This window comes from Patiria miniata, unplaced genomic scaffold (genome assembly GCF_015706575.1).
Source record: "Patiria miniata isolate m_02_andy unplaced genomic scaffold, ASM1570657v1 HiC_scaffold_13, whole genome shotgun sequence".
Taxonomy (NCBI): Eukaryota; Metazoa; Echinodermata; class Asteroidea; order Valvatida; family Asterinidae; genus Patiria; species Patiria miniata.
In genome coordinates, this window is record NW_024037051.1 from 3,115,822 (window position 1) to 3,182,791 (window position 66,970).

The 66,970-nt window shown below is 41.2% G+C and overlaps 2 protein-coding genes and 3 pseudogenes across 4 annotated transcripts; 2 read left to right on the forward strand and 3 right to left on the reverse strand.

Annotated features, from left to right (window-relative positions):
• The first annotated feature begins 11,911 nt into the window (after positions 1 to 11,911).
• LOC119721498 lies at positions 11,912 to 14,271 on the forward strand (annotated as a pseudogene).
• A 2,897-nt stretch (positions 14,272 to 17,168) lies between these two features.
• Positions 17,169 to 24,522, forward strand: LOC119719927 (protein lifeguard 4-like). 2 transcript variants are annotated; one of them, XM_038189413.1, is made up of 6 exons: positions 17,169 to 17,315; positions 18,872 to 19,038; positions 20,821 to 20,929; positions 21,882 to 21,987; positions 22,903 to 23,054; positions 24,075 to 24,522. In XM_038189413.1, exons 2-6 carry the CDS (start codon positions 18,942 to 18,944, stop codon positions 24,328 to 24,330), a joined length of 720 nt encoding a protein of 239 aa, XP_038045341.1. In that variant the 5' UTR covers positions 17,169 to 17,315; positions 18,872 to 18,941; the 3' UTR covers positions 24,331 to 24,522. The 2 variants fall into 2 exon arrangements, with proteins under 2 accessions (XP_038045341.1, XP_038045346.1); XM_038189418.1 differs by lacking the exon at positions 24,075 to 24,522 and adding an exon at positions 23,777 to 24,035.
• A 4,511-nt stretch (positions 24,523 to 29,033) lies between these two features.
• LOC119719916 (protein SHQ1 homolog) lies at positions 29,034 to 47,364 on the reverse strand. 2 transcript variants are annotated; one of them, XM_038189389.1, is made up of 11 exons: positions 47,199 to 47,364; positions 43,742 to 43,926; positions 42,620 to 42,684; positions 41,434 to 41,559; positions 40,260 to 40,426; positions 36,631 to 36,743; positions 34,238 to 34,380; positions 33,005 to 33,159; positions 32,741 to 32,918; positions 31,201 to 31,361; positions 29,034 to 30,349 (listed from the first exon to the last, which is right to left on the reverse strand). In XM_038189389.1, exons 2-11 carry the CDS (start codon positions 43,882 to 43,884, stop codon positions 29,450 to 29,452), a joined length of 2,151 nt encoding a protein of 716 aa, XP_038045317.1. In that variant the 5' UTR covers positions 43,885 to 43,926; positions 47,199 to 47,364; the 3' UTR covers positions 29,034 to 29,449. The 2 variants fall into 2 exon arrangements, with proteins under 2 accessions (XP_038045317.1, XP_038045327.1); XM_038189399.1 differs by lacking the exon at positions 47,199 to 47,364 and adding an exon at positions 44,302 to 44,734.
• Positions 47,365 to 50,643: 3,279 nt separating this feature from the next.
• Positions 50,644 to 53,019, reverse strand: LOC119719168 (annotated as a pseudogene).
• Positions 53,020 to 58,702: 5,683 nt separating this feature from the next.
• LOC119719942 lies at positions 58,703 to 62,712 on the reverse strand (annotated as a pseudogene).
• Between the last annotated feature and the right edge of the window lie 4,258 nt (positions 62,713 to 66,970).

Here is a 66,970-nt window from a genome sequence, read left to right on the forward strand (position 1 = left end):
TTTATGGCATGAAGCAAACACGAAGAGCATTCGCATGACACAATTAAGCAGGTACAAGTGATTCCTAACTTTCAATCACTTCCTTCACATCCCCATGAACATCAACATCTCAAGGACAGACTGTTCAGCTGTAATTAGTGTCTTGTTGTTTATTTAGATTATTGTTATTTATTATCCGCGGTCTCGGTCTCGGTCTCGGTCTCGGACCATTTCGGTCTCGGTCTCGGTCCGCCTTGAAGCTTAGGGGCTGGTCTCGGTCTCGGTCTCGCAACTTCAGGTCTCGGTCTTGGTCTCGGTCTCGGACTATCCGGTCTCGACTACAACACTGGATAAAAGGGCATAAGTCTTTGTCAGTGTTCCTTCTCCTTTGTCTTTGCAACTATTAACTGTCTAATTGTGACTAATTGACTCAACAAACACTTATTCAGTTGTGTATTTAGTCGTATATCAAGCGTTATACGTAATGTACGTGTGAATTCATGCCTTTTGAAAGGGTAGAGTTCATCAAGTCTTTGCACTCGTCGGTGCAGTTGGGCATACTTAACTTGGCAGGAGATAATGTAATTTGTGTCGATCTGGTGATTGCATTGTGCGCGCGAGCAACAAAATGCCTATTGAAACGACACATGCAACAAGGTACATTCCTTCTAATAATCTATACACTCAACCTTGGAGTTAAGTTTGATTTTCAGACAAACTTGATTATCTAAAAGAAGTCATTGAACGCCAGGAAACCATCGCATACCCAACGCGTAAACAAAAATTCCCAATGGTAACGGCTCGACGTAATGCCCTTTGACACAAACACAACAGTATTACTCAGAGAGCTGTACGCAGAGACCTTGGAAAGTTCGAAGGAGGGACAATTTTCACTCATCCTCTCGCCAAATTTTAATTTCATATTTCCATGACGAGTCTCAAACAATTTCAATCAGACGTTATAGGCTACTGTTTCAGAAAATAAAAGTGCCCTGTTATTTTTGCAATGATTGTATTTTGACGTTTGGCACATGCGACCACCATTTGACTCACAGTGACTGTTGTTGTCGTCATGCAAAGAATTAAACATCATGAAATGAAAACAAATTCTAGCCTAACTATATCGGTACTTTTATACTTTTACTATTACATTACATAATTTTTCCTCGCAGAACTTGAACTTTTGGGAATTGAGCTTGACCATCGACCGAACGACAATTGCTTCTTCATTATTATTTTTATTATTATTTTGTAGTTTTGTTTTTAATCGGTCCGTGGCGGTTCTACGGGGGGGGGGGGGGGGGGGCTAGGGGGGGCTGCCCCAATTTTGTCTAGCCCCCCCCCAAGAAAAAAATAGTCGTGAGAAGGGTGCATTTCTACACTTTTAGTTAATATATAGTGTGCCTGATTGTAGGATTTTATCAGTGCTCCCAATTAAAAAAATATGGCACGACCCCCCCCCCTCCCCCCATTGATTTTCGGAGGCCTATGTGTCTAGAAAAAATAACAGGTCTACATTTCAGCACGCCCTCCCTGAATTTTTTTTGATCCACCCTGCTAGCCCCCCCCCCCCCCAAAAAAAAGGTTGGCTCTAGAACCGCGTCTGCCGTCCAGTTTGAATATGTTTTGAGGGACCAGTGCATAATATTAAAGGAGAACCAAACCCAAATTGAGTATTGGACCAAGACTATATACCGTCATGCTCAGTTCGATTTTGTACGAAACGATATGTATAATTTGGTTTATTTCATAAAAATCATATTGCACCAAAATGCTGAATTACACGACTTTACTGTGTTGAATAAAAAGACCAAAAAAAAAATATTTATTAAAAAAAACCTCTGGAAATTACATTTACATTGGATAACAATTTGTTTTAAATGAAAATAAAACATTTAGTTAACGAAAATACAGCACAATAAACAAATGATAAACGGTTGACGATGGATGATTCAGTAATTGCATTATTTCTTATTCAGTAACTCAGTCATGTAAGGCAGGGGGCTAGTCCTAAATCTATTGGCGCTGCACCTGTATGGTTTGAATTTAGATTGGGTTCTGATGAGAGACATTGAGGATCTGTACTCGGAGGGAGGGAACTACTCAGAGAACTGCAGGGATGAACATGCTTTTGGGGCAAAGTCTCTGCAGATTTGCTGTCGCCTTATATGAAGAGGCTCAAGTTCCAGTTCCATCAAGGAAGATAGGTGGGACGTGTACTGTGAGCCGAGAATGCATTTACAGACACGCTTTTGGATCAGCTCAGTTTGGTTGCTTTGTCTCAAAATGAGACCCGCATGCCATAATGGAACAGCGTACTCCAGTACCGGTCGGTTATAACTTTTGTACACACACACACACACCCACACATTCTCAAATTTGTATCCTTGTGGAGACATTCCTTTGTTCTCGTGTAGTAAAGTGTTCAATTTTGAAAGTGAAGTTTCAAAATGCTCTTATTTTAACCAGAATTAGTTTCCTTGGCTGAAATTTGGACTTAACATCCCTTTTCTAAAACTCTTTCATTTGCAACTGATCAACCCACCTTGGAAATTCCTAGTTTTTGAGTAAAACCCATATATCTATTTCGTGAAAACCTTGTGGAGACCTATTCATCTATAGAAATTGCCCTGTGGAGACCTTTACAATGTTTTGTTCCCTATTGTGTGTGTGTCTCCACAAGGATACGAATTTGTAGTCACCCACACGAGGATCGGCTTGTGTTTTCCTTTGTTCCCTTATCTAAACCTTTCCCATAGACTAGGCAAGCAAACCGGCATTCGAGGACAATAGGCACCGTCGTCCGAGGATGAAAGGCCCTTTTGTGCTCCTTTTGTTGTCTGTCCTCGAGAGCAAGACCATACATGTACACAGAAGTTCGGAGGTATACATTCTTAAAGGGCTCATGCAGTATAATTTATTTTAATGTAATCCTTGAAAATGCACCTTTGTGTTTTCGGTGTGCCATTTTCAAAGGGTATTTTAGTGCCATTTTTGTTTTTTACACTCGTGCAAATTTCCACATTCATGAGCAGCAGTGTGATGTCATTTCAGGCAGAAACCTTAATGTAACGCCTCTTTCGGCATCCACAGTTGCCGGAATTGTGCACGTTTTGCTGAACACATTTCTCTTCTTTGGTGTTTTGTTGTGTCAGTATATGGCAGTCAACCAATGAGCAAACTTTCTCACAATTTTTTTCAAATTAGCAAAATTTTGGGTTCACAATTTGAACAACTAACCCTTACACTGACCAGTGCCTAATTCCTGAAATGACTTCACAGCAGCGGCGCCCTCGGTTGTCCAGAAAAGTATGGAACGCTTTTCATATCTAAAGAAGTGCACTTTTCAATAAAATTAACTAAAAAGGGAGTCAAATAGTTTGAAACATTTAAGAGTAGCAAGTTAAACAAAATATATTCCTCTGAAAAATTCACTTCATGTGCCCTTTAAGAAAAGTGTAATGAACAGCGTCATTCGCCCTTCAAACTGTTTCCCTGATGCTCTTCCGCAAATAAACAAGATGACAGACCCACGTGACTTCCTTTGTTGTGAGAAGAACGAATTATGCTTACCTAAACATCTTCCTATAATTCCTTCGATGATTTCTTTATTCTCCAATCAACGTGGACAAAAGCTGTTTCAAGGCAGATAACAGGTCCATAGGCCGGTTGAACTCTAAACGTAAAGGTTTGTTTGCTTAAGATGGTATTCGCTCTTTTCACACTTCGGCCATGGGCATGCCGAGCCTCGATCTCTGGCAACTTCACACAATGACTATAGCCGGTTCACCCGTGTCGGGGCTCAGGTCACTGAACCGGCTATTTTTTAACATGTAAAGTTGCCCGATCGAGGCCCCGCAGGCCCAATGGTGGAGTGCGAAAAGAGCGAAATGTTACGTGGAAGATACATTTGTACGCAACAAAAACGATTCGTCATAAAAAAAACTTGATATTATACGTTATTATATATATATTATTATCTCCCGAAAATGAATCAACACTCAAAGTATAAGGTCCGTATGCCTACGGTAAAAATATCAATTCCTGGAATATTTTAAATTTGAAAGGATTATTCTTAAACAATGTTTAGTTATGTATTTATTTCTTATTTATCCTGGGTGATCCATTCAGTGAGAAAAACTCCCTGATCTGCCATCGATCCCAGCTCACACAAAACTACTACTAAAATACAAATAAAATATTAAGAGTACAATGTAAGAATGTTAAAAACATTCATTTAAATAAACTTAAATAAAATAGGAATTACACAGATGATAAACAGACATTTTACAATACAATACAAGAGAGCACTGCAAGATGACTTCCCCCTGTCTTTCTTCATTTCTTTTCCCCCTTTTTTTAAACTGAGCTGTTTGAGTTGTTTGACGAAGTGACTAAGACGTGTTAGATACGGAGATTTCAGATGTTGCGGTAAGTTATTCCAAGCGTGGGCACAAGGCCCCCCCTCCCGTCAAAAAGTGTGGGGGTGTACTCCTCATACCCCCCCCCCCCGGGATTTACGCACTTATTGCCATCAACACGGGCCTCATGTCAGGGTTATAATAACATAATGTAACTAGAAATGTGTTTGTGGACCGTGAACACAAGCTGTTTCGACAGTTTGAAATGACTCTGTGACATGTGATTACGACATGATGTCGTCACTTCAAATTCATCTGTCAACACATCCCGGTTTAGGTACATTCCAAGTAACAATCAAATCGGGCTTATGTGGGGTGAACCCCGCCCCCCCCCCCAAAAAAAAAGCAATCCTAAAACATTGGCCTTAAAAAAAAGGGATAGGCCTACTAGTTTTATGTTTTTGGTATATCAGATTAAAGCTTAGAGCTGTTTCTTTCACACAACTAAAAACAATAATGAACAAAAAACACTTTGGGTTGCTGAGAAAATGTAATCATTTTTCATCCTGAAAGTCTGAAGATAAAGGCATTTGAAAATTCCCCTTTAATGTGACGTCACATGATTTGTGATGACTTCATCACGACGTCTTTTCGATTTTCACGTATAACACATCCCGGTCTATAGGTACATACTAGATGACCAGTTTTCACCTATGGGTCTTGAGATATAGGCCATAGAAAAATGCCCCTTTAATTGCACGTCACGTCATGTGATGACGTCATAATTGCATTTTGCATTTTTATCCGAGGGTTGTTTTTACTTGTCCATCAAATTATGCCCATGATAAACTGTAGTTGCATTTTGGCTTTTTTGCTCTTTGACTGTTTTTTTTTTTTTTTTTTTACATCCCCCAGTATTTTATTGGGTATTTAGTCTTTTGTGTATATTTCTTTCTCCTGGGTTCTGCTTATACTTGCCCTTTTTGCGTGTTTGTTTGTTTGTTTATAATTTGCTTGTTTGTTGATAATTTTTCCGGGTGGGATTTTTAATGGGATTTTTTTTATTGATCATAGTCGTTATTTATACTGTATAACATTTTTTTCTTTTTTTTCTTTTGGTCTGACACATCTTTGATGACAGTTTTTACAAACTTTTGTCTAGACCGGGACAATTTTACGTTTTCTTTTAAATAGATTTTTAATTATTGTCCGAAGATATAAAATAAAATAAATGATAATGACGAAACTTCAATTTTTATCTAGAACAATCCCTTTCCATGTACACACCAAGTTTCCACCCAATTGGACTTTATACTTCCAAAGTTATAGCGATTCCAAAAATGCACCTTTAATATGACGTCACGTGACACACGATGACGTCATCGTGACCAAAATCGTCGGGACCATCTTGGGGGGGGGGGGGTGTCTTACATGGGCGTCGCCAGGATTTTTTCTAGAGGGGGGCAACAAAAAAGAAATTTTGCCAAAAAATGCCTGTATTTCTCAACACATTCTCGATTTATCAGTTTTAGAGGGGGGGGGGGCAGGGACATTTTGCCTCCCCCCCCACCCATTAAATTTACACCACTATGACTTCGCGCCTCTTTTTCTTTTCTTTTTTCATTTTTTTTCCTTCCTTCGTTTTTTTTTTTTTTGTTTTTTGCTTTTCCAGCGGGGGGGGGGGGGGGGGGGCAAGTGCCCCCCCCCCTTGCCCCCCCCCCTCGCGACGCCCATTGTGTCTTATTGTCTGCCAAGGCTCAAGTCAATCAGAAATACAAAGTGCCAAAGTGTACAAATACAGTTGGAAGAAACAAACCCTATGGAGTACAAACCCTATGGAGAAAAATGCACCTTTAATGTGATGTAACTTGAGACTTGATGACGCCATCTTGACGACAATCTTCTGCATACCTCTTCGGGTGGTGGTCTGTGTGCCAAGTCTAAAATCGATCGGATTTACGAAACTGCCAAAAGTGTATGGGTATGGACGAAAAACGTGTACAAAACCTTTGAAGTACTACTATGTATGCAGCTGCGTAATACAGAGGTCAAAGATCTTTGGTAAGATCACGCGGGTATGCGACGTGTGAATAACGAAGCTGACGGGAATTCCCTTTTGCTATTTCAACACATCACAATTCTTGGAGAATTTTTTGGGGAAATATTTTACATTAGTCATACGAGCGAGCTAGAAGCTTTCGACCTTACCAGATTGAAGGGATATTATATTCAGGGGCGATTGTTATAGCGTATATATGCCCATATTAAACAACATCTACCAGGCGCTATGGAGCATGTTCTATCTTCAGCTTTGCATTCAGCAGATCAGACAAGGTATGTTAACCCTAAAGGGGCCGGGGGGGGGGCGGAATCCAACATTTTCCGTGATAGCCTCTAAAAAAAATTTTTTCGCGACCCGAGCTGTTATGACTTTTTAGCCTCGAGCTTTGCGCATCTTTTGATACCAAAAACATACAAATCGAACCACGGGTTGCCGCGTAGCGAAACATTTTCCGGCGCTACGCGCCGTGAAAACTGAATTTTCTCATAAACGTTGTGTACACAGAGCAGATTTGCAATTTATACATATGAATATTTAATTAGCCATAATTCCAAAACCCTTTGACCTTAAGTCATGAAATTTCTTGGGTATGTTTAGGAAGAGTTGCTCTATGCACGTGTCGAGTTTCAAATTTTTTCGTCACTCGATGGCCGAGATCTTAGGGGGGAATCCGCCCCCCCCCCCCGGCTGAGAGATGGTCAAAATAACCCGGCCCCTTTAGGGTTAAGAAACATGTCCCCGGCGCTTAGGCCAAAAATTAAAAATAGCAGGTCTCTGGTCAGACCAAAGTTCCGGAATCGATGTGGCGATGCTGGTTTTTGTTTGTTTTTGTTTTTGTTTTGCTTTTTTTTTTCAAGCGTGGATTGTACACGCAAACATACGGTGGCTCGTATTAACCAATTCGTTGCGCACCTCTCTTTTCCTTACGTCTTGCATCTTGTACTCACTTTTTCTTATATCGCCGTACTACTAATATTGCGTTTTATACAACACCTGAATAAATCCCCGTCATCTGATTGGTCAATTGTAGATCATGTGACATATTATTATTCGGTATAATGCACGGTGCGACCATGCGTTATACCCATGCGTTATACCGTTTCACTTTGCGCTTGTTCCATGACGCGGTATTTGCGTGCAAAATGCATGCTGGTGTGCGCGTTCAGCGTAGCGCGTATTGTTCCAAAGAGCCAGCCTTACAGCGTTGGGTTCAAACATTTTCGTGAAGGGGTAGTTCAACATCTTTAAAATCAAAGCAAATTGTAGTTTATAATTTACCAATCAAATGACGAGAATTTATTCAGGTGTTGTATAAAACAAATAACGAATGTTTTACGTTCGTGCGATGGAAAGAATAATTTCATTCGGTGACAGATTGAATGTTCTATTCCACTCGGCTTCGCCTCGTGGAATAGAACATTCAATCTGTCACCTCATGAAATTATTCTTACCATCGCACTCACAAACATTCGTTATTTGTATAATATCCCCGTACTATTGCGTTGTTTCGCCGTATTTTATTGCGTTAGATCGCCATAATTCTTGCGTTATATCGCCGCATTTTATTGCGTTATATCGCCGTATTTTATTGCGTCATATCGCCGTCCTATTGTGCTATATCGCCGAACTATATAGGCCGATAGTTCTAAAGTTTAAATACAAACAACCCAGTGTTTTAGTCGGGGGGGGGGGGGTTGACCACGGAAGTGTTTGCATTTTCTTGCCATTTGAACTTTGTATATAGATCAGTATTCCGACGAGTGTCACCTTGGCACCCTTCAGCATTTTTGTTTACATTAATTAATATGCGAATTAGCTACCGACATTATGTTAAATGCAAGTTTTATTCAGAATCTCGTCCAATCCTAGCAATCATGGTGTCTTGATCATGTTTGGGGGTCAAAGAATTTATTAAAGCCATTTTACAACGATAATTCGTGTATTCTATGCATAATAATTATGCAAATTAGCATCCTCAATAATAACAAATTAACTTCTATGTATATCTCCGCAGGACAAAGTCCGATCAAATCAAACGAGGTGTCTAGACTCATGTGTTTATGAATTCATTCAAACCATTTCTACAATGATAATGTGAATATCTTATACATAATATGCAAATTAGTATCCGTCATTGTCAGAAATATAACTTAAATTGTATAGATCAACAGGAATTTGCTCAATACTATCGAATGAGGTGTAGAATTAGACCCCTTTTCCAGATTCACTGATTTAATTGAAGCTGCCTACTGGAAATGTTATATATTTTATAGAAAAGTATGCAGATTAGCTGTAGTAACTATTTTAAATGCAGTGTTTCTTAATATCTTGATCTATTATTAGGAGACACACAATTATAAGCCCACACTGCAAAACAGACTTTTCTTCTCACGTACAGACAAGTTAACCTACGTACGAACGTTAAAAAAAATGCAAGAAAAGTGTCCTTCTGTTTTAAAACATATTCAAAGTAACTGTCTGTTCTTATTTTGACATGGTTTTGATTGGGGGGGGGGGGTGCTGGACAGAAGGTAGTTCTATCCGGTCTTTTCTTAAAATTCTGATCTTCAGAAAACATTGTCAATTTAACAGATTTTTTTGTGTGGAAATATGATTTAGGGAATTGTTTTCATAGGGGCTCTAACAGGATTATGGGATTATCTTACCTAAGCCTGGTATAGAATCATGACTCTTTCAAAACACAAAATCAGACACAACAAAACACCATTGTGTCCAATAAATAATAAATTATATGTAAGGATCCCACTTCTAAGCAGTGTTGCCACTGTGTGTGTGTGTGCGTGTGTAAACACCGGCAATCGTGGACGTAGGACAAAAGAATTGGGGCGCAAACAATACGTCCACGATTGACCGAACGTCAACGATCTCAAATCGTGTACAAAACCAATGAGAGCTGTCGCTAAAAAGTTAGAGTACAAACAAAGGAAAGAGGATTAGGGACAATGGGGCGTCCACGATTGCCGGCATTTACACACGTGGGTGTGAGCTTGTCTTACATACGCAGTGTGGACTTCCGAACAAAAGACGTCCACATAATGTAGGTAGCAGCGACGAAGTGTGGACTTGCCCACGTCCACACAGTGTTTCCCCATTTCTGGAAAACAGGTTTAGAGGCATTTTTGGGTTAGGTTTATCTGTAGCAGAATGAAGAGAAACACTAAAGGGAATCATTGAAAAAAAATTGGGTTGTAAGAGTTTTCACAGTTTGAGAAAAATGAGTTTTTCCACTGGTGTTCCTTAACTACACGAAAAGAAAGGAAAGTCCACACTAGGTATGTGAAACAAGTCTGGGTGTGTGTGTGTGTGGGTGTGTGTGTGTGTGTGTGTGAGGTAGGTCCATCCTACACTTAAGTTGGATCATGCACTGAGACAAAACACTAATTAAATGGAAGATAGAAACCAGTACTTAGGATCTCACACTGATTCACTAAGATTAAATTAGATTTCAAAAGATTGAGTTAATGCAATTCCAAAACAAGACAGTGCAATCTCCTTTTTAATAACTCTTAATTTTCTCACTTAACTATTCCAAATCTTAATTACATGAAGTTAAACTTCCAATGTTTCTAAAATTCCTCAAAGCAGATATTCCACAAATTCCTATGATTCCCAAAATTCCCCGAAATTCCCCGAAAAGCCAGTCACGTCCCAGCTACATGTCAAACCCACGGCAAGCGAGCAGTCTGTGCACATAGTCTAAGCACTATAGCAACAAGATTCAAAGCCTTCTGAAAGGGGTCTTAATATTACAAAGCTCAGTTTGAAAACTTACATGAAGTACTTTAAACCTCATTAAACTATACTCGTTTATCCATTTTTAACAGTGATCAAAAAGTAATTACTTAAAAACAAGATCCATTAGATTATAAAACTTAAATTTAATTCTAAGATTATTGGGGCACTATATTTTACCATGGATAAATACACCCTGCACTCTGTGTCGGGGTCACATGCAAATGAGGCATATGTAAATAACATGAGATAGGGACAATCCCGTACCCCTACATATTATGTGACACATTTCCAACTTATTTAGGTTTCCCTGCAAATTACAACCCAAAAATGAAAATGTTTACCAGTTCCTCATCGGATTCAATTTTGTTTTGAAGAGTATTTGTTGATGTACAGCAATAACTGATGCCTTATACCAACAATCGCTCTTCAAAACCCTATTTTGATCTGAATTAGGGGACAAATGCCGAGTGCGTACGTGTTAATGAAACTGACCGAAATTCATCAAGTTTGGCCCAAAACCAATAATCTTCACTATTCATTATTTTAATGAAAAAAATACGTGCTTTCATATAGCATTAGGGGGCATTAGCCATGGGTGAACTTATGGGATAGTTAGGGTGTCGCTTGGGGGAAATCCCAATAAACCCGTGAAACAATTGATATCATTGACGCTAAAAGATGAATGGGTTAATAAGTTAGGACGATATCCTGCATTATGTATTTAGAAAAATGTATACGCTAATGGCGGTAGATAATTTGCATATTTGCTTAAAAATGAGCATTATCGTTTGATAAATGGCTCTACACACCTCGTTTGTTACGAGTGGACAAATTCCTGCGGAGAAAATAAATAGATGTTATCATTATTTCTAAAAGTGGCGCAGGCTAATTTGCATATACATATTATCATTGTAATGGCTTTAATGAATTCGTTGACCCTTTATAGGAACATAGGTTTAGACACCTCGTTTGATACGATTGGACGAAGTCATGCGAAGAAAGAAATATACATTTTTTTTTGATAATTAACCAATTTGCATATTATGCATAAACGAGACACATTATCATTGATAATGGCGGTAGCTAATTTGCTTATTAATTGATTTTAAAAAAATTCTAAAGGATGCCAAAGTGGCACCCTTTCGGAATATTTATCGACAAGGTTAAAATGACGAAAAAAATTAAAAAAAAAATTGTGCGGACCCTTATGCACGCTTCCGTGTCAACCCCCGGACTATAATAACACTGGGTTGTATGTTTGCATTTGAATTTTATAGTATTGTAGTTCGGTGATATAACGCAATACTATGGTGATATAAATCAATGAAATACGGCGATATAACGCAATAGTATTCGGCGACATAACACCGTAAGAAAAAGAGAGGTGCGCAACGAATTGGCGAATACGAGCCACCGTACATTAGTCATACGAGCGAGCTAGAAGCTTTCGACTTTAGCAGATTGAAGGGATATTATATTCAGAGGCGATTGCCATTATGCCCATATAGACAACATCAACCATGCGCTATGGTGCATATTCTATCTTAAGATTGTATTCAGCAGATCAGACAATTAAGGTATGTTAACATGTCCCTGCGCTTACGGTCAAATTTCAATTTGTCAATACACCGTATATGGGATGGAAACGAAATGAAATGAGTACTGAATATTCAGCCTCAGGCTGACGGGTTGCTAAATAAAATAATCAACATGAACAACTGACGATTGTTTATGATTATCATGTAGGAAGAAGATGGCATCATCACCCGAACCAGACTCGCCCATTCCATGTCCAGTGTGTTATGCAAAGGAGATAAAGGTGTCCCATCTTGATCCCTTGGAGGTTCAAGACTTAACTATTACCCTGCCTAGCACGGGAGAAGCAATCTCCTTCAAGACGGCCACGGAAACATTCATGCAACAGCACTACCCAGACTTGCAGAAGACGTCTTACCGCGTGCCAGCTGCATTCTTCTATGACCACAAAGGGGATCTGGATCTGGAGACCAACGAAGACATTCTAACTTCTCGGGACTGTTTAAGAGCACGGGGTTCTGCCGCTCGATCCCCAACCGAAGTGGTCATCGACCGATTTCAGAAGGACGCTGTCGAAAAAGTGGTTCGGCGGTTTCACGCATGGAGCGCGGGTCGTGGGGAAGGCATGATGATACAAGATCAGTGAGTACAAGATGCAAGACTATCTCCGAGTAGCGACGAAAAGCGCCAAGAGCAAGAAACGGAAGAAACTGGTCGGCGATCACGACGTCATGGTCATCCACTACGAGAGTGGAGTCGTGGTGTTCGTTCAGGTGAAGAGTGTGCGAGAAACCAGCGCCTGGAAGACAATCCGTGGTAAGCTGAAGAATGCCTGGGAACAAGCCATCAAAGACGAGGGCGCATTCCGAGAGTTAAACGCCGACATGGGAGACTCCATCTCCAAGGTGCATGTCCTACGGTTAGTTGCTCTTCCGGAGCTTTCCAGCAGTCACCTGACGAGTATGGGTGTTTGTGACTCCCACAGAGGCAGTGTCCTCACCAAAGAAATATTGCAGTCAGCTTCAGTCTTCGATAATCGGATCATTGAACACCTCATCCGCATCAAACAGCAGAAAGACTCGACAGGATTCTCTTTGGGGACGTACACGGAGTTGTGCGGCAGGTACGTTGGGTTAGCCTCCGTCGTTAGAATCCGTACTCTGCCCGATGCTGTAAAGAAGGCAAGTGCTAAGACCGGGAAAATCCTGCTGACTCCGGAGCAGAAAGAGATAATTGCAGTCGGCTCCAAACAACAGATAATAATGGGAGAGTTCGGCACGGGTAGGTCATTGGTCCTAGCAAAAATGGCGGAGAAGATAGTAGGGGTACAAGAAGGAGACTGTGTCGATGAGGAACCAAAGAAGAATACTGTTTTCATCGTGTCATGTACCGGTGTGTCTCACACTCGCACAATGGGAAGGCTGCGTCGGTCTCCTTGCCACTTAGTAGCTCATCTGAAAAATCTGATCTACGACCAGTCGTCGTCTCTGAAGATCATGTCGGTAGGTGGTCTCTTCCTCTACTGCTACCCCGAGCTCGACCCTTACCATCAGCGACTCGATCCCACCAAGATGTCAGAGCTGACCCGAAAGATCATGTCAATGCATCCAGAGATGCAAATTCACATCATGTGGGATGAGGTGCCGTGCGGAGGAGCACCCAGAAACCTTCATCTGGGTTACAATAGCAACGGGCACCTACATCACAATGGATTCCGGGAGTCCAACAGCTTGTGTCTCTCAGAAGATACCCTCCAACTTTGCTGTCTCGCACCTGAAGCGGTGCATGCGGATGACGCGAAATGGGTTCAATTTCTACCGGGCTCTGCAGGAGCACCTTGGGGATAAAGGCTGTAGCTCGACCATCAGTGGGAACGCCGTGCACGGTGGTATTCCTCTGTGGTATTCCATGCCTGACTGTGTCTGCAACACTTCAGAGCCACTGGACTGCACCTGCATCCAGACGCGGCTGACTAACACTCTAGAGCGTGTGTGGGGCCTGCTCAAGGATATCAATCCCTCTCAGGTCTCGATCGTCGTTCGAGACAGCGAGTACCAAATTGACAAGTTCTTGTTCGCCAATGTCAAGCAAGCTTGCCGAAGTCTTGATATTCCGGCGGAGCAGAGTCCGTCCACGGACCACCCTTCAACCCCTGAGACACCAGAAGGAGACACAGGGACACCTAAATGCCAGATCGTTGATATCTTCAGCTACAAAGGTTGTGAGAGCCCCGTGGTGATTTTCATCACCCCTTACGGTTGGCCTCTGGTTTGGGACCACCGTAGCGGGCGACATGGTTGGGATGATATCTCACCACAAATCTCGCGCGCCCTCGGTCAGATTATTCTCGTCACGTGGCCGAAGAAGGAGATGGACCACTTCAGCCGGGTTGCCGCGCTCAACATGATTGCATCCTACTCTTCCTGCCCTCATCCGGTCAGCGAAGAAGAAGCTGAATTCTTGAAGACGATGAAAGAGAAATTCGACGAGGTTTTGAACTTGTATTCCAGGGACGACAAACCGAACTACCTCGACATTCTCGTGGACAGAGATGTCTTGATGAAATGTTCAGTGTAGAATACCTAACACTAAACATTACAACAAACTCCCAAAACGATGGAAATTGGATTGATTGATTTCTGAATATGTTTAACCAGTACAAGTGTGCACGAGGGAGTTAATGATTGCGGTTCAGTATTTGCTTGTGGCCAAAGATTGTATGGCTACAGCAAGTACAGGGACGTAGCATCGGGGGATGTACCCCCCCCCCCGAAGTGGCGTAGCCAGTAGGGGATATTTACCCCCAACCCCAATTGTTAGTAAAGAGTACCTTTTTTGTACGTCAAGTGCCTTTTTTTCGCGAGTGCTTTTTTTGCGAGTGCCTTTTGTAATTTTGCGCGAAAGTCGGCAATTGTGCCGCCCTGAAAAATCTCCACATATTGTCTAATAGTGCCCATTAATGATTTTACGGAGGCCAAGTAACCGGCGAAAAGTGACCCTGTTTACCTTTCAGCACGGGAAGGGAGAGTGCCCTTGTTCATGTCTACCCATCACCCCAACAAAATGACGTTAGTACGCCACTGCCCCTCCCAATATTTTCTCACGAATGCCTGCCTTTTTGTCACGAGCGCCATTTGTTTCAACACGAAGGTCCTTTTTGAACGTCGTGCAAACGTTGACTTGTGTCGCCATATTGAGAGCACTCCCTACGTCCGATTATAGTACCCATGATCCAGTGTTAGAGCAAAGGCTTAAACCTTCAAGGCCAAGGCCAAGGCTTTGACCCTCAAGGCCAAGGCCAAGGCCAAGGCTTAGACCTTCAAGCCTCGAGGCCAAGGCCAAGGCTTAACCCTCAAGGCTAAGGCCAAGGCCCTGTTTTAAAAATGACCACTGATATAGAACTAATTATAGTCACATGACACATCATCACGAATCGCCCGTTAAGAAGAACAATATGTCTTAAATTACAATGAACATGCTCGCATACACCGTTTTATGACTGCATTAGGTCTATTCAAGTATAAGTTCAGGTCTTCAATATGGTTTAACTAAAACAAAATAAAGATTTACTTCTTTATTGACGCACAATTCTCCCGAGTGTAACAAAAGGGGGATCCAAGAAACTGATTTGGGAAATTTTTATTTGCTAGGCCAACATGGTCAGAAATATCAGCATTATCTAAAACAGATACATGCAAATCTTTAGCACTTATCAGGGAGACTTATACAACCATCAGATCTATTCCATAATTGTATACAATTTAAGTGATCATTTCATTAGCCCCACAGGTGTACAGAATATTTTTGCAGCAAATCTACTACAATGGTAACAACATGTGATGCTAAAAAAAGTGGAAGTGTGCCCAACACACAAATCTACAAGGGGTTTCCCTCCTCCATGGTAATACGATTAAAATGGTAACAGCAAAATTTCGAACAGATTTATCTGGAAAATGCAAAAATCTATGGGCCTTGAAGAGCCTTGACTCAAAATTGCAAGGCCGTGATCCCTCAAGGCCAAGGCCAAGGCTTTTGCCCTTAAGCCTCGAGGCCAAGGCCAAGGCCCTAAAATCCAGCCTTAAGGCAGCCTTAAGGCCAAGGTCCAGCATCAAGGCACTACATCACTGCCATGATCGCCCTTTTTGGCGCTCCCATGGCAAGAAGGTGTCCAGTCCCCCCCCCCCCTTCCTTGAGTTTATGGAGGCTGGGTGAGGATGAAAAAACACCCTGGCCTGTATACCTTTCAGCACGGATGAGATGAGTGCCCTTTTTCACGTCTACTCAAATAAAAATGACCACGGTACGCCACTTAAGTATCCCTGACACATTCAACTTTTAATGAACGTGTGTAAGGAAAAGTTTCAAAAGTTGTCAAACTTAAAACAGTATTTCAGTTTAATTAATTACCAGTTGTCAACTATAATGTTCAGAAATCAAGTCGATAAGCGATCAACAAGACAGGTATCAATAACCTGCGAGTAATGACGATGGTAGGCTTATGCAACCCGGCTGTATAAACGACAGCATGTGTCCGACTGTTCCCTTTACATCTTTCAAAGATCGAATCCTGAAACAAATAAGACAAAGTTAACTTCTCCGTTCATATAAAGTTTTGTTCGGACCAATTTCCCTGCTCACTGAGATCTGAAACGTTAGTGAAGGTTCTTAGTTAACACAATTGTCTTTGGTCATTCAATTTCATGAACAGAGTCTGGGTGTTCAAGTTTAATTGTCGTCTCAGAAATGACGCGTGACGAGATAACAAAAAGGACTAATTAGGGAACCTCTTTCAGTATTTTCAACAGAAATCATTAAAGTGAAGCTTTTGGAACCGTCTTTTATTTTATTTCGTTAAAAAGGTATTTATTAATGGGAATAACAGTGTGAGGATCCGGTCTTCACTACGTGATAATGACCGGGTGTGGGGGTGACCGCTGTTAATGGAATTCGACTTCGTCTCGGTCCATTAACAGCGGTCACCCCCACACCCGGTCATTATCACGCAGTGAAGACCGGCTCCTCACACTGTTATTCCCTTATTAAAAGCATCCTTAAAGTAACGTGATTTGCTACAAGAACTATATCGGTAGCTTTGAAGCGCTATAACTCAAAAACTAGCTGAACAGCCCCTCATTTTAACACGGATTACTAACGTTATTTTTTCACGTGCTTTTGCAATAAAGCATAGTAAAGTTTGCCCAGACCGCGTTAAAACATACACGGAGACAGTTCTTTTAAACCTAGCAATTTTTTAGCGCTGAAAAGGCAAATATCCTATGATCGCAGGATATATGAGGCTGCATCCGAATCAGTTGTCTAGAGCTAGGTCTAGGTCTACGCCCATTGAAAATACGCGGGGACGCGCTGACAATAGACGTAGCCGTAGCTCTGGAAGCCCATTTCGGACACGGCCTTATACTCCGATCGGAGGATTATTGTATACGGCGATCAAAGTATAACGCCCTCAACGTTCACTTATTTCCAGAGCTAGTTATCCGTCCGATTTCCCCGATGACAATTAACTAAACACGTCATCCCAAAAGAGTTGCAATAATTTCGTGACACAATTTGGAATTCTTGCTCCTTCATTGAGGCACTCTTGGCAAACAGATAGACTGCAGGTAAATCTTTGTCGAATTAAGCAGGGGTACTATTGTTGTTAATCATGATCATGTAATCTATGTTGTTGGACATAAATTATCCCGTGTGGCCTGCCTCCGTATTGCAATTGCTGCGCTGTGACACTGTAGCTGTAGCCCAGGTGGACTCCCTTTCCTGTTACCAGGTTACTGTTAGTCGTAATGCAATTTCTCCAACCATGGAGAAATAATAATTTTATTTCTCCATGGTTCAACATGGTTCAACCTGGTCCTGGTTCCTCCATGGTTCAACCTGGGCTAGGCCACACTGGTGCAGTGGTGGTGCACCCTTTTTGGCATTTTTTTTTTTTTTTTACACATGTATAGCTCTACTGAGTGGAGCGTTGAATTACGGGTACCCCTCCATACAAAGGAAGACAGTAACCCTGGATAGATCCACACATTCATGACATTCCATATGACCCCCTCAAATTGTTTCAAACAACCGGTAATTTTGAAAAAAAGAACAAAATAGTCTGAACTTACCGCTCATAATTAAACATGTTAAATGTGTCTGCCGAGTTGCACAGTCTATTTCGCTGACATGACTGATGCATAATTCATTGCGCGCGTGTGTGACGTCACTATTGAAGAAAAACAAGTTGCGCTTACTCAATAGCTGTTTTATGTAGTCATATGTGCCCCGCGCCGTCTGACTGTGGGTTTTTGGTGCGGGGCGCATATCAGTACATGAAACAGTCGATCCACCGATCGCACAGATCAACCGATCAAGTAATGTCCGAGATATCAGTCATGATTGACTGATAGCGCAGCGATCCACCGATCGGGCAGATCAACCGATCAAGTAATGTCCGAGATATCCGTCATGATTGAATGATAGCGCAGCGATCCACCGATCGGGCAGATCAACCGATCAAGTAATGTCCGAGATATCCGTCATGATTGACCGATAGCGCAGCGATCCACCGATCGTGCAGATCAACCGATCAAGTAACGTCCGAGATATCAGTCATGATTGACTGATAGGGCAGCGATCCACCGATCGCGCAGATCAACCGATCAAGTAATGTCAGAGATATCCGTCGTGATTGACCGATAGCGCAGCAATCCACCGATCGCGCAGATCAACCAATCAAGTAATATCCGAGATATCAGTCATGATTGACCGATAGCGCAGCGATCCACCGATCGGGCAGATCAACCGATCAAGTACATGTAATGTCCGAGATATCAGTCATGATTGACCGATAGCGCAGCGATCCACCGATCGCGCAGATCAACCGATCAAGTAATGTCCGAGATATCAGTCATGATTGACCGATAGCGCAGCGATCCACCGATCGGGAAGATCAACCGATCAAGTACATGTAATGTCCGAGATATCAGTCATGATTGACTGATAGGGCAGCGATCCACCGATCGCACAGATCAACCGATCAAGTAATGTCCGAGATATCCGTCGTGATTGACCGATAGCGCAGCGATCCACTGTTTGCGCAGTTTAACCGATCACACAGATCAACCAATCGCTTCTTAAAAAACCTTAAAATTGTATCCTTTTCTTTTTTATACTGCAGAGTAGTGTAACATCAAAGATTGTCGAGTAACTTCAGTCTGTGAGTACTTGAAATACCGTCATTTGCCAGGATGACGTCCAAGACCAAGGCACATGATATTGAGAGCATCGTTGACGACTTCCGTTATGGGACCAATGTGGCCACAGCTCACCTCTCCATTCGTTTAGGTAAGAAGTGTTTAAGGGTGCAGACCAGTAAATCGGTCTGAAATTGCCTGCGCCGGCCAAATCACGATTTGCATGCCCTCAAAATCTTCGGTATTTGAACATGCTGTGGGCCATGAACTTGAGGGTTTGTAAAAAATATGGGTGGAAGCCGTGCACAGGACTGGGAGCTTGCAGTTCTGTGTAATTTTGATGTAATTTGGACCCTAAAAGCGCTCTATTTTGCAGTGGAGTGTAGGCATCGTTTTTCAAAATGGCGATGGGCTTCAGGACTATTTTCAGGGGTGATCATCTTCAGATGAAAATTTCTCCTAAAAGTCATCAGTTGACCCCCTGAAAATTGAAAAGAAAATGAAACATGATGAAATAAGCTTTAATTTGATGTGTGTCTCGAACACCTTGGAGAGTTGTGAATATTTTTCCCGATTTTTTGAAGTGGGAGCATATACCATTGGGGTCTATGGAAGTTTATTTACTGGTCTGCTACCTTAAATGGCAGTGCTGTAGACAAGTCCATTGCAAGTCCAGTCACAAGTAAACAGGGGGTGATGAATAATAAACAGGAATTGTTTTCTCGCAGTTCATTTGATTAGCATTTGGCTTGACTTGCGACTGGATAACTTGTGATCATAGAGCTGTAAATTACTACAGCGCTAACTCCTCATTCTTGCGCGGGGAGACGCTTTGAAGCCGCTCTGGGCGCAGACATTTTGAATTTATGTGCGTGTTTGTAGAACACAATCAAAATAGATGGACTGAAGTTTAAAAGTGTACTCTAAATGCAACGCGCAAGTAGAAGATGCGCAAACAACTTCAGCGCGTCATGACGGTTCAAAAAACGTCACGGCTAAAAGCATCTGCAGCGGAGGGACGCGCACACGTTGCGCCGTTTGCGTAGAGCAAAATGAAACGCTCATTTGCTGATCGTGTGTTTTGGTTTTGGGCGTATCGGCTTTGATGACACACCAGTATGGAATACAAACGCAGATATGCAAATAGCCGTACAAAATTTCGAGTTTTCCATAAGTTTGTGCACAAACATGGATGTGCCCATCAGGCATTACTTTGTACAACGAGTCAGCGCTCTTGTTATTTAATATAGCTGATAGACTGGTGATGGACTTGGTGATGACCTGGATTGGACCGGAGATTGTGCGTACAAGCCCGGGTTGCGGCATCCCACGCACGGCGTCCCACGCACCGTCCCACACGCCCTCCTCGAGGCCTCCCACTCGAAAAATAATCACGCTGCACTTATCTGTCCTCTTGACCACAAGAAGCCCCCTAAGTCTCCAATAACATATTGTGGGTTTTTTTCGCGCGGAATTATAGCGCGCTGTATATCACGTGACTATAACATTACTTTATATATTTTGCCTCCATTTACAAAATTTTGCTAAACAACTTTACAAATATTATTGTCACAAACATTTTTTGTTAATTATTTAAGTTATTTTAGTTGCTTTTTTTTAAATTAAAATTTGGTAGTTATGTTTTGTGGGAAACTTAGGGGGCTTGTTTTTGGTCAATTATCCGGGGACAGACCTACCGATCAACCAACCGACCGACCAACCGACAGACTGACCGACTGACCATGAAGTGACATGTACATGTAGATGATCCTGCCAGAGCTTAAAAAGCCAACAGTGTGTACGAGACTTGGAATGCCAAGTTACTGAAAGGAATAAACGTAACTTACATAGCAAATGAATAGATTAAAAAACAGAAAATGAACAGCTTGCACTTTAATATTTACACTGTACTTAATTGTACATTTCACTGCAGGTTTTCTACGGAAGGTGTTTGGGATTCTCAGCACACAGCTCTTGGTGACAACTGTAGTATCTGCCATCTTCATGTACACAGATGGAGTCAAGGCCTACGTTCAGAAAAGGTTTGTATTTGGTTGGATAAGCTGATAAACCTACAACATCATTAACAATTCTGTTTGGGCAACAGTGGCATATTTTGGCACCCCTCCCCCCCCCCCCCCCCCCCCCATCACACATCAGGATGGGAGTGGCTCAGGGAAAAAAAATATGAAGCACGCGCGCTCCACTGTTATTTGACGCGTAAAAGTAACAATTTCTTTCGACATATTTTAGGTTTTCACGAAGCGACAAAGACTGTGTACGAAGAAGTGGGAAAAATAATACAGGCCTCCGCGTGTTGCTGTTTTCACGAAGTGTAAAAGAATTAACCCTAACTCTAGCGTCTTTACTAGGAACTGGACCAAGTCCATCAAAATCCATCAATCACTGTGCGTCCAATACAAAACTGTACATGACATAATGGAATCCACCACTGGTTGACATTCATGGATTTACTACACATGGCTTTTATCACAATAGCAGTACAGGAAGCTAGGCAAAATCAATTGGGTACCCCTAGCACTGCTTCAGGCTATTAGGCCCAATTCCATCATACTCCATCAATATTAAGTCACACCAGGCCGCCTGGACCAAGTTCCCGAAAATGGGGGATGGATTTTGATGGAGTTGGCGTGGTTAGGGTTAATGGATTTCTGTTTCATTAAGAGAGAATTTTAACAAACAAAATTTGTATTAGCAAAGAACAAAGCATACGTTACTTGACAATGCAAACATTTCCCAAATCTACAAACTGGTCGAACATGTGTTTTAAAAAAGGATCACCTTCAAACGTGATTACCTTGGGGTGACCTTTTTTGCAGGATAGAGGTTTTTGTCACTTCGTGAAAACACCATTAATATAGGGATGGATGGAGCCCTGGTACTTGTGGTAGGGTGTTTCAGAGGTCACAGGTTCAAATCCTGCACCAGCCAATTTCTTTGATCAACCTTCTCTCTCTCTCTCTCTGTCTGCAGTCAAGGGATGCTTGTCACGGCTTACGTGTCTTCCATATTCCTCCTGCTGGCGTTATTCGTCAAACGCAGAGATTCACCAATCAACATGATCCTCCTTGGACTATTTGTAAGTACAGTCCCGCCTCTGCAGCGCATGGCCCTCTTGATCCCAATGTCACTGCTTTGGATCCCACAGCTCACATTATGTGATGGCCTGGACAAATGTTTTCGGACGTTCCAGTTTAGGTTTGTTTCTAACTTCAACATTACTTGGCCTTGCAAAAGATCATTAAAAGCTCAATGTGAGCAATCTCCTATGAAAAACACGTTGAATTTTCATCACCCCGACGTAAAATTCCATCTTATGAATAAGCAATCTCATTTACTAAGGTCACCATTTCTGCAAACAGCATTGTATGTGAAGTGGTGACAATTTCCCATTTTTTTCATTTGGCTCATCAAAATCTCCATCTCAGAAGGGTGTGGCTGTGTTGAGTCTAGTGTGCATGTTGCATGGAGCTACATTATATTACCAGAGCGCTGACTCACTATACAATGTACCTGTACAAAGAGATGCCTGCTGGGCGCACCCATATTTGTGCACAAACGTATGGAAAACTTGAAATTTTGCACAGCTTTTGTACGGCGATTTGCACATCTGCTTTTGTATTCTATGCAGGTGCGTTATCGAAGGCGATACCCAAAACCAAAACGCACAATCAGTAAATTAGCATTTCATTTTGCTCTGGGCAAACAAGGCAAACGCATGTGCGTATCTGCTGCAAATGGTTTTTGCAAACACGCACTTGAATTCAAAATGTCTGCGCCCAGGACAGCTTCAAAGCGTCTCCGCGCGTAAGAATGAGGAGTTAGCGCTCTAGTAATTTTTATATAGCTCTATGGCATATTGATACATGCAGTGAGCCTTGTATGCTCTGGCTCTAAAATCCATGTAATAAAGGGTGAAATTTTGCACAGAGATGACAGCGTTGTTGAGCTCTGTCTAATTTTAATTTTTTTTTTTTATTGTCGTTGGATGCAGACTTTTGTGGAAGCCTACAGCGTTGGAACCATCGTGACCTTCTACAACAAAGCTGTGGTGTTGCAGGCATTCACCCTGACCATGGTGGTGACACTCAGCCTGACTGCTTACACCATGCAGAGCAAGAAAGACTTCAGCTCCTGGGGTGCAGGGTAGGTGTAATTACAACATCTGTGCTGATCACCCTGTCCTTGACCAAGTGGTTCTTAACTGAACACAATTTGTAGTGCGTCCCTTGTGGATTCTTTAGGTAAGATTAAGTCAGGTATCACACATATCTCTACCGCGTCATTCTGGTGTGCTTTGGGGTACAGAAGGAAAGTGACCCTTGAGACAGTCTTTGTTCCTTATTTACGTTGCCCTATAGAGTACCAAAGTATGATGACAGCTGTCTTTGTTCTGGTTCAGGCGTTGGTTCTCGCACTGATGTCCTTTCACTTCACAGCTTCCCCACTCAGATGTCTAAAGTCATGATGGCCTTGTTGAAAGGCTAAGGTGATGTGGTCTATAATATCCACCTATTTGCCTATCAATTCCATTTATTAATATGTAAATGAAATTGATAATCCTCCCAAACCACAGCTTGTACTCGGCCGTCCTGATCCTCAGTGGCCTCCTCCACATCTTCCTGCCTCACAGCGATGAGGTGGAGTTCCTCCTCATCCAATCAGTGAATGACTCAATCACTCACTCAGTCAATCAATCTTTCATTGTTCTCCCTGTAGGTTGTACTCGGCCCTCCTGATCCTCATCCTCAGTGGCCTCCTCCACATCTTCCTGCCTCACAGTGATGCGATGGAGTTCCTCCTCATCCAATCAGTGAATGACTCCATCACTCACTCAGTCAATCAATCTTTCATTGTTCTCCCTGTAGGTTGTACTCGGCCCTCTTGATCCTCGTCCTCAGCGGCCTCCTCCACATCTTCCTGCCTCACAGCGATGCGGTGGAGTTCCTCCTCATCCAATCAGTGAATGACTCAATCACTCACTCAGTCAATCAATCTTTCATTGTTCTCCCTGTAGGTTGTACTCGGCCTTCTTGATCCTCATCCTCAGCGGCCTCCTCCACGTCTTCCTGCCTCACAGCGATGCGGTGGAGTTCCTCCTCATCCAATCAGTGAATGATTCAATCACTCACTCAGTCAATCAATCTTTCCTTGTCCTCCCTGTAGGTTGTACTCGGCCCTCTTGATCCTCGTCCTCAGCGGCCTCCTCCACATCTTCCTGCCTCAGAGCAATGCCGTGGAGTTCCTCCTGGCCGTCTTTGGAGCCATCCTCTTCTGCGCCTTCATCGTCTTCGACGTCCACATGATGATGCACAAGCTGTCGCCGGAGGAGTACATCTTGGCCTCCATCAACCTGTACCTGGACATCTTGAACCTGTTCCTGCACATACTGCGCATTCTTGGGGAGGCACAGAAGAAGTAGATGGAAATCTTCAAGCTAGTGCCCGTTCCCATGACTGGATTTGTGTTATCTTGTTGATAGTGCCCCCACCTCAGTAGCAGCTTCACAAATTAGTCTTACTCCCAAATCACATTAATAATCAAGTCAGTTAATACCATAGAGCTATATTAAAGGGAATATACAACATTTGCAAACATCGAAAAATAAAAACACCAAGTTTTTACGAAATACCTTACTAGGATGTTGGTAAATGACAGTCTCAAGCATCATGTAAAATTATGGCACCTGGTGTGAAGTCATTTTCAAGAAAATGGTATTTTTTGTAAACATTTCCAATGGTGGTCGGCCGACCAGCGTTGGAAAACCTAACTATTTTTCAACTACTGCTCCAAATTTACCATTTTGTAGTCCAAATTTTGTTTGCTATTGGTTACATGTTCATGAACGGGTGCAGGCCAGCTAGACTGGTTCCCTTGCCTTACAATTTTCTATCATCCATAAATTGATCCATTTTATATTTCGTGGAGTCAGGGAGCTAGACTACTTGAACATTTTTGTTTATCTTGGTTTTTCCAACCTTTTCGAACACAAAACTTCAAAAATGTCAGTGTAACAATATTTGATCTATTATACTAACCTCTCAAACAGTTCATTTCTGAAAATGACAGCAAAAGCAAATGATGTACATTCCCTTTAAATTACTAGAGCGCTAACTCCTCATTCTTGCGCGCGGAGACGCTTTGAAGCCGCTCTGGGCACAGACATTTTGAATTCATGTGCGTGTTTGTAGGACACAATCAAAATAGATGGATTGAATTTTAAAAGTGTACTCTAAATGCAACGTGCAAGTAGAAGATACGCAAACAACTTAAGCGCGTCATGACGGTTAAAAAAACGTCACGGCGAAAAGCATCTGCAGCGGAGGGACGCACACACGTTGCGCTGTTTGCGTAGAGCAAAATGAAACGCTCATTTGCTGATTGTGCATTTCAGTTTTGGGCGTATCGGCTTCGATGACGCACCGGTATGGAATACAAACGCAGATATGTACATTGTATAGCCGTATGAAATTTTGAGTTTTTCATAGGTTTGTGCACCAACATGGATGCGCCCATCAGGCATTTCTTTGTACATCGAGTTAGCACTCTAGTAATTTAATATAGCTCTGTGGTTAATACCCAAGTCAAGGCCCAACTATGCTATGTTCACATTGGAGAAATTATCAGTTTACATGTATGCAGGTACAATTATTGTGACTGAATCAATTACATCTCAAGTAACGTTAATAATGTTATGCCACATTCGCCGGATCACAGCTCTATCAAATGCAATGATTGTGGACTACTTTCTTCTGTATACAATTTATTATTATTATTATTATTATTAATCATTTCTGGTAACCAAGGATTCCTCAAAAGCGCCCTAGGCACTGTAGCTCGCAAGCCTGAAGAAACCTGTGGAGAGAAGACAATGAGAAGTTACAGTTTTAGTGGTGGGAGGAAAAGCCCAGAAGAATATTCTGGGGAAAACCCACGGAATCAGGTAGGGACTGAAAACCCAATCCACATATTGGCCCAGGCAGGCATCGAACCCGGGTCACAGCGGTGGAAGGCGAGGAAAGTACCGCTACGCCAACCAGTACAGTATGTTGAAGCAAAAGGTTCACTCTTCAGAAATATTTTAAATCATAATCTTTCAGTACGGACATGTGGGGGGGGGGGGGGGCTGAACCAGGGAACCATTCTTTGTAGTGTGCTTCCTGTGTTTTGATTGAAGTATTTTAGAATGAAAGGTTTGCGGAAACACCATGTGCAAATAATTTCTCAACTAAGAGAAGAACCAGAGGTATAAACTCGACGTTCCGGTCAGTATGCTCTGCCTGTCTTTAGTGGGCTCACCAAGCTTGCTCTAGGCTCCCAGCGCTTCGGCATCCACACAGGATGCAACTACACACTTCATCAATTTCGCTTTTGCTACTTAAGTATTTACTTTCTTAGAGTTTAGGCACTCTCCTGAAGACGGTCAGAGCATACTGACCGGAACGTCGAGTTTATACCTCTGGTTCTTTTCAGAACCATTCTCTTAGGTGAAAAATTATTCGCACATGGTGTTTCCGCAAACTTTTCATTCATTAGTATCTCCACCATGCAAAGCCTCAAATCTTACTTATTCCAGAATATTGCTGCAGAAGTGAACTGGAGTATAGGCCTTATTCACGAGTCGGCTATATTAAATTGAAAGCGAGGTAAAATCTATATTTTGGGAACTTGTGAGTAGAAATGAAAGCAATGAAATAAAGTTGATTACAAATTAGTACCAGTCTGCTTTGACGAATAATTTACAAATGTGATTAAACAAACCCTAATGTTTTAAGCCACATTTAAAACAGAAAAGAAAAAAAGTGAGTCTTGGATTGCATAGTCTGGCACCATCCCATTCAACAGTTTACAATTTATAAAATGCATTCAGGGAACATGATCAAAAATGGCTTCCTTATGAATAAGGTCAATTGTACATATATATGTAGCAATATTGTCTCATGTTAAAATTTTCATTGTGTAAGAGGTTGTTTTGTTTTGTTTCTTGTTGTCATTTTCTTTTAATGTTCACTAGTATTCATGGTATTATCCTTAATTCAGTCCTTCTGATTTGAAAATCGCAGGCGTGTGGAAAAAGGTACACTTGGATTTTTCTGGGCTTGTGATTTTTCTAGGCGTGTTTTTTCTAGGTGTGTGATGTTTCCAGGCGTGGGATTCTGTGGTCCAAACTGGGAGTGACCAATCTGGTAGTTTTCTATATGCTATTCATCTTGGTTTACAGTAAAGACATTTCAAGAACTCAAAGAAGTTTAATTATGCTGTAAATGTATGCAGAGACGTGCGGTACAGAGGAATTCAGGCGTGCAATTATTCACACTTCTCGGGAGGCTTTTAGGCGTGCGATGGCATGGGGGTGCGATTGCACGCCTCAAATCAGGAGGACTACCTTAATTTGTTCAAGTCCAACTCTGTTCGGAAAAATGAAGTTGTATATTCTTTAAAAAAAGAAAAGACAAAATTTGGAAAAATCCAGTGCCACACATCTGAATCTGAAACACTGCTTAACCTTTGTGTACAGTTATGATGGCAAAGTATGACAATTGGCAATTTCCTTATCCCAGAATAAACAATGTGAAATGAAAAAGACACAGAATAACTCGACATGATGCATAATTAGTCAGAGGTGTGTACTTTTATTCAAGTAATACTTTTCAATTTAGCAATATATTTTGTACATTTTTCGGGTTGACAGTTATCTACACTATATGCAACTGGAAAAAAAAAACTAGTTTGAAATACTTTTCAAAGCAATACAAGTGTCTTGGTGGTGGAATTGGTACATGTATTAAAAAAAATTGAAAAGGACTTCCTTTTGGAGCAATAGATCTAAATCTTTAGTGTAGAAACACACATATTATTATATGATTAGATGTACTTTTGTCGTACCCCAAGTGGAAATTCTTTTTGTGTCACGGTTATTAGTCCTGGAAAAGATCCTTTGCTTTGATTTGTTTTTGTCAACAAAGCTGTTTTTAAGAGATTATACAATGTACATAGTTCAGTAGTGGATCTAGGGGTGGGGGGTCAACCCCCGTTAAGCTGCTGACTAATGTTATGCATACTACATGTACATGTAGTAGTAAAATGAAGCCATCTGACATTAAATCAGACATGATGGAAGTTTCGTACAACAGTGGCTTTGTATTATAGTCTAGAATAATTGAAATATTTTATATAGATGTATGGAGTCCAAAGTCAAATACCTGTAAACACAAATTTATGAGTAATTTATTTTATGTTGGTGACGGGAAATTTCAGAACGATAATATGCAATGTAAAATTGCATGGATCGAATAAAACATTTGTGAGAAAAATGTATCTCTGTGTTTAGCCCCTATCTGTATTGTTGATGTACCCTAACGTGGCGCGGCCCCTAACGTGGCGCACTATGATTTTTCGCCTGTAGCGCCTACCTGGAGCAAACGTTTTAACTGAAATTTCCCAGAAAGTGAAATTTCATCAATTTCTAAACACTTTCGTTCATAAATCGCGAGTTTATCAACCCGTTACAAAGTTAGAAGAAAAATTTCTTTTGGCTTGATTTTTCGATTTTATTTTGAAGTGCAACGTGAACCCTTTGAAAATGCCCCGAAAAATAAGAAAATAATTTTCTGACAAACATCTGGCTGGGTATGTAAGTAGAGATAATAATGACAGAATTTATCAACTTTACAGAAATTATTAAATGTTAATTTGTAATTTTCTGAGATTTATTCAAGTGCGCCATGTTATTAGGGAACACTCCACCAATTTGTGCCCAATTTCCGGACGCCACCGTTTTTGAATTTCGGATTAAATTTCATGACACCGAAATTTTTCACAGAGGTTAAAAAGCAAGCATTAATAACGTAAAAGTACCAGTATTTCAGTGCATGAATTTGAGGTTTGTCAACAAAGAGGTTTGGCAACACTACACGAGGACAGTCGGGTAAATGTCAAAGTGCGCCACTTTAGGGAACACCACCATATAAATTAAAATGGAAAAAGCCCTTAAAGCCCGGTTCATACTTCATGCGAATGCAAAGCGAATTTGACGTCATGAGACGTTTGCTGCGAAATTCGCCCAAGTTGAAATATGCTAAACTTTTACAAATTCACAGCGCAAATACTTGCCATGTCCTCACAAATTCGCGTATGAACCGGGCTCAACTATGTATTTGCAACAAAACAATTTTTTTTTATCCAAGTGAACAACTGCTCTCTCAACTGACATTGAGTTAAACATTTTGATGTAGCTGTCTAGCTGATCTTTGACAGATTTTAAAGCTGCAAAGAAGGGCTTTCCTCATGGAAGCTCTCAAATCACGCATGTAAAAAGTGGCTGTCCACACAAATGTGGCATTTGACTGACAATAAAACCATTCAGATATTTGGTGGATGATCGGATATCTGATATAAAATTCATCAAGCATAACCTGAGCCACATTAATTTGTGCAAACCTGTGAGTGCTATAATTCCCCCCCCCCCCATAATTCCAAATTTCCACGACCGGGCAATTTTAGGATTTTACGCCACTGACAAGTCTCAGTTGGGAAATGGATCACGAGTCTGGTTCCGAGTCTAGTTCACTTTCCGATTCTGTACTGGAGTCTGAATCGGAATCGTCCGACGACTCGGAATCAGACTCGGAATCTGAAGCAGATACTGTTGTATCTACTTTCCCATGGGACTGCCCGTTCCATTCTCTCTCAACACAACCAGTTACTTCTGGATCGCATTCCTCACTTTTGGCATCAGAGCAGCATTTCCCGAGATCAGCAACTGATTCTGGGTCACAAGGATGAAGCGTTTCGGACTTGGATCCTCTCTTGCCGAAAACATTTCCAGTTCTGTCAATTTCACGCTGTTCTCCATCACTAAGAATCTGACCATCGTCTTCAACTTGAATCTTATCCGCGCTCCCTTTCACAAAATCTGTTTGTTTTTCTGAACAGCAACTTGCACTCTCCTCACCAAACACCTCAATTTTCCTAGAAGGTGGCTTCCGTGCCCAGTCCTCTAACGAAACCGGCAATGTTGCTTTCGACACGGTATCCGTTTCTTTCTCTTTCTCATCACACTTTGAGGACTGTTCGCTTGCCTCCCCGGAAAGCTTCAAGTCTGACATTTTCGTTGCAACAACATTAAACGCAGATTCTTCCACTGTGGCACATTCACACTGGTCCCCTTGTCCGTTTGTAACTGGCTCCCAACAGTCCCCAGAGCTTTCGGCTGCTTCATAACCTTGTCTGTTTTCTTCACTGTTGTCTGGTTGTTTGACTGGGTTCGTGGTGCTTTCAGAGTCTAACCCCTCATAGAGAACGTGTGGGTAGCCATGTTGGTGTACGGATGATACTGCATCCTCGTCACGTTCTTCTTTACTTTCTTCCTGTATCGCCAGCTTGGCAGCCTGTTCTAGCTCTCTCAGTTCGAAGCCGATCTTGCTCTTTGAAATTTTCACCTGTTTCAATTTCAAAGTAAGATATTGTGTTTGATAAGAAGCAAAGATCACAAAGGCTCATTTCACTAAATTTCTGGGCTAAGTCGCTTACAAGTTTATTTGCTATAGACGCATTGTATCAGTAGTCTATGGAATATCCCCTTGCACATCAAGCGTCTATGATATGCGAGTAGATTGGGCAATTAATTATGAAAAACAAGTCTGTTTTGGACCTCGAGGTTCTGACCATTCAGCGGGCGCCTTCTATCGGGTCTTCCGTAACCCGTTGTTGTAATACAAAAAGATGGCATCCAAATTGACCAATCAACAGCTTAGTCCACATTTCTCATCGAAATGACGTCACAGCCTCTAAAGGCCACTCCAATTGCTTTTGGCTGGCATGCGGAGTCGCACAATATTGACATGCTATGATACATCAGACATCTAACCGTGGCTTGCCCGGTTGAATGTCTGATCCTCAGACATTCAACGTTAGTTCAGAATTCTATTGAAATAAATTTCAAGTTGATCTGTATTTTTTACAAACTGAAAACCTCAAAAATTGTTCAGACTCTGTATAAACCAATCCCTAATACAATGGGCCTATTGTGGATACACTTGTTCCCAATTTTAATCCCAGGTGTTTTATGAGAGGACACCAAAAAATATAAGGGTGTGACATAAACCTTTAAACAAAGGACTAGACACACATGCGTTTAACCCATTAGCCCTCAAAGCGCCCTTAACCGCCCTTAACCGCCCTTAACCGCCCTGCCATTTACTCCACAGCCCCAAAGATTGATGGAGAATGTAATACAATTTCATACAAGTGCTCGAGGGTTAAAAGGGCATAAAATGAAAATGAGAGTTACCTTTTTCAGAGCTGCAGCAATTGATGCGATCTTGTCATGACTGAGAGACTGCACCCACACGCAGTAGTCTGTGATATACAGCTCATTCAGGATGTAGCGAGGTTCATCTGCAGCCAGTATGCGGTGGACTTCCAGCAAACACTTCAAAAGCCGCCGCCTTCCTGATAAATTAAAAAGGAAAAGAAGACTGAAACACATATTTCTTTACTCCATGAGCTGATTGGAACTGATATTGCTGGACCTGATAGGGTAGCTATTGTCCTCTGACAAACCAATGACTGACTGACTGATCGACTGACTAAATCACTGAGTATACGTCAAGTCCCATAACTGAGACTTTCGGATCCAGCTTGATTAAAGAGGTTGTGGAATGCTCGAAGACATTTCCGTCATTTTTTGGGTATATGTAGCCTAAGGTGTGATGAAATAAAAACGACTATTGTTTCTGTCATGAAATGAGTACAAATGGTACTTTTGAGAGCTATTTTTCAGGTCCTGTTTCGACCCGAACGTACAATTTGTGTAAAAGTCGTCGTTGCGGGCAGCAAACAAAACACAGTAAATCGTGACGTAAAAAACAGGACTCGTTTATGCTACTCTGCATCGGGAGTCATGTTTATTACGTCACGATTTACTGTGTTTTGTTTGCTGCCCGCAACGACGACTTTTACACAAATTGCACGTTCGGGTCGAAACAGGCATGACAGGACTTGAAAAACAGCTCTCAAAAGTACCTTATGTACTCATTTTATGACAGAAAAAATAGTCGTTTTTATTTCATCACACCTTAGGCTACATATACCCGAAGAATGACGGAAATGTCTTCGAGCATTCCACAACCTCTTTAAGCGAGCCTGTTCATGTCTGCATGAACAAATCAAGAGGCATCATCGATGTTATTCTGAAACTATTCACAAACGTTAAGACCACACTGTGTGAAATACTCAAACCTTTGTACCAACTGAATTTCGTCCTTTTTGATTCCACAATTGAACATTTCAACTCGAGAGAAACAAAAAAGTGATGATGAAATTCTCCATTGTACTGCAAGGGATTTTTGTGACCAAGCGCCTCACTCACCTTAGTCTTGGATAACGACGTTGTTGGTATATATTGGATACTCAATCAACCGCCAAATGAGGGCCTTATCAAAACAAACCACTATTACGTCTTGGGAATCTTGTAGCGGTCGTGTCATGCGCGCGCGCACACCTATTTTACCTAATGTATGCAGCGCGCATTCAACACCTTGTACATTAGCTCCGAACCAAATTCCGAAATTTCAACCAGTAGCGTACAAGATGTTACAAGACTTTTGGGCAACTTCACTGCTGCCCTTTTGTCGTATGTAGTCCGCATGCGACCGAAAATGGACTGTATTTGCCTGCAGAAGTACTGCATGTGCAGCAGTTTCTCCATTTCTCAGGGGGCGATTTGACAAGATTCCAAAAGATTTGACAAGATTCCAAAAGATTCCACCTCTTGCGGCAGGTGGTCGCAGTATCAGTATAACAAGGTCTTGAATCAAGACTACACTCACCTAAAAGAAATATCCTCTGGACGTCCTGGATGACTCTGTTGGCGAGCTCCCAGTGCCTGTAGAGTGGATAGCAGAGGACCCTGCGACAGCACACGGTTACCACCTCATCCAGCGACGTGAACCAGTCAAGCCAGGACAGGGTTGGGCTGAGTTTGCATATGGTCCACGCTGATTCCACCTGAGGGTGACAGATGTTGATTTTGTTAAGCGCCAATCCCAATTCATATCAGGGAGGAGTTCAAATTACCAACCAAATCTTCTTACCGAGTTCTCACTGAGCGTTGTTCTGACGTTGTAAGCGTAAGCAAAGACGATATCCACTAGGCTCAGCAGCACTCCCTTCTCCATCTCAGGATTCAGGAGATAATGTCGGCATGGCAACCGTCTCATCTGCTCCTTCTCATCTTCGGTGAGATCCACTGAGACAAAAATTATAGAATAATTATAATAACAAGGATAATAATAATTGCCCTGGATTGGACATTTGGGAGACATCCCCATTGACTTGTGCACAACATTTTTCAAACTTAAATGTGCCCTAACCCAATGTTCCCTTGTCCTTTTTCCACGAATTTCGGTATGTTTACTAATTAGACCATGAGCAACAAATATAACCTAATTGTGACAGCAAAATTGTGCCTCTAAAGGGGGGCTGTGACATTAGGAGACATAAAACTGTCTCCCTAATGACCGATGTCTCCCACCGTTCGAAAAAATTACAATACAGTGTCTCCTTTTAAAGGGAATGTACAACATTTGCTTTTGCTGCATTTTTCAGAAATAAATGGATTTGGAGGATTAGTATGCTATAGCAAATATTGTTGAACTGACTTGTTTCACGTGTTGGGACTGTAGATGCTGGAAAAACCAAGAAAACCAATCATGTTGTAGTCTAGTTCCCTGACCCCACTTACGATGAAACATAGCAATTTGTACACTTTGGGGAATTGTATAAGGTCAGATAGACAGTCTAGCAGGCTTCACAGCTTTGTGATCAATTGCAAAGAAAATGCGGAATAACTAAATTTGAAACATTAGTAGCAGATTTGGAAAAAAGCCAGTTTTCTCCAATGCTGGTCGGCCGACCAGCGTTGGCAAAATACAATTTTTCTTGAAAATTTCAGCACACCAGGAGCTACGATTTTACAGGATGCTTTTGACTGTCATTCCCTAACAATCCAGTATAGGTATTTCGTGGTAATGAGATCGTTTCGTTTTTTGATGTTTGCAAATATTGTATCTTCCCTTTAATGGTACATTTAGGCGTTTAAGTATAATAATAATTTTTTTTTTTGAAGTTGGCTGATTTCAGGTCACTCAAGCTTAGACGCTGTCTTATTAACCCCTTAACGCCGGTATTGCTCGGCCCAGGGACAGCTGCACTGTGGAATGTGTACGTCAAAAAGAGTACATGTATTCAACCAAAGTGCCTTCCCATGCTGGATCACGTTTAACAATAATTCACGTAAAAAAAACAAATCAACAGAACTTTCTCACCGATTGGTTCTTCACTGGATGCGGGTTCCATCTGCTTGGTGGCTTGTTTGTTCTTTGCCTGTAACTTTCTCCACTCGTGGTGCCAAGGAGGTTTATGGGCCAGCAAGCTTTCTATGACGGAATCATCCTGATAAAGATCAGCCCTTTGGAAGAAAAGGGGGAAATTTCTTTAGAATTAACAACTGACAATGTGCATGTGAAGTGGTTGGCCCTGCTGTATTTGTCAGAGGGGGTGGGGGGGGGGGGGGATCTGTCCAACAGTTAAGAAGGATGGGAAGCTCACTGCACACAATAATCAGACTTCACAGATTTCTCCTTGATTGGCTCTTTGATGGTTTATCAGGCGATCAAATCCAGAACATGCAAAAGTGAAGCCTGACGTCTGAAACTTTTGTAGCTCGAAATATCGCACAATGAACAGCAGATAATTAAACCCGGCTAACCTTCCCAAATCCTCCAAAGTCCTCTTTGCAAAATGGAGGATTTTGCAAGATTGAGGCTATATATGGCGAAAATGTGTGGCTGATTTTGCAGGATGCACTGTGCCAAGGTCTTGGGCTGGACCTTGTGTTGTTTATGCTCAGCTGTGCATACATTTAGGCCTACATATACGATGTAGATTATAAATGAAATCCTTGGCACCGCTCCAGGATGTCACTGGCTCTGCCTCAACATATCGACAGTGATTGCTGGACGAATTCGCAGGATTGCGGCAGTGGTCACCCCTCCAAAGAGCACATTCAAAAAATAATGAAGTATTTTGCAGGATTGAGGCTGTACGCAATTTTTACATGGAGGCAGTTGGAGGATTTTGCAGGATTGAGGTTGCATCCTGCAAAAACTCCCTAGGGAGTTTGGGTTAAGGGCCAGGTACATGTGTAATTTGCAGGCAAATTGTTCTGGGCAATCTTTAAGAAGAAAACGAAAGGCATATTTGTATTCCATGTAATGTTTGAAGGAATTTCCATAAGCTGTTGAAAAAAAAACAGGTCAAGGCACCATAATGCAAGTAAGATGCAAAGATGACCTCATAGGGAAATCCCCAGATCCCAACACATGTACAGTGTGAGCCAAATAAAAACTATAGGCCTACACTTTTAAAATTGGCCATAGTTTTTTTCTGTAGTAATATAGATAAGATATTTTCATATGTACTTTTAGAGTAACTCTTCCTGCTTCTTTTGGTGACATTTTCACTGGATTACTTTTCATGCATGACTGCACAGGAGACAATTAAAGGGGTCGGGTGAAACCTGACTCGCACCAACTGGTCAGGGCTGGATAAGAATGAGACACAACCATTGCCTTGGTTCTAGTCATGGAATGCATAATCAGTTCAGATTTGTGGATCTTGCTTGCAAGAGTTTCAGTAGGCAAATCTGGATGACCTCCAGGAAAGGATAACTCGTGAAATTGACATTCTCAGACAAGACAGGGAGGTGATTCGCCGTGCTGTTGCAGGAATGATGCGCCGAGCCCAGCTGTGCATTGAACGAGATGGTGGCCATGTTGAGGACTAAGACACCATGGAATTTAATTGCCTTTTTAATTTAATTTAAATGTTTTAAATAAACACAAAAGTTTAAAAGCTAATGAAATCCTGTTTTGTCTCTTTGTTAGACAATGGTTGTGTTCTTTTAAATTGTTTCTTACTTATCCAGCCCTGACTAGTTGGCGCAAGTCAGATTTCACCCGACCCCTTTAATTGTCTCCTGTGCAGTCATGCATGAAAACTAATCCAGTGAAAATGTCACCAAAAGAAGCAGGAAGAGTTACTCTAAAAGTACATATGAAAATATCTTATCTTTATTGCTACAGAATAAAACTATGGCCAATTTTAAAAGTGTATAGTATTTTTTTTTACTCACACTGTACATATGAAGATCATGAGTAACATTTTGAGTAACATTACAGATGAATGTACAAGTATATGGGGGTAATGTGGTACCAAACATTATTGTATTCACACAATACAAATGTAGATGGTATTAAAGTTTGGCGCATACTGCATGTACTGGAAAGTAGGGGGCACCGCAAAGTTGCTGAATTTTATACTTCGGCACCAAAAAACTTTCTCCGTTTTAGTTGATATCTGAAGTCTATGTTTTTGCACGCATAAAGCAGCATTGTCTATATACTGGCCAGTAAAACAGTTTTGCAATGACTTCCTGGCCAAAAGTTGTTTTATGTACTCTGAGAATCTGAAATAAATTTCTGCAATTGAAAAGATAAGGGAAAAAGGTATAATACCCCTTACTTATTTCTCAAAAATTTATTATGAGGCTGAGGCTGAGCTTCTGGCTTCCATGGTTAATGGTCTAAACTATTCTTTTCTTTTTGTCGATAAAAACAGAAGATTGCATCAAATACTTGAATTGACAAATGCTACTCACAGATAGTGTTCCTCATCAAACTTGTCATTTTCTGCAGATTCTCTGGCCTGTTTCCTCTCCATTAGCTGTGTTGTGTCTGGGCTTGGTACATCGACAATGTCACAAAGTTCTTCCTGTGAATTAAACACCAGAATCACAATGAAGTCCATAGGTGGTGCAATTAGGCGGGGGTGGGGCGGGGGGTAGCAAATCAGTCAAGGAAATAGCCTACAAAACCCTCATCAGACCGAAGCTTGAGTACTGCACATCAATGTTATGTTATGTTATGTTTTATTCCACAAATAGGAACAAACCCCATGACCCTGGGGAAGGGTTACAACAGTGAAATTAAACATTAAATTATTTGGCAGGTGGGTTAACAAAGAATATGCTTTGAAATTACGTCATGCTTTGCCTCTCTTTAAGATTTGTACATTGGAAAATAAATTTAGCCACACATATAATAGTGCGTTTATCTGCCGACGACATGAGAAAAATGAATTTATCATTTTTTGTTAAACCATTAAAGCCAAGCTCCATTTTACAAATTTCAGTGAGAAAGTTAGCGAAGTTTGGTGCGCCGTCTTTCGAGAGGTTCCCATCAATATGGGATCCTCATCACAACAACTCCAAGGCATCTCTTGAGAAAATCCAACGCCGAGCTGCTCGCTTTGTTCACAATGACTACAGCAGGAACTCAAGTGTCACAAACATGCTGGCAAACCTCCGATGGGAACCTCTCGAAAGACGGCGCACCAAACTTCACTTAATTTACATCTTTAAGGAAGTCCATAACATCATTTCAAGTTTTTCTATTTTACTATTTTTATCTTTGACATTTTTATTCCTTGTATCGACTTTTTCAAACATTTTAACGTTACAGTTACTTTTTTTTATTTATTATATATAATGCTATAGTATTAGTTTATTTTTTAAACTTGTAAAGCGCCTTGAGCGTCTTTTTTAGATGGATTTTGGCGCTATATAAATGTTCTCTATTATCATTATTATTATTATTATCACTCCATCAAACGTCAACAGTCGCCATCATCATCATCATCATCAACATCATAAAATCCACCAGACTGCAAACCGGGCCTCACATCTTAGAAACCCCACCATTCAACAAGAACTGTTACCAGTATTCATTCTACCCCCGGACAACTCGCGAATGGAACATCCCCCAACCAGACGTTATAGCTCAACCTGACATCAAATCATTCAAAGAGAGACTGGATCAAATAAATATGGATGAGCTGGTCAGAAAAGCTCATTACAAAATTGAATCACCTCCGCCACACTGACCTATGCGTTATAACCACTATCTGGTGGTGCTTGCATAGTATTCAGCACAGAGATGAAACTCGCATATGGCAAAAAAATCGGAAAATAGGCCGAACAAAATACGTGTCCGAAATCTAGGCCGCGCTGCAGTTACACATATACATGCATGTACAATACACTTCATGCCCAATTTCCGAACACCAACTCCTGCTTTAGTTTCGATTCTAACAAAATTTTACGATGAAAAAAAATGGTCAGTGGTCAGTGCTTTCATTGCATAAAATGCCTAAATTACGGTTAGAGTAATGGAGTCATCAATAAAGAAGTTCACTTCTTACTTGAAAAAGTCGAGGGAAAAGTCCGAAAGACAAGGGCACCGTTCATGGTGCTTCAATCATGTCCATGATTCAACCACACAACTCCACTACTCCACTTGCATTCTTACGTGGGGAAAAATCAGGCATTATCGTCTTTCTCTTCCAACAAATGCCAGTGAAATGTTTCGCTAATGCTCTCTTCGCTATCCTTGAGATAATCATCACGATTTTTAAAGCATTGCATTTTGTACAACTAAATCTGAAACCTCTGGAAATCGCACAACATAATGATCTTATCCACTGGATTGTTCACAAGGCCACCGGTTCCCGCTAGCATACGGTACGGTGCGGTACGTACACCGGTACCATTGCATATATTCGCACGCACGTGCGACACAGTGATTTTTCCATGTCGCCTGTCAATGTTTAACCTTTTGTCCAGCCGGAGAAGGCTCCCATCAGTGTTATGCTCTTTGTTTCTACCGTTGAAACACCCAATAACGACTGGTGAAAGAGATTAAAACTACGTTCGCGATGATTTTAATGTGCCATTTCCATCGACTTTTCATCGACTTTTCTTCGAAATTATGATTGAAATAAAATGACATTTTGTGAAAAAAATTGTTACAAAATCAAATTTTGTGGGACACACTGTAAAAAAATCGGAAATTTCGTTGGAAAATTCAAAAAGTCGGATTTCCAATTAAAATCGGAAAAGTTTCATCTCTGTCAGCAGAAGCAGAAGCAGGAGGAAAATGGATGGGGAGGGCATTCGACTCTTCTATGTTTCAAAATGACGTCTCTCCAATTACCCTCCACATAATACAGTATATGCAGCGTACCAACATTTACATAAACATGATAAAGGAAATGTACTATTAACCCTAACCCCTTGGGTATATTTACGAGAAAGTATCCTGAATCCACCAAAATCCATCAATTTTGCTATGCAAAAAAAAATTGGTGGCCAGTCCATCAGAATCCACCTGTTAGCCGGGAGTAAATCTGTTGAGATCCTGAATCCATCAAAGTCCTGCAGTACCGCTAGGCTTCATGTCCTGAATCCATCAAAATCCCCCAACTTTTTTCAATATGGAGGTATCCTGAATCCGCCGAAATCCCCCGAAACAGGGTCGTGGGTTTTGAAGGATTCAGGTACGTTAGGGTTAAAGTTCCCAAATTGCCTTTTTCACCAAGAGAGGTCCACCATGCGACAAAACCCCACCGACTCATTAGAGCCTATATACAACATTGCATTGACAAACGTCGCCAACTGATGGTGTAGCATTTTTCGAGCGTGTGTTATCATGGGCTGTGGAAATTTTATCAGAGGTCAACTGATCATGCATTATGCACGTTTTGCAAAACTCGCCCCACCATATGCTCACTAGCGCAATTATTACAAGTCATATTTTGCATATATTGGCCATGCTGCCGTGTATACAGAAGTGGAACTTTTCAGACTACGCACCAAATCGTAGCTAAGACTTTCAACTTCACCCACAAAATTATGCATTTCACGAATCAAATCCTAAAAAATACCACAGTCGAAAAAAGACTAACTTAACACTCACCAAAAAAAATACACGAAAAACCTTATGAGTATGCAATAAGAAAAATGCTGATAACGTGGGACAGAAGTAACCAATTTTGACACAGTCAAAAGGAATCTGTAGTATTGATTACAGAGAATTAGAAAATGATGTCGTAATACATCATGTGATCGTTTTTAACCAATAAGAAGCTTGGAAACCGGGTGAATCCCTTATTGATGCATTGGTCCATACCAGTGTGACGTCACGTAATGAGGCGGTGCTGTTCGCCAGTTGACTAATTTGCATAAATTATGTCCGTGAATTTTTCTGATAGCGATGTTTAGTCATGCATTGTGTTACATTAAATAAAAGTTTTTCTGTGATGAATCGATAAAAATATGACATGCTGGAGCAGTTTGGGACGGTACAGGGAGTAACAGCCAGGATCGTTTGGGGCAGTACAGGGACTAACATAGTCAATTAGCTTCAAATGCTGCCGTTACTGTTTCCTTACTTGCAACCTCTGGAAAACACCACTCCTCTTGTTGGCAAACCCATAGCTTGTTTCACCCCAGAGGGAGTCTTCCTCTTGCTGGAAGGGCTGCTGTTCCACCTGCCAGTCAATCTCCCCCTGGTCATCCTCAGCATCCTGGCTCTGCTCTCCTGCCTCACCACTCTTTCCTACAAATGGAATATAATGAATCTCGTTTTTAAATAGCCATATATGGTGGACAGAAGGGCGCTATTTAGAGTAGGTAATTTTGAGTGTAAAAATCTCCAAATGGTGTCTTTTGGTTGTGTCCACAGTATCTCAACTGATTCCATAAAATCAACCGATTCCATAAAAGCAACTGATTCTATAAATCAACCGATTTCATAAAAACGACTGATTTCATAAACTTAACTGAAATCAATTATAAGATGGAGTTTTGCGTCGGGGTGATATAAATCAAATTAGGTTTTGCCCTTCACCAACGTTTGAACACTGTTTACTCAGTGTGTTACCTCCTGAGTGAAAGTTGGAAAAAATCACTAGGGTGGGACTCGAACCCACGACCTCCTGCTTTCTAGTGCAGATGTCTTACCACTCGACCACCGAGCTAATGGGATCGGCTGGCTGGTTCGAATCTGATGTACATAGCAGCGGGTACCACATACACTATTATAAGATGGAGTTTTGCGTCGGGGTGATATAAATCAAATTAGGTTTTGCCCTGAAATCAACTGATTCCTGAGCATTGAGCTACATGTATATTAAATTACTAGAGCGCTAACTCATGTACAAAGTGATGCCTACTGGGCGCATCCATGTTTGTACACAAACCTATGGAGAACTAGACATTGTATACGTATTTTGTACGTCTATTTGCATATCTACATTTGTATTCCATACCGATGCGTCATCAAAGCCGATACGCACAAAACCGAAACGCACGATCAGCAAATGGGCGTGTCATTTTGTTCTACGCAAACATGCTTTTTGCCGTGATGTTTTTTACTTGCGCGTTGCATTTAGAGTACACTTTTAAAATTCAATCCATTTATTCTGATCGTGTTCTACAAACACACCCATGAATTCAAAATGTCTGCGCCCAAAGCTTCTCCGGGCACAAGAATGAGGAGTTAGCGCTCTAGTAATTTAATTCAGTGACGCCACTCTATGCTAGGCGTCTAATTGTCTGACCTACCTGTGACCTCAATGCCAGGTTGCTCAGCCGACCTTTGACCTTTTGGAGCCAGCAGGAGGGTCAACATGTCCAGGCCTTGGAAAAGCTCTCCCGGAGTCTCCTTGGGGAGATTGACTTCAAACGATCCTTCAATCAAGAAGGGCAAAATCAATTTCAGAACCATGTGGAAATATTCATAAAAATTATGAAATGCGAGGCTTTCTTGCAAAATGAGATAGAACTGGGCAGAGGTCTAAATGAGGATTTGCAAACTTGTATATATTAGGAAAGAGAATAAAACTCTCCTTACAATACTGTTTGTTGCATTTTAACATGGGACATTTTGTTGTGAGGATATGGCTGTTTAAACTATTATGGACATGTTAAAAAAAACCTAAAATACTGAGTTTTGTGTTCTTGAAAAGGAAAGATACTAACTGGTTTCTCTTAATGAAAAACATATATTCTAAGATTTGTATTACTATTTCTTTAAAATATGTGTAGTAGACATACATGTATGAAAGATTACAAACTGAGAATTGAAAAAAAACATCGTTGTTGTACTTTTCCTAAGATTTGTATTCAAATTAGGAAAATACAATGTATGTCAGGAATAATGTCACACATTGGACCCTAAATTTATAGAACGACCCATGTATTAAAGCTACAGTCCATCATTTGCAGCTATCCAAAAAGTAACTGGCGTTATTATTGTTGAAACACATACTTGGTTGAACGAAAGTAAGGGGACTAAACTCCCTGTGACATTATTCTTGCTGGCATGCTGTCATTTTGAAGAAATCAACAAAAGAACGCATCGTTTGAAATTTTCCTTAGTAGTTTGTTTTTTTTATTCGGCGAAGCGCACGCAAGCATTGACACGAAGCATACGCGCGCATTTGTAATTCGTCTGATCAGTGCGCGACATCGCATACCTGCAAGCGGCTCAGTGAGAACGCGTCTCGAATGCTGAATTCAGGCCCAATTCAAAACATGATTCAGCAACTTTTGATTTGAAATCGAGACTCTAGAATGTTATTTTTCTAGGAATATACAGCTGAAGCTGAGCTGAAACTTCATCAGGTTAGTTGTTCAGCACCCGTCTTTAGATTTTGATCACTTTTGTTGTTTAAAATGAACAAAATACACAAATTACAAATGATGGACTGTACCTTTAAACAAAAAGTAAACCTTGTTAATATCATACCTGTGTCTACGTCATATTTTGCCTTCTCTCTGCCATCTTCCAGAACTCTACCAGGGAGTTGAAGCCTGGACATAAAAAAGAAATACAACAAAACAATGTTTATACATGCAACGAAAAGATTCTGCCTTGATTCAAAACCGGATCAGACTCTTTATCATTCACAATAGTCTCAAGTGAGCGCAGTGGCATAAAACAAGGGGGGCGGGGGGGGGGGGGGGGGGAGACCCCCTCCATTACTAAAAAAGGGAGGGAGGTGTAGCTGCACATCCGATTAATGCATTGCACATGTTCTCTGCACATGGTCCACTTGAGCGTGGCAAACTGTATGCCGACATGGCCTAAACCGTCAGTCTCCGGTATTGTCTCAAATCTCTGCTTGATCTCCGTCCCAAGTTTCAGGCATACACTCTGGCAAAAGAATTTGGTAACCCCCCCCCCCCCCCCTGGTCAAGGCGTTTGACGATAGTGTCCAATGATCGATGGTTGGCCGTGAACAACAGTATCGGTACACTATGCACTCACACGTACATGTACTACATGAAGAGCGCCCTCACGCGGCTAGGCTACAATATGCAAATCAGCTGGTGCTGAATGAACGCCTTGGAACATTCGTGAGCCTTGACTTATGTTTCTTTATTTTGTCGCTGGATTTCCAGCAACGATAATGTATGCAAATAAAGATGAGATTATTATTCAGTACTTGGTTGTGGAGGCTCATTTTTTACATGGACAGAGAGCTGGATATAGTGTGGCTACATTCTCAAACAGGTTTGGAGTCTGCAGACCAAATATAAATAGATGTAAATCGGGGGACACAATTACGATAATGGCCCGAAAAGTTAGGCCATGCATGCCGCCCTGATTTGCATATCGTAGCCTAGCCGCATGAGGTCGCTGTTCGCGCTTCGTAAAGTATGCGTGATTGCATAGAGCGCGGCTACTGCTGTTGGTGGCGGACTATCGATAGGACTCTTTCGTTGAACGCCTTGGTCTAGCTATGCCAATGAGTGAGTTTGCATGCAGTTTGCAGCAGTTTTTGGATTTCGTGATTTCATTAAACTGAAAAAAAAAGTGTCTTGAGATGTTTTAGACTAACTTGAGAAGTTTTAGCTCTGTTACTACCTCAGAAAGTATGGCTTGGCGTAGAACTTGAAGTCATTTCCGTCCACGAAGATCTCCACCTCCGTCACTTTGGCGTAGCGTGCTTTTATCAAGATTTTCAAGAAGTCTGCATCCTGACCTAGTTCAAACGCTGGGGTCAGCATTTTTTTTTTTAAGGATAAAGACTTCGTCTGGGACTAAAATCACTGTAAAAACAAAAAGACAAAAAATATGATTTTTCAGACATCTCATGAAAAACTACAGCAATGGCATATACATGTCCTCCGTCCCCTTTCGTTTCCTATTTTATTGCTTTTTGTTATAATATTTTTGAACGGATGTTCCAGCACTTCACAACTGGTATTTTGTTATTTATTTATTAGGCCAAAAAAATATATATTTTTGCTTCCCATTACATGCCTTTCAAATATAGGGTCTGTAGGTCAGAATTTTTTTTTTGCCAATTTTTTTGTTGTGCTGATTGAATGGGGTATTCAATTGCGAAATTTCAGCCTGAACTATTTCCATTGCACTACGAAAGCTAAAAAAAAAATTGGCGACGAAAAGTTATTAAAACTTACCTTAATTATTGTCAAAACATTTACGGTCGATAATTCTTACAAATATTGGAAAATTCAGGTCAGACACACCATGTTAACAACGCCAGTCATGACGGGAAACTTGGCTAACACTGTCCTTCCATTGCGCGTTATAAGCCTGCGTGATGCATATGTGTGGCGTGCAACGAACCTCACTTTTATGGTTGGAAATTTTGGGGAAACAGGCTACATCATATCACTCCAAATACGAGTAGTACGACCTCAAAAGAAATGCATGAACGCGCAGAAGACATAAAGAGACAAGAGAGATCAAGTTCTGTGAATTAACTTGCAAAAAAATGTTCCTTCTCCATCCATGTTTTCTTGACATTTTACGATGTCTAAATCCAACCTACAACTGCCATGACTGCACTCTGCAGTGCACAGCGCGGCCTTGAATGGACTAGTTACCGCACTTCTATCATGCCTTCTTTGGCCCTTTTAGTGCGCGGCGCAGCGGGAACCAGTCATCGCTGCATTGAGCATTACGTACATGTACATGTACGTACATTGTACGAACGTGTTGTCATATCATTACCGCGACATTGAACTGCAAAATAGTTATTAATCAAATTAGGTTTTGCCCTTCACCAACGTTTTTTTAAACACTGTATACTCAGTGTGTTACCTCCCGAGTGAAAGTTGGTAAAAATCACTCGGGTGGGACTCGAACCCACAACCTCCTGCTTTCTAGTGCAGATGTCTTACCACTTGACGAACGGAGTTAACGCGATCGGTTGGCCGGTTCGAATCTGATGTACATAGCAGCGGGTACCGCTGCTATGTACATCAGGGTAGTTATTGTGAAGCGAACTTGTAAAAACAATGGAGGTTTCTTCCCAAAGAAGTGAATGTAAGTAGGCAGACAAATAAATACAAGTATTTTTGAGGCAAAAGGATTGTTGAGAGGTGTTTTGTGAAGACACAAAAGACAACAGGATTTGTTTTTATTTATTTATTCATTATTCTTTTTTTTTTAGACTTGTCAATACAATTTTAAGGTTCGCAGCCTAAAAATAGGGTTGGTCGGGCATGAAGGAAGAAATAGGTCGGGTAACCGGAAGCAGAAATATTTTGTATTTTTTTTTTTTTGGCCTTACGCAGGCTGTGTGGGCCTACACGTAATTGTAGTCCGAGTAACTAGGACTCTACGAATCGCCTTTTTTAACATTTGGACATGGTCGGGTGATAACGTTAGAGTATTTTTTACCATTTTCACTCGTATCCCCGATCATAATCTTCAGATTTCACCCCCAAAACAGTCTTCAAACTGCCTTATGCGCCCCTGTAGGCTTCAGTGGGAATTGGAAATACAAATTGTGGTGGTTAGGTTTACAGCGATCGTGTGGTGTAGGGCCCGGTTCCTATCTAAGGGAACAAATTCCACTTTAAAATTATTGGACCTACCAAACTAGTTGGCGACATTCTCAATAAACAGGTATGTCATAGATAGAGGTCAGGCTTTTGATTTTTGGAAGGAAATTTGGGGGTAACATGACGATGACAGCGCGGCGGCAACACTCGACCCGAAAATAAAGATGGCGATCACCGCGCGATGAACCGTGAGCACGCACGGCACGCTGAATAGCAAGGCACAAACCGCGCAGGAAAATCGTGATTTCTACCCCAAGAATCTGTTCGAAATTGCAAAACGGGGCGTCATTAGAATTGAGAAAAGTCTGCTTTTGATTTTAAAGGTGATTTTTGAGCAATAAAAAACATTTTTGACTCTAATTTGATCAAAACAAAACAGGGGCCCTACACGATCGCCAGGTTTAGGCCTACATACGTGTACCTTTGGCATGTTTGGGAAGAAAAGAGGAATTTCACCTTCAATTCTGAATTTGGAAAAAAAGGGTCATTACAATGAAACTGAGAGAAGTAATTTCATTTTTTAGTAATATTAATAAGAATTCAATTTCTTGGTTCTAATTCGAGGAGCGAAACAAAACAGGGGCCCTAGTACTAGCCACATAAATGTGGCCAATTTACTGGACTAGCTCCGTAAATAAAGGCCACACTTTTACCATGTACAAAAACATGTTGAACTTTGTCAAATTTTGATTTTCACATTTAGGCTTAGTTTGAAGTTTATTTTTGCTTTAGAAGCATACTTCACCCTCTTTTAAAGGCTAATCAGAAAGTGCTGCCTTTTTCAGATGTCTATTTTTCGTGAAATTTCGAGATTCCTTTGCACACGTTTGCGTATCAAAATTTCAACATGAAATTTCACGAAAATTAGACATCTGAAAAAGGCAGCACTTTCTGATTAGCCTAGTAATTATAAAGAGGGCTAGTAGTACTTGAGTTCTAAAGCAAAAATAAACTACAGTAGTCAGTAGGCCTAGTACAATTTACAAACTAAGCCTAAATGTGAAAATCAAAATTTGACAAAGTTTGACATGTTTTTGTACATGGTGGGGGTGGGGCCCTTATTTACGGAGGTAGTCCAGTAAATTGGCCACATGGGGCTACTAAAACATGTACTAGCTACGCTACGCGATAGACTATGTCCGAAAACTGGGCAGCATTAATGGACAACATTTCAAAAGTCAAAGTGAGTGTTTTAAACATTTAAACAGCAAAATTGTACGGTAATCCTTACTTTTAGGACCCCGTTCCTATATAGGAAGGGAAAGACTCACCAAAACAGTTGACTAAATGACACTCAAAATTGACATTCTGATACTTCTTGGCACATCTGAACAATTGGCAATGACACCTTCTTGACTTCTAAAGACTGCTTTAGCCTGCAAAAGTCACTTTGGTACTGGACAGACATCTGCAAAAGTCAGTTTTGAACAGAACTCGTAAAAAATAGAGGTGTCCTAAAAGTAAGGATTACCAATTGTACTTTGTAGTGTTTTACTATACTCCACCTTTCACAGATACTATTCAAGCTATTTTCATCAGTTATGTAGCATTGCTGGGGAGAATCGACAACGAATTGCAAACACGCACGTGTTGTGATCAGTCCGGCACACAACATAAATACACGGTTCACACCTCTCGTCTAAGGAGGGCGTGCTTCATTCCGATTTTTGGTGCTGATGACCATAGGGGTGCATACCTGCAAATAAACTCCCATAGACACTAGTGCTAAATGCCCGTACTTCAAAATTCTTTTAAAAATACTCAAAACTCTCACAGGTATTCAAGCTGCACAGAAAAATGATGATCAATGTGTCATCTTTCATTTTCTTTTCAATTTATGGTGGGTTGACCATTGACTTTTCGAGATATTTTCACGCAAAGAAGACGACCCCTATTTTCCCCAAAGCGGAAAAGTAGCCATCTTGAAAAACGATCCCTCCACAACATGGCAAAATAGCGCCACTTTCGAGCCCAATAGCATCCAAAATGCTCAGAATTGGAAGCCCCAAGTCCGGGCCAGAGGTTCACTACCATATCCCTTCAATTCCCCAATTTTACGGCGCTCAGAACTCTCTATTATAGAATATTTTGAGGGTATAACTTTTATTCATGAGCTTGGCGGATCGATTTACAGGTGTGTACCCATAGACATGTCTATGCTGATGACACGTATTTCCACAGATAAAGATACAACATACATCCAATCAAATTAAGCTCGATTTGCCTTTTTAAAGTTTTTTTTTTTGGGGGGGGGGAATCTATAATGTAGGCCTATACTGATGACTGTGATTTTTATCCATCCAAATAAGACCATCCCCTACGGCAGTCATGATGAAGTTTATCGCACTGACAATGATCTATCTACATGAATGCAAAATACACAGTTTTTTGGTCCATTTTTATCCGAACTCCAGAAATGGACGTTTCAGGTCCCGGATAGACCCTGGACCAAAAGGGAACAAGTACCGTTTCAGTCGCGATCAAAATAGCCCACGGATGCTATAAATTATACTCGTAATTGTTTTAGCTTCTACTAATCAAAAATTAATGAGACATATAATTTAGGGCAGCATGTATTAAACCATGATTAAACCGATAACTGAAATTGTGCGAATTATCATTATGGCCAAAAGTAGGTGGATCTTCTTCGTTTGTGACCAAGCGATCGCTAGCTTTAAAATATTCCGCTAACTGAAACGAATAATAGGTCAACACAAGTTAACAGAAATCAGTGGCGTAAATCTGTGCCGCCGGCGAGTGGGTGGGGGGGGGGGGGGGGGGGGGGTGGGGGATGACCCAAATCCTAACCTACTACTAGATTGTCACGGGTAGTCCGTGGGACGAGGCTTTTTTTTCGCTCGCCACGCGGTCTGGTTCGCCGAATTTTATAAAACTTCCCAGACATGTAGATTATGGTGTATCATATCGAACAAACTTTGTTCCCCGATTTCACACTTTGTTTGGAAATGAGAAAATCTGACATAAAAACGTCGAAAATTCTACATGAGAAAAAAAAAATCAGAAACAGCGCCCTCTATTGACATAGTCAGAAACATTTTCTCACACAATGGCCGTACGAGTTCGGGCGGTCTGTTCTCGACGCGAGTATTTTTATTGTTCTCGCACTCGAACGGCGGAAACTCGACCCACCAACACTGCACTTAGAATAGGATCTCACACCATCGTACATGACCTAAGTATGCCTGAAATTAAAAAAATGTTATAATTTGATGCAGCCTCAAAAAAAGAAGAAGAGGCGGGTGAGCCGTTGGGTTTTACTGGTGGTTTTAAGGGAATGGATGGAGCAACAACAAAACATGAATCAATTCTTAAAAAAATATTCAAAATAATAAAAACGATTCTCAGCTGAAACAAAATAATAGCAGTTGTAATGCTGCCACTCAACGCTTCCAAATAAAGGAATATAAGTTAATTTCTTCTTAAAACGTTTGCAAACAGAGTCCTTCAATTTGCGATGAGACTTTTGACATGTTAGGCCTATATATAATTTTTGAGTGGTTTTGTAATAAGACGCTTCAACTTATCTGGTATACATGCATATAATTCTGCGTCACTGCTATTGAAAAGGGGGAAAATCTGTTAAAACAATTTCATTTATGGATTTTCGACAAATCCCACCCCCCCCCAAAAAAAAAACAGGGGGAAGCAGAACTGAGAGATATTACCCTGAGATTCTCATCTAGGTATACGGTTTAACTATACCTATCAATTTTTATTTGGCTAATACATAACATTCAATCTTAAAACTTTAAGTGCATTGATCATTTCAAGTTGGACAAACTGTTATATATAAAAAGGGTTTGGCATCGTAATGAGAAATAATAACACAAATCTAGAATATGCATGTATTATGAAAGTTGAAAGAAGTATAGATTTTCCCGGGTATTTTAAAACATTTTTCGTTCAAATTCACAAACTCTAACATTCAATTCGCCGAGAACAATTTCACACGCTTTTAACAAACTAATTAGTCATTTACCATTCAATTTCAAAGTTTGGTCAACGTCTTTAGTCACCGTTTTTAATGATGAAATTCGTCTAAGCTGTTGCCGAATGGCAGCATTCAGTGATCAAATTCGTCTTATATACATGTAAATCAATTAGACGAATATAATTTCTGAATGACAAGGTTTGGCGTAGACGAGACGAAATTGAATACTCCGTGACGAAAACGTGTGTTCATCGTTTGAATTCGCTTGAACTGAATTTGAAATTGTCTGACACCAGACGAAATTAAACACAGAGAGTGCACTAAATCAATGTTGATGGACAAATTTGAATAATAGCAGGGAAAACCTATATTATCTGGCAAGCACTCATTGCGCGCGAAAAGGGTTCTGACTGCGTCAATCGAGGGCGCTATTTCTTACGTTTTTTCTCATGCAGAATTTTCGGCGTTTTTAGCCCAGATTTTCTCATTCTCAAACAAACTGTGGATTAGGGAACAAATTTTTTCGAAATGGTACATCATAAACTACATGTCTGGAAAGTTTTATAAAATTCGGCGGACCAGACCGCGTATCTCTAAAACTAAAGCGTTTTCAGGATCTCGTCCCACGGACTAGGGCCCTCAAGCGGGCGCTAGCACCAGTGTCGCACCCAGAATTTGGCTGGGGGGGGGGGGGGGGGGCTTAAAAAAGTTCTAAGAAAAAAATTGGGTTTTTTTTTTCGGGGGCGGACCATTTTGACGTTAGTGGCGCCACTTCCACCCCTATTATACTTCTCGAAAATGGGCCACGTACATGTCACCAAGGTCAAATCGTGGGACTAAAAAAAAAATATAGACAAAAATTGACCACCTCTTCGGGGGGGGGGGTTCAAGCCCCCTGAACGCCCCCCCCCCCCCCTCCTTGGGTGCGCCACTGCCCAGCATTCGCATGAGTCCTTCTCGGGAAATACCACTACCGTACGCTGTAATGTTATCCTTGCTGTGAACATTTCACAGAATAGAAACAATTCTCCTAGAGCTGCGCTTCCTCTTTCCAAATGTCAGACATGCCATTGAGAAATTATTACCGTCCAGCTTGCCCCCAAAAATTACAAGTATCTTTAAATACGCATAAACTGACATTATGAGAAGTCTATGGAAATGTTAATGGCGCTTTTAATACTGGTTGATCAGTAGCAGGGCAATCCTGTCTATTCCTTCATACATCGGCAGGGCTGATGTCAATGCCTGGTTCCACCCGTCTCAGTAGGGGTAAGATGAGCAGTTGTGCAGCACAGATGAAGTACACTGCGCTACCCACGTAGAAGACTGTCTGATAGCTATCACCGGTCAGGTCCAGAATCCATCCTACGAGTGGTTAAATATAAAGACAATTATTTATACAAGGACATATAGAATCTCTATTTTTTTTTAGAAGGCTCCAAACTCACGAACAATAATCTTCAAACTCACCCGCTAAAAGGGGCCCAAGTATAACTCCAATGCCCGAGAATATCTGGAAGAGTCCAACTCCAACAGCTAATTTCCTCACCCCGACAAATTGACGGGTTTAAAACGATCACGATGGCGAAAAAGAACCCCGTCGCAAATCCATGTAGAAACGAAGCTATCGCAAAAATGTAATAGCTTTCAAAATTCAGGAGAAGTACAGAAGACCCAGCAAGAGCCATTAAGATGGCGGTCACGTGCTCGGCCGATAGTTTCCAGCTCACCAGCAACCCATTTCCAAGACGACCAAGCAAGCTTCCGACACCCAAAATACTGAGCAAGATTGCGGCACTGGAGGGCGCCACACCCACGCTCTGCGCGCGGGGAACCAGGTAAAGGACGAGCCCCATGTACGCGATGTTGAATTCCAGCTGGATGACGCACAGCAGGAAGAAGCGGTAGCTTTTTACAAAAAGATGAAAACCCAGTGAGGATGCTAATCTCTTGAGTAATTTCAGAATGGGATTTGAGTTCTTGCTGTCGGTTGTGAGCGATACATAACCCGTGCTGCTGTTGGGAGTTTTGTCGGGTTCTGCAGGTAGACCTACTGTTTGAAGTTGGAGTACATCGTCACTATGGCGATAGTTTTCTTCGCTTTTCTGGTCATCATTGGACATGTCCCCTGTCTCCTTCACTGCAAGGTGTTGGTGTTTCGAATGAAGATTCCCTCCGGACTTTCGTGTGGCTCGAATTGGGCGGAAAAGGGCGCTTAGTGTGACAATGTTTGCAGCAATTGCAGAGGCGATCAGAAACGTTCCTCGCCAACCGAAGTTTTCCAAAAGAAATTGAAAAATAGGCGGAGCCGCCATCATCCCCATTCCATTGCCCGAAATGGCTATCGCATGGGCTATTTTGTATTTCCTTTTGAAGTAAATCGCGACGGCAACTACAGCTGAACTATAACCAATCCCAATTCCTGATCCTATTATATGAACACGAACACACACAAAGAAAAAAAAACAATACATGAAAATCTGTAAGCATCTGATTAATCAAACAAACGTGTCTGTAGTTAACTTGAAAATTGCAATTCACAGTAGTAGTGCATGAACATGCAAAGCGTGTTCTCGCTGGTCGGCGGTTTTTTTTTTATCATCCTATATTACAAGATCCTACGTACGCTGTCTGACTGATGGCTGTGAGTCACTTTTTTTGGTAAAAGGCGCGGCCTAGCGAGAGTGTGGAACCACAAATACAAAATGGTTAATGGAGCGGTTTAGTTGTCTAAACGATTATAGTTTGAAGTTCATACTTTGTATGCACTGAACTGAGCTTGACGATAAAGATTTTGAATCAGAGGTTGACATTTTTCACTTTCGTCAACAAAGAAGGTAAGTGAAGGTGAATTACCAATTATGGAAACTGTAATGTAGAGCTGGTATATGTCAGTCACCCAGTAACTACAGAGAAGACCAATAAACATCAAAATTCCTCCGACCATTCCGGAGACTCTGCATCCGAAACGTTCCGTCAGAACCCCTGCAGGAAGACCTTGAAAGACATTGAACGAGAAAAAAGGGAAGATGTAAATAACAGAACTAGGCTGATAACATGGCTGCCTTGCTACAAGTAACATGGTTTATATGCCTTTCCCCGGGCAATCTGGACTAAGAGTGCAAAATTACCATACCACTAAAGCATGACATTGAAGAAAAGATGCTCTGAACGGCCGCAGTCTCTTTGTCGTTGGTGTCGAAATCTTCCTTCCAGCTCAAGTACATGACGCCTCCGCTCCGAAGGAGACCATACTGGATGACGAGGGACAGGTGAGCGGCGATGACCACCACGATACCCCAGCCGGCTTCCTTTGGAGAATCTGGCTGAGCCTCTGCTCCACGCCTGGTCCGCAAGGTAGAACTCTTTGCCATAATTATTTTACAGTAAGTCCGGGGAAGGGTTTATTATAATGTCGAATGCAAGGTTGAAGTCAATGTTATTTGAAAGGCGGTGTTTATGTTGAAACATGTAGTGGAACAGAAACGTTGGCAGCAACGTTTATATACACTTTCAAGTTTGGCTTCAACTGATATGTAGTGTATTAAACTACATGTAAGCATGAGTTCAAATGATATGATTAAACTACATGTATGCATATTTAACATCTAGCACTTACAAAACTTTGAACTTTGAGCCGTTTTGTTACAGCGAGGACAATGGGGGGGGGGGGGGGGGGGGGGCTGGTACCATCTGTCGATGGGGGCGCTGTTCAACTTGAACAATTATGCACACAAAGGGCCAATATATGGTGCTTTTTAGGGCGATACATGTGCGAAATTCTGAAAAAGGCACCCAAAACGGCAGATGCCACAAAAAAAGCACTTCTTTTTTGAAAAGGGCACTTGTTCAGAGAAAAAAGGGCACTTCGTAAAAAAAAGGCCACTCTTTACAAATTATTGGGGGGGGGGGGGTAAGCCCGTTGAAAAAAGGGCATTTAAATGGAAAATGGCAGTCTTTACAAAATATTGGGTAAATACCCCCCTCCCCCCGGTCAATTTTGGAGGAAATATCACCGATTATGATGATCGTGATTACTCTATATGTTAATTGCACAATAAAGCGACAACAAAATTAATCCAACTGGACAACAGGATTGTCGGCACAACAAATATGATCGTAATTTATTCTACAATAATCAAGAAATATGCAGTAGTGATTGAGTCTTAAGGAAGTGGTTAAGTACCAGGGTCACTTAATTACACTTGGGATACAACTAACAGGCCACATAAGCAGCAACGCGCACAGCCTGAACGATTTGCTCAATGTAAACAATGCACTGCTAAGTCAACAATGTACAACTGATGAAAAGAGTCTACAAACACGTACAAGTTTAACGTTGCTTTCGAGTTTATTTTCCAGGTTAAGGTCGGTCAGCATCGCATATGGAATTCCTGAACCCATCAGCCCAACAGATAAGGACACATAGAATACTACGACGTAAAAATTAGCTTCTCCAACAATGTAAAAATATTGAAATTATTGGTCAGAAATGTTTTCGTTCGGTTTTGAGCACTTTTTACCCAGGACTCCCTCCGTAACGTAGGGAGGAAAGGGAGTCCACCAGGGCTACACTCCAATATGCAATACACATCAATCATGTAAGCAACTTACACTCCAATGTAAGTAAAAAACGCCAAATGTGAACACTCGTACGCCTATATGTAAGTAATGCACGCAAATGTAAACGATACACGCTGTTAAGCCTTAAAGAGGTTGTGGAATGCTCGTAGACATTTCCGTCAGTTTTTGGGTATATGTAGCCTAAGGTGTGATCGGGAGTCCTGTTTATTACGTCACTATTTACTATGTTTTGTTTGCTGCTCCCAACGACGACTTTTTCACAAATAGCACGTTCGGGTCGAAGTACGTACGAAGTCTGAGCGGCGATTTGGCGAATATAAATGTTTGTTTCTGTTTATATTACCTTCGGATAGTACGGTATTATTTCGGAGTTCATGCTGAAAACAGCTTACCATTTAAAATTGCTCCAGTTATGATCGGACACATGAATACATGCAAATCAATGAACATGCATCCTCTCCGAATAACATCAGTATTCACTACCCATATTCACTTTTTCTACGTTAAAAAAAATAAATACATACTGACATTGATCACTACCTAAAAGAAACATTTTTAACAAAATAATTAATTTTATCAGACAGTTTAAATTTCGTTATCCTTTGTACATGTTCTTACATAAAAAAAATTCATAACTTAGTGGACAGTGTTTCATAAAATAGTTGTCTACCCGACCACTCTGCGTTTGTAACAACAAACGCGAAGCTCTAGTTATACTCGTAATTGTTTTAGCTTCTACTAATCAAAAATTCATGAGACATATAATTTAGGGCAGCATGTATTAAACCGATAACTGAAATTGTGCGAATTATCATTATGGCCCAAAGTAGGTGGATCTTCTTCGTTTGTGTGACCAAGCGATCGCTAGCTTTAAAGTGTTCCGCTAACTGAAACGAATAATAAGTCAACTAAAGTTAACAGAAATCAGTGGCGTAAATCTGTGCCGCCGGCGAGTGGGGGGGGGGGGGGGGATGACCCAAACCCTAAAATTGCCCGGTGGTGGAAATTTGGAAAGCGGAGGGAAGGGGGGGGGAGGCCTGGACTACACATCATAGGGGCGCTCTTCGGGATAAAGATGTATATCAATATACTCGCGCTTACCGTAACTTTTTAAAGCTTTCGCACTTTGTTTCTCCACTTTTCAGTGCTATTGAATACATTTTTAAATTAGTTGTTTTTAGTACCTCAAAATCCGCATTTTTTTCTCTCTCAGCACAAAAAAGTGGTGGTTGGGGGGGGGGGGGGATTCAATCGCCCGACCCCCTGGTCAAAAACGGGGGATATAATACCCCCATCCCCCCCCCCCCCCCAAATGCACGGTTCTTAACTTTATTGAGTTTACAAGATACTGATTATTGAGAAATGAAATAAGTCTTTGCTTTTAAAATAAAAAAAAAAAATGGTTTTGCTCAGAAAACAAAATGACTTAAAGGGAATATACAACATTTGCAAACATCGAAAAATATAACTACCCAGTTTTTACGAAATACCTTACTAGGATGTTAGTAAATGACAGTGTAAAGCATCCTGTAAAATTATGGCACCTGGTGTGAAGTCATTTTCAAGAAAAGTGGTATTTTTGTATACATTTCCAACGGTGGTCGGCCGACCACTGTTGGAAAAACCTAACTATTTTTTAACTACTGCGCCAAATTTACCATTTTTTCAGACAAAATTTTGTTTGCTATTGGTTACATGTTCATGAACGGGTGCAGGCCAACTAGACTGGTTCCCTCACCTTACAATTTTCCGGCATCTATAAATTGATACATTTCATCTTTAGTGGAGTCAGGGAATCAGACTACTTGAACATTTTTGTTTTTCTTGATTTTTCCAGCACTTTCGAACACAAAACTACAAACATGTCAGTGTAACAATATTTGATCTAATATACAAACCCCTCAAATAATTCATTTCTGAAAATTACAGCAAAACCGAATGATGTACATTCCCTTTAAGTGCTCAAGAACTACATCACCGACCTACTAGATTGTCACGTGTAGTCCTTGGGACGAAGCTTTTTTTTCGCTCGCCACGCGGTCTGGTTGGCCGAATTTTATAAAACTTCCCAGACATGTAGATTATGGTGTATCATATCGAAAAAACTTTGTGCCCCGATTTCACACTTTGTTTGGGAATAAGAAAATCTGGCATAAAAACGTCGAAAATTCTACATGAGAAAAAAACAGAATCGGAAACAGCGCCCTCTATTGACATAGTCAGAAACCTTTTCTCACACAATGGCCGTACGAGTTCGGGCGGTCTGTTCTTGACGCCAGTATTTTTATTATTCTCGCACTCGAACGGCGTGGCGGAAACTCGACCCACCAACACTGCACTTAGAATAGGATCTCACACCACCGTACATGACCTAAGTATGCCTGAAATTAAACAAATGTTATAATTTGATGCAGCCTCAAAAAAAGAAGAAGAAGAGGCGGGTGGGCCGTTGGGTTTTACTGGTGGTTTTTAGGGAATGGATGGAGCAACAACAAAACATGAATCAATTCTTAAAACAATATTCAAAATAACAAAAACGATTCTCAGCTGAAACAAAATAATAGCAGAATAAAGGAATATAAGTTCTTTTTTCTTAAAAATGTTTGCAAACAGAAAGTGGGTCCTTCAATTTGCGATGAGACTTTTGACATGTTAGGCCTATATACAACAATAATGTAATCGGTCTGTGATGTATACATTTTGTCAGTTGAAAATAAACGAGTCAAATGCTCACTCAGTACAGATTGAACAAACTTATGTCATCTAAATACCATTCTTCTTGTGTGGGTGAAAACTGTGCATATTTCAATTGTCCCCCACAAACACATAAATCAATGAAATTAAATTAGATTATATTAAATAAATCACGATTTGTATTTCTTTAGGTAATTACTTAAACCACATTGCGCCTGGAACATGAAAAACAGTATTTGCAGTTATAGCCGTCTTTTTATTTCTGAGTCATTTTTTTATATATAAAATTGTAATCAAAAATAAAAATCAACCTAAGTACATTGATTGTAGTGTATGAGAACACGAGATGTAATTTTTGAGTGGTTTTGTAATAAGACGCTTCGACTTATCTGGTATACATGCATATAATCCCTTTTTAAAATTCTGCGTCACTGCTATTGAAAAGGGGGAGAAATCTGTTAAAACAATTTCATTTATGGATTTTCGACAAATCCCACCCCCCCCCCCCAAAAAAAAGGGGGGGATCAGAACTGAGAGATATTCCCCTGAGATTCTCATCTAGGTATACGGTTTAACTATACCAATCAATTTTTATTTGGCTAATACATAACATTCGATCTTAAAACTTTAAGTGCATTGATCATTTCAAGTTGGACAAACTGTTATAAAAAGGGTTTGTCATCGTGATGAGAAATAATAACACAAATTTGGAATATGCATGTATTATGAAACTTGAAAGAAATATAGATTTTCCCGGCTATTTTAAAACATTTTTCATTCAAATTCACAAACTCTAACATTCAATTCGCCGAGAACAATTTCACACGCTTTTAACAAACTAATTAGTCATTTACCATTCAATTTCAAAGTTTGGTCAACGTCTTTAGTCACCGTTTTTACTGATGAAATTCGTCTAAGCTGTTGCCGAATGGCAGCATTCAGTGATCAATTTCGTCTTATATACATGTAAATCAATTAGACGAATATAATTTCTGAATGACAAGGTTTGGCGTAGACGAGACGAAATTGAATACTCCGTGACGAAAACGTGTGTTCATCGTTTGAATTCGCTTGAACTGAATTTGAAATTGTCTGACACCAGACGAAATTAAACACAGAGAGTGCACTAAATCAATGTTGATGGACAAATTTGAATAATAGCAGGGAAAACCTATATTATCTGGCAAGCACTCATTGCGCGCGAAAAGGGTTCTGACTGCGTCAATCGAGGGCGCTATTTCTTACGTTTTTTCTCATGCAGAATTTTCGGCGTTTTTAGCCCAGATTTTCTCATTCTCAAACAAACTGTGGATTAGGGAACAAATTTTTTTTCGAAATGGTACATCATAAACTACATGTCTGGAAAGTTTTATAAAATTCGGCGGACCAGACCGCGTATCTCTAAAACTAAAGCGTTTTCAGGATCATGCCCACGGACTAGGGCCCTCAAGCGGGCGCTAGCACCAGTGTCGCACCCAGAATTTGGCTGGGGGGGGGGGGGGGGGGGGGGGGCTTAAAAAAGTTCTAAGAAAAAAATTGGGTTTTTTTTCGGGGGCGGACCATTTTGACGTTAGTGGCGCCACTTCCACCCCTATTATACTTCTCGAAAATGGGCCACGTACATGTCACCAAGGTCAAATCGTGGGACTAAAAAAAAAATATAGACAAAAATTGACCACCTCTTCGGGGGGAGGGGTTCAAGCCCCCTGAACGCCCCCCCCCCCCCCCTTGGGTGCGCCACTGCCCAGCACTCGCATGAGTCCTTCTCGGGAAATACCACTACGCTGTAATGTTATCCTTGCTGTGAACATTTCACAGAATAGAAACAATTCTCCTAGAGCTGCGCTTCCTCTTTCCAAATGTCAGACATGCCATTGAGAAATTATTACCGTCCAGCTTGCCCCCAAAAATTACAAGTATCTTTAAATACGCATAAACTGACATTATGAGAAGTCTATGGAAATGTTAATGGCGCTTTTAATACTGGTTGATCAGTAGCAGGGCAATCCTGTCTATTCCTTCATACATCGGCAGGGCTGATGTCAATGCCTGGTTCCACCGTCTCAGTAGGGGTAAGATGAGCAGTTGTGCAGCACAGATGAAGTACACTGCGCTACCCACGTAGAAGACTGTCTGATAGCTATCACCGGTCAGGTCCAGAATCCATCCTACGAGTGGTTAAATATAAAGACAATTATTTATACAAGGACATATAGAATCTCTATTTTTTTTAGAAGGCTCCAAACTGACGAACAATAATCTTCAAACTCACCTGCTAAAAGGGGCCCAAGTATAACTCCAATGCCCGAGAATATCTGGAAGAGTCCAACTCCAACAGCTAATTTCCTCACCCCGACAAATTGACGGGTTAAAACGATCACGATGGCGAAAAAGAACCCCGTCGCAAATCCATGTAGAAACGAAGCTATCGCAAAAATGTAATAGCTTTCAAAATTCAGGAGAAGTACAGAAGACCCAGCAAGAGCCATTAAGATGGCGGTCACGTGCTCGGCCGATAGTTTCCAGCTCACCAGCAACCCATTTCCAAGACGACCAAGCAAGCTTCCGACACCCAAAATACTGAGCAAGATTGCGGCACTGGAGGGCGCCACACCCACGCTCTGCGCGCGGGGAACCAGGTAAAGGACGAGCCCCATGTACGCGATGTTGAATTCCAGCTGGATGACGCACAGCAGGAAGAAGCGGTAGCTTTTTACAAAAAGATGAAAACCCAGTGAGGATGCTAATCTCTTGAGTAATTTCAGAATGGGATTTGAGTTCTTGCTGTCGGTTGTGAGCGATACATAACCCGTGCTGCTGTTGGGAGTTTTGTCGGGTTCTGCAGGTAGACCTACTGTTTGAAGTTGGAGTACATCGTCACTATGGCGATAGTTTTCTTCGCTTTTCTGGTCATCATTGGACATGTCCCCTGTCTCCTTCACTGCAAGGTGTTGGTGTTTCGAATGAAGATTCCCTCCGGACTTTCGTGTGGCTCGAATTGGGCGGAAAAGGGCGCTTAGTGTGACAATGTTTGCAGCAATTGCAGAGGCGATCATAAACGTTCCTCGCCAACCGAAGTTTTCCAAAAGAAATTGAAAAATAGGCGGAGCCGCCATCATCCCCATTCCATTGCCCGAAATGGCTATCGCATGGGCTATTTTGTATTTCCTTTTGAAGTAAATCGCGACGGCAACTACAGCTGAACTATAACCAATCCCAATTCCTGATCCTATTATATGAACACGAACACACACAAAGAAAAAAAAACAATACATGAACATCTGTAAGCATCTGATTAATCAAACAAACGTGTCTGTAGTTAACTTGAAAATTGCAATTCACAGTAGTAGTGCATGAACATGCAAAGCGTGTTCTCGCTGGTCGGCGGTTTTTTTTTTATCATCCTATATTACAAGATCCTACGTACGCTGTCTGACTGATAGCCTTGACCAATGCTGTCAAGCCAAGCTTTTTCCCTGAACTGTCCGGCAGCCGTTGCTGTCAAGCCAAGCTTTCAGTTCCCTGAACTGTCCGGCAGCCGTTTTACCCTACTTGTCACGGCAACGTACGCCGCTCGCAGCCCCCGGCCCCTGGCTAGCTAGCTCCGCTTGCGAATTGCCTGTACTGCGCGCGCGATGTGCTCCTAACACAAATCCGCACACGGACGTACGTACACGTACATGTACAGAACCTGTACACGTACATGTACAGAACCTGTACCTGTACATGTACATGTACAGTATACAGTAACCATGCCGTGGGAGTCACACAGAAGACAGCCTTGATGCAACCGTTTCTGCTCATTATGATAATAAGTATGCGCTATGGTAAATAGTCTTCTCTCATCGGATAATGGCTGACGATAAAATAAATATTCATCACTACTGCGTGAAGTCGAAGGGTCAATAAACTTTGTACACGTGCGTGTGGTTTGTGTTGTTAGCGCAGTAAAAGCTAGCTCAGTAGCTGTCAAACTTGTACATTTAGTTGCAGGTCGTGTCACATCTGCAGTATATTTATGTTCGATGGCGTTTCAATTAATTTGGATTACAATATTATTAGCTGTGATAATACATGTTACGTACATTTCTGTCATCGTGGAGGAAAAAACACCAATCAATTTGTAGCTTATCGGCCGCAGAATTGAGACATCCATTTAGGCTTACTTCTGAAACCTCCATTTTGTTCGGTTACTGCAGCACGACAATGTGTACACACGTACACATGTACATTATGTACAGTATGTACATGTACATGTACAAGTACATAATACAACGCATCACACACACATCGTTCGTTCAACACGCGCACGCACACGACGAAGCGAAGTAACATGAATATGCATGTTTGGGTCAAAGTGCACGGGCTGTGATTGGCTATCGTGTAAAATATGTGCATCAGAAATTTTCGGCCGATATTGGCCGAAAACGTAAAGAAAACACATAAGAAATTGGCGACGGTTGCGTCAAGGCTGTCTTTCGCCTCGACTGCGACTGCGTATTGGTTACTGCATGGGGTGCACGTAGTACGTACGTACGTAGGTACTGTATACGTACCGGCAAAGCGCGCGGCGTACGTGTGCCGTGACAAGTACAGTACAGGCAAGCGGAGCTAGCCAGGGGGCTGCTACAAGGGCGGATCCAGGGGGGGGGGGGGGGGGGGCCAAAGGGGGCCATGGGCCCCCCCCAAAACGAAACCAATTATTTTTTTTTTTATGTGACATCGCAATAAGGCAGGCAATGAGTACACCACCATCTTTTCCTCAAAAAAAAATTGGTTAAAGTGGTCAGAAATTGCCTCAGATCGCACCACAGAGCATCTAGAATCCAAAAAATTTTCGGGGCCCTCACGGGCCCCGAACCCCACGCCGTAATTTTTGAGACCCACTTTTTTGGGGGGGACCAAATTTTTTTTTGGCCCCCCCCAAAATTGTGTTCTGGATCCGCCCTTGGGCTGCTAGCGGCGTACGTTGCCGTGACAAGTAGGGTTAAAACGGCTGCCGGACAGTTCAGGGGAAAAGCTTGGCTTGACAGCATTGGTCAAGGCTATCTGACTGATGGCTGTGAGTCACTTTTTTGGTAAAAGGCGCGGCCTAGCGAGAGTGTGGAACCACAAATACAAAATGGTTAATGGAGCGGTTTAGTTGTCTAAACGATTATAGTTTGAAGTTCATACTTTGTATGCACTGAACTGAGCTTGACGATAAAGATTTTGAATCAGAGGTTGACATTTTTCACTTTCGTCAACAAAGAAGGTAAGTGAAGGTGAATTACCAATTATGGAAACTGTAATGTACAGCTGGTATATGTCAGTCACCCAGTAACTACAGAGAAGACCAATAAACATCAAAATTCCTCCGACCATTCCGGAGACTCTGCATCCGAAACGTTCCGTCAGAACCCTGCAGGAAGACCTTGAAAGACATTGAACGAGAAAAAAGGGAAGATGTAAATAACAGAACTAGGCTGATAACATGGCTGCCTTGCTACAAGTAACATGGTTTATATGCCTTTCCCCGGGCAATCTGGACTAAGAGTGCAAAATTACCATACCACTAAAGCATGACATTGAAGAAAAGATGCTCTGAATGGCCGCAGTCTCTTTGTCGTTGGTGTCGAAATCTTCCTTCCAGCTCAAGTACATGACGCCTCCGCTCGAAGGAGACCATACTGGATGACGAGGGACAGGTGAGCGGCGATGACCACCACGATACCCCAGCCGGCTTCCTTTGGAGAATCTGGCTGAGCCTCTGCTCCACGCCTGGTCCGCAAGGTAGAACTCTTTGCCATAATTATTTTACAGTAAGTCCGGGGAAGGGTTTATTATAATGTCGAATGCAAGGTTGAAGTCAATGTTATTTGAAAGGCGGTGTTTATGTTGAAACATGTAGTGGAACAGAAACGTTGGCAGCAACGTTTATATACACTTTCAAGTTTGGCTTCAACTGATATGTAGTGTATTAAACTACATGTAAGCATGAGTTCAAATGATATGATTAAACTACATGTATGCATATTTAACATCTAGCACTTACAAAACTTTGAACTTTGAGCCGTTTTGTTACAGCGAGGACAATGGGGGGGGGGGGGGCTGGTACCATCTGTCGATGGGGGCGCTGTTCAACTTGAACAATTATGCACACAAAGGGCCAATATATGGTGCTTTTTAGGGCGATACAAGTGCGAAAATTCTGAAAAAGGCACCCAAAACGGCAGATGCCACAAAAAAAGCACTTCTTTTTTGAAAAGGGCACTTGTTCAGAGAAAAAAAGGGCACTTCGTAAAAAAAAGGCCACTCTTTACAAATTATTGGGGGGGGGGGGGGTAAGCCCGTTGAAAAAAGGGCATTTAAATGGAAAATGGCAGTCTTTACAAAATATTGGGTAAATACCCCCCTCACCCCCCCGTCAATTTTGGAGGAAATATCACCGATTATGATGATCGTGATTACTCTATATGTTAATTGCACAATAAAGCGACAACAAAATTAATCCAACTGGACAACAGGATTGTCGGCACAACAAATATGATCGTAATTTATTCTACAATAATCAAGAAATATGCAGTAGTGATTGAGTCTTAAGGAAGTGGTTAAGTACCAGGGTCACTTAATTACACTTGGGATACAACTAACAGGCCACATAAGCAGCAACGCGCACAGCCTGAACGATTTGCTCAATGTAAACAATGCACTGCTAAGTCAACAATGTACAACTGATGAAAAGAGTCTACAAACACGTACAAGTTTAACGTTGCTTTCGAGTTTATTTTCCAGGTTAAGGTCGGTCAGCATCGCATATGGAATTCCTGAACCCATCAGCCCAACAGATAAGGACACATAGAATACTACAACGTAAAAATTAGCTTCTCCAACAAGGTAAAAATATTGAAATTATTGGTCAGAAATGTTTTCGTTCGGTTTTGAGCACTTTTTACCCAGGACTCCCTCCGTAACGTAGGGAGGAAAGGGAGTCCACCAGGGCTACACTCCAATATGCACTACACATCAATCATGTAAGCAACTTACACTCCAATGTAAGTAAAAAACGCCAAATGTGAACACTCGTACGCCTATATGTAAGTAATGCACGCAAATGTAAACGATACACGCTGTTAAGCCTTAAAGAGGTTGTGGAATGCTCGTAGACATTTCCGTCATTTTTTGGGTATATGTAGCCTAAGGTGTGATCGGGAGTCCTGTTTATTACGTCACTATTTACTATGTTTTGTTTGCTGCTCCCAACGACGACTTTTTCACAAATAGCACGTTCGGGTCGAAGTACGTACGAAGTCTGAGCGGCGATTTGGCGAATATAAATGTTTGTTTCTGTTTATATTACCTTCGGATAGTACGGTATTATTTCGGAGTTCATGCTGAAAACAGCTTACCATTTAAAATTGCTCCAGTTATGATCGGACACATGAATACATGCAAATCAATGAACATGCATCCTCTCCGAATAACATCAGTATTCACTACCCATATTCACTTTTTCTACGTTAAAAAAAATAAATACATACTGACATTGATCACTACCTAAAAGAAACATTTTTAAACAAAATAATTAATTTTATCAGACAGTTTAAATTTCGTTATCCTTTGTACATGTTCTTACATAAAAAAAAATCATAACTTAACTGGACAGTGTTTCATAAAATAGTTGTCTACCCGACCACTCTGCGTTTGTAACAACAAACGCGAAGCTCTAGTTATACTCGTAATTGTTTTAGCTTCTACTAATCAAAAATTAATGAGACATATAATTTAGGGCAGCATGTATTAAACCGATAACTGAAACTGTGCGAATTATCATTATGGCCCAAAGTAGGTGGATCTTCTTCGTTTGTGTGACCAAGCGATCGCTAGCTTTAAAGAATTCCGCTAACTGAAACGAATAATAAGTCAACTAAAGTTAAGAGAAATCAGTGGCGTAAATCTGTGTCGCCGGCGAGTGGGGGGGGGAAACCCTAAAATTTCCCGGTGGTGGAAATTTGGAAAGCGGGGGGGGGGGGGGGGGGGGGGGGGGGGGGGGGGGGGGGGGGGGGACAACACATCATAGGGGCCTGGACAACACATCATAGGGGCGCTCTTCGGGATAAAGATGTATATCAATATACTCGCGCTTACCGTAACTTTTTTAAGCTTTCGCACTTTGTTTCTCCACTTTTCAGTGCTATTGAATACATTTTAGTTGTTTTTAGTACCTCAAAATCCGCATTTTTTCCTCTCTCAGCACAAAAAAAAAGTGGTGGTTGGGGGGGGGGGGGGTTGATTCAATCGCCCATCCCCCCTGGTCAAAAAGTGGGGGATATAATACCCCCACCCCCCCCCCCCCCAATGCACGGTTCTTAACTTTATTGAGTGTACAAGATACTGATTTTTGAGAAATGAAATAAGTTTTTGCTTTTAAAATAAAAAAACAATGGTTTTGCTCAGAAAACAAAATGACTTAAGTGCTCAAGAATTACATCACCGACCTACTAGATTGTCACGTGTAGTCCTTGGGACGAGGCTTTTTTTTCGCTCGCCACGCGGTCTGGTTCGCCGAATTTTATAAAACTTCCCAGACATGTAGATTATGGTGTATCATATCGAAAAAACTTTGTGCCCCGATTCACACTTTGTTTGGGAATGAGGAAATCTGGCATAAAAACGTCGAAAATTCTACATGAAAAAAAAAAAAATCAGAAACAGCGCCCTCTATTGACATAGTCAGAAACCTTTTCTCACACAATGGCCGTACGAGTTCGGGCGGTCTGTTCTTGACGCGAGTATTTTTATTATTCTCGCACTCGAACGGCGCGGCGGAAACTCGACCCACCAACACTGCACTTAGAATAGGATCTCACACCACCGTACATGACCTAAGTATGCCTGAAATTAAAAAAAATGTTATAATTTGATGCAGCCTCAAAAAAAAGAAGAAGAGGCGGGTGGGCCGTTGGGTTTTACTGGTGGTTTTAAGGGAATGGATGGAGCAACAACAAAACATGAATCAATTCTTAAAACAATATTCAAAATAACAAAAACGATTCTCAGCTGAAACAAAATAATAGCAGTTGTAATGCTGCCACTCAACGCTTCCAAATAAAGGAATATAAGTTCTTTTTTCTTAAAAACGTTTGCAAACAGAAAGTGGGTCCTTCAATTTGCGATGAGACTTTTGACATGTTAGGCCTATATACAACAATTTATGTAATCGGTCTGTGATGTATACATTTTGTCAGTTGAAAATAAACGAGTCAAATGCTCATTCAGTACAGATTGAAAAAAACTTATGTCATCTAAATACCATTCTTCTTGTGTGGGTGAAAACTGTGCATATTTCAATTGTCCCCCACAAACACATAAATCAATGAAATTAAATTATATTATATTAAATAAATCACGATTTGTATTTCTTTAGGTAATTACTTAAACCACATTGCGCCTGGAACATGAAAAAACAGTATTTGCAGTTATAGCCGTCTTTTTATTTCTGAGTCATTTTTTTATATATAAAATTGTAATCAAAAATAAAAATCAACCTAAGTACATTGATTGTAGTGTATGAGAACACGAGATGTAATTTTTGAGTGGTTTTGTAATAAGACGCTTCGACTTATCTGGTATACATGCATATAATCCCTTTTTAAAATTCTGCGTCACTGCTATTGAAAAGGGGGAAAAATCTGTTAAAACAATTTCATTTATGGATTTTCGACAAATCCCACCCCCCCCCAAAAAAAAGGGGGGATCAGAACTGAGAGATATTCCCCTGAGATTCTCATCTAGGTATACGGTTTAACTATACCAATCATTTTTTATTTGGCTAATACATAACATTCGATCTTAAAACTTTCAGTGCATTGATCATTTCAAGTTGGACAAACTGTTATAAAAAGGGTTTGTCATCGTGATGAGAAATAATAACACAAATCTAGAATATGCATGTATTATGAAACTTGAAAGAAGTATAGATTTTCCCGGGTATTTTAAAACATTTTTCATTCAAATTCACAAACTCTAACATTCCATTTCGCCATTCCATTAAAAAAGTTCAAAGAA

Bases quoted from the DNA above. Each gene is read 5' to 3' on its own strand.
- LOC119719927 (XM_038189413.1), top strand. From the start codon at position 18,942: ATGACGTCCAAGACCAAGGCACATGATATTGAGAGCATCGTTGACGAC. The intron at 20,930-21,881 runs GTTTGTATTTGG...CTCTGTCTGCAG, and splicing joins AAGGCCTACGTTCAGAAAAG to TCAAGGGATGCTTGTCACGG. The intron at 21,988-22,902 runs GTAAGTACAGTC...CGTTGGATGCAG, and splicing joins TGATCCTCCTTGGACTATTT to ACTTTTGTGGAAGCCTACAG.
- LOC119719916 (XM_038189389.1), bottom strand. From the start codon at position 43,884: ATGCTGACCCCAGCGTTTGAACTAGGTCAGGATGCAGACTTCTTGAAA. The intron at 40,427-41,433 runs GTAGGTCAGACA...TTCCATTTGTAG, and splicing joins ACCTGGCATTGAGGTCACAG to GAAAGAGTGGTGAGGCAGGA. The intron at 31,362-32,740 runs GTGAGTGTAGTC...TTAATTTATCAG, and splicing joins CCAGAGGATATTTCTTTTAG to GAAGGCGGCGGCTTTTGAAG.